Source organism: Bubalus kerabau, chromosome 13 (genome assembly GCF_029407905.1).
Source record: "Bubalus kerabau isolate K-KA32 ecotype Philippines breed swamp buffalo chromosome 13, PCC_UOA_SB_1v2, whole genome shotgun sequence".
Taxonomy (NCBI): domain Eukaryota; kingdom Metazoa; phylum Chordata; class Mammalia; order Artiodactyla; family Bovidae; genus Bubalus; species Bubalus kerabau.
In genome coordinates, this window is record NC_073636.1 from 37316982 (window position 1) to 37373220 (window position 56239).

The 56239-nt window shown below is 40.6% G+C and overlaps 1 protein-coding gene and 1 long non-coding RNA gene across 3 annotated transcripts; one reads left to right on the forward strand and one right to left on the reverse strand.

Annotated features, from left to right (window-relative positions):
- Positions 1 to 10678: 10678 nt before the first annotated feature.
- On the reverse strand, positions 10679 to 39548 carry RAB18 (RAB18, member RAS oncogene family). Of its 2 annotated transcripts, XM_055544035.1 has the most exons (8): positions 39338 to 39548; positions 34043 to 34098; positions 21566 to 21627; positions 17544 to 17616; positions 16540 to 16650; positions 15787 to 15905; positions 15646 to 15712; positions 10679 to 12580 (listed from the first exon to the last, which is right to left on the reverse strand). In XM_055544035.1, the coding sequence occupies exons 1-8, from the start codon at positions 39403 to 39405 to the stop codon at positions 12405 to 12407; spliced, it is 732 nt and encodes a 243-aa protein (XP_055400010.1). In that variant the 5' UTR covers positions 39406 to 39548; the 3' UTR covers positions 10679 to 12404. The 2 variants fall into 2 exon arrangements, with proteins under 2 accessions (XP_055400010.1, XP_055400011.1); XM_055544036.1 differs by lacking the exon at positions 16540 to 16650.
- Positions 39549 to 39685: 137 nt separating this feature from the next.
- Positions 39686 to 55457, forward strand: LOC129625545 (uncharacterized). Its single transcript, XR_008701529.1, has 3 exons — positions 39686 to 39749; positions 40751 to 40899; positions 55338 to 55457. It is a non-coding gene; the product is annotated as an uncharacterized LOC129625545 (long non-coding RNA).
- The last annotated feature ends 782 nt before the right edge of the window (positions 55458 to 56239 follow it).

Here is a 56239-nt window from a genome sequence, read left to right on the forward strand (position 1 = left end):
TGCACTTCCCTGGTGGTCCAGTGGTAAAGAATCCGCCTGCCAACGCAGGGGACACAGGTTTGGTCCCTCATCCAGGAAGATCCCACATGCCACAGGGCAACTAAGCCAGTGAGCCACAACTGCTGAGCCCACATGCCCTAGAGTTCAGGCTCCACAAAAAGAGAAGCCACTGCAATGAGAAGCCCGCGCATGGAAACAAAAAGTAGCCCTTGCTCGCTACAACTAGAGAAAGCCCAAACACAGCGATGAAGACCCAGCGCAGCTAAAAATTAATAAATAAACCTAAAAAAAAAAAAAGAATATTATGAACCTAGAAAGTAAAAAACACTAGAGATTAGTATTAACAAATTTCAGTAGGATTATGTTTTATAAGAAACACATAAGCTAAATTTAATTACAGAGAAAAATAAATAAAAAAAACAATGGTACATGATAGTAACAATAAAATGCCTAGGAATACATTATGCTGCGCTGAGCTTAGTTGCTCAGTCATGTCTGACTCTCTGCAATCTCATGGACTATAGCCCGCCAGGCTTCTCTGTCTATGGCATTCTCCAGGCAAGAATACTGGAGGGGTTGCCCTGCCCTCCTCCAGGGGATCTTCACAACCCAGGAATTGAACTGGGGTCTCCTGCATTGCAGGTGGATTCTTTACTGTCTGAGCCACCAGGGAAGCCCAGGAATACTAATTATAGGGGGTGTGTATGAAGAAGATTCTGAAATTTTATTGGAAGACATAAAATAAGAACTCAATAAATGGAAAGATATGCCATGTTTCTGGATGGGAACATTTCTTAAAATGTCAGCTTATAAATTAATACACAAATGTAATGAGGCTCCTGTCAGAATTTCAAAGAACTTTATTTTCTAATTGGATAAAATGACTGCCAAGATAAGTTGTTAAAAAAAAAAAAAAAAGTAGTGACGGGGGGGGGGAAAGCTTGCTTTATAAACATACTACAAATCATGGTTCGGCACAGGATACATTTGCTGAACAGGACAGAATTGAGAACTTATTTAATTGCCTATCTATTGATTGAAAAAACATCCAGGATCAGTCTAGTACTTTGGTCCCTTCACTTCCAAATTTTACCCATGTCAGGAATCACACGTTTATAATCATGATTTACTCCCAGAATCTCATTATCAAGCATCTCTCCACTATTGCCTGTCTTTCCAGCTCACTAGCTTTAATATATTGATTCTGAAATATCTGGCCTAAGGGGAACACTCATTTTTCGATTCTACCATTTTCCCCCAATCAATTTCCTATTGATCCCACTAGTTAACAATAACTGTTCACTTATGTATGGAATTTAATCATATAACTAGTGAATATAACAAAAAAGAAGCAGACTCACAGATACACGGAAGAAACTGGTGGTTACCCTTGGGGCAAGAAAAGGGGAGAGGAGCAGTACAGTGGCAGGGGATTACAAAATGCATGCTATACGACTGAGTGACTGAGAATGCATGCACAAGATGTACTTGACAATACAGGGAATATAGCCATTATTTAATAATAACTTGTATTGTATAACTGTGTTGTTGTTCAGTCACTAAGTTGTGTCCAACTCTTTGCAACCCCATGAACTGCAAGATGCCAGGCTTCACTGTCCTTCACTATCTCCCAGAGCTTGCTCAAACTCATGTCCATTGAGTCAGTGATGCCTCCAACCATTGCATCCTCTGTTGTCCCCTTCTCCTTCAGCCTTCGATCTTTCCCAGCACCAACGTCTTTTCCAATGCGTCGGCTCTTTTTATTAGGTGGCCAAAGTATTGGAACTTCAGTATCAGTCCTTCCAATGAATATCCAGGGTTGATTTCCTTCTAGGATTGACTGGTTTGATCGTCTTCCTGTCCAAGGGACTCTCAAGACAACTGTAATGTACGTAAAAATTGTACAGCAACTATAGTGTGGATAACACATGCATGCTTAGTGGTGTCTGACTCTTTTGCAGCCCTATGAACCATAGCCCACCAGGCTCTTCTGTCCAGTGGATTTCCCTGGCAAGAATATTGGAGTGGATTGCCATTTCCTATTCCAGGGGATCTTTCTGACCCTGGGATTGAACCCAGGTCTCCTTTTCCTGAGCTGGCAGGAAGATTCTTGTAACTATGTTGCTGCTCTTAATAACTAAGTCATGTCCAACTGTTTGTGACCCCAGCGACTGTAGACTGCCAGGCTTCTCTGTAAATAGGATTTCCCAGGCAAGGATACTGCAGTGAATTGCCATTTCCTTCTTAAGGGGATCTTCCCCACCCAGGGATCGAAACTGCGTCTCCTGCTTGGCAAGCAGATTCTTCACCACAGCCAAAATTAAATATAAGCAGGAACAAATGAACTAAGTAATCTGAACAACCTGACAGTATATCCATGGTGAGATAAACACCTTAAGGTCAAAAAAAGAATGCAAGTGAATCTTGACATTTTCTTAGCAGGTTCATGCTTGGTAGTTCCCTTGGTATTACAACTCTGAAGTCATTCTGTAAGAATCGTTTATTTGTACTTCTATTAATGAACAGTGAACTGTGCAAGAGGTACATGTTCAGACCAGATCAGATCAAATCAGTTGTTCAGTCGTGTCAGACTCTTTGTGGCCCCATGAATCGCAGCATCCCAGGCCTCCCTGTCCAACACCAACTCCCGGAGTTCACTGAGACTCACGTCCATCGAGTCAGTGGTGCCATCCAGCCATCTCATCCTCCGTCGTCCCCTTCTCCTCCTGCCCCCAATCCCTCCCAGCATCAGTCTTTTCCAATGAGTCAACTCTTCCATGAGGTGGCCAAAGTACTGGAGTTTCAGCTTTAGCAACATTCCTTCCAAAGAAATCCCAGGGCTGATCTCCTTCAGAATGGACTGGTTGCAGGCATGTTTATTAATGTACATGGTTAACATCTCTACCCAACACTGCAAGATTTAGTAGTGTTGTTTTAGAGAAAACTTAGATGTTGCTTGTGTTTTCTAACTTAAAAGAAGAGGTGGTATGAGTGTGACACACAGGAATATTTAAGTAGCTTAAAATTCCTAGTGAAGAACATATGGCTGAAGATACATGAATCTCAAAAGGACAACTGCCTCATGGCCAGGAGTCTGGACCACTTCCTGATGTGGTGGCAGGTCTGAACTTCAGAGGCTGGGACACACGAGATGCCTTAGAGCCTGATGTGAGGTTGGCTGACAACATCCGGGACTTCACAATGCAGGGAACCTGGCAGCATTTTCAACAGATACCTCGTTTGCACTTAATGGCTCTCCTTGGAAATCACTCTATCATTCACTTTCATTTCACTGTTCTACACTACCTTTCCGCTTGTTAAAAAGACCACGGAGAAAAAGCACTTGCTGAAGAAAAAAGGAAAATATACATATACATGTGTGGAATGAGAAACTATAATCTTTTACAAAACTAATTTTCAAATGAGTATATCCACTTTTGTTCCAGAAACATTTTAAACCTCCAAAGGAAAAATAAAACCAAACAACTTTGTTTTCTCTACATTAACTATAAAAATGGACTTAGGAATAGAAAAACTGAGAAGACCAATAACCACGATATGTTATCATTCAGTTCAGTCACTCAGTTGTGTCTGACTCTGTGATCCCAAGGACTGTAGCACGCCAGGCTTCCCTGTCCATCACTAACCATGCTATTATTAATAACAGCTAAACGTACTGTTGCTCAGCTGGTAAAGAATCTGCCTGCAACGTGAGAGACCTGGGTTCGATCCCTGGGTTGGAACGATCCCCTGGAGAAGGGAAAGGCTACCCACTCCGATATTCTGGCCTGGAGAATTCCATGGACTGTAGTGGGTCACAAAGAGTCAGACACGACTGAGCGACTTTTACCTTCACGAACGTACTGAAGTGTACTGTCGAGCTTTATACTGTCTTAATTCATTTAGTGCTCAGAATAACCCTAGAAAGTGTTGAGACTATTATTATCTCATTTTCAATTTGAACAAACTGAGACCCAAGTCTAGGAAAAGTACAATAACGATGACCCTATATGCGAGACAGCAAAAGAGACACAGATGTATGGAACAGTCTTTTGGACTCTGTGGGAGAAGGCAAGGGTGGGATGAGTTGAGAGAATAGCATTGAAACATATATATTATCATATGTGAAACAGATCGCTAGTCCAGGTTCGATGCATGAGACAGGGTGCTCAGGGCTGGTGCACTGGGATGACCCAGAGGGATGGGATGGGGAGGGAGGTGGGAGGGGGGTTCAGGGTGGGGAACACATGTACACCCATGGCTGATTCATGTTGATGTATGGCAAAAACCACTACAATATTGTAAAGTAATTAGCCTCCAATTAAAATAATTTTAAAAAAAATAGGCAATACCCATTTTTAAAATTAAGTATTCCAGCATGTAGAAAAAGAATCCTCAAGGTTATGAATCTTGCAAGACATGAAGCTAGCATCAATAGAAATGACAGCCCAGTCTTTGATTGCATATGAAAAAGGCAGAAAATTTTGGCCCTGAGAGCTTGGCCTGCCTAAGAGCCCTGGCCTGGGAGGGGACTGGGAGAGCTTACCGAGGAACTGAATGGAAGGTTGCAGACCTTAGCAGCAGTTGTGAAATGGGAGGTTTCCTCCACTTTGTCAGAAAACAAATTAAAAATGGTATTAGAAATGAAACAGATGGCTGTAATTTCCTCTAAATAAACATATGTGTATTAAAATTACAATTTTAAGGCAATTTTGAAGGCAAAAGGAGAAGAGAATGGCAGGGGATGAGATGGCTAGAGAGCATCACCAACTCAATGGGACATGAACTTGAGCAAACTCCAGGAGATAGTGGAGGGCAGGGAAGCCTGGTGTGCTGCAGTCCATGGGGCTGGAAAGAGTCAGACATGGCTTAGCGACTGAACGATGACAAAATTACAATTATATTTTCTCTCTTTTACCTAGAAAACGAAAGAAATCTTATTTTAAAACAAAGTACCAAATTGATTAGTCAGCTGGATAGAAGTTAACAGCTTTTCCTTATTAGCATCAGCTACATAGATTCCAAAATTAGAAGACCATATCTATTCACACTAAAAAAAAGTTTTTAGGAATAGTTTTTAAAAAGGTTCAGAACCTATGTAAACAAAAGTATAAATATAAAAATAGCATAAACTCTGAATAGAAAGGTATCTCGTTTCCTAATGGCAAGTCTTACCATTAGATTATCAGTTTTCTCACAATTAACACAGAAATATTTATCAAGTGATTTCAATAAGCATTCTAGTTTTTATAATTAAATTTTTACTGAAAATTTTTAACTTTGCAGTTTTCAAACAAATTCAAAAGACAAACTGCTATTTTGAGACCAGCAATATGTATTAGTGACAAAAGACTAGTACTCATATCACATTTTATAAAGAACTCCTCTGTTAAAAAAAAAGAGACCACGAAAAGGAAAAATGGGCAAAGGATAATAAAATGAAGGATCATATGTAAAAAAACAAATTGAAAAAGAATGGGACAGAACTTGCCTTATCAGTCATGAACATATTATAGAGCCACTACCATGAAAACCTTGGTTTTGTCGGGCCTCTGGAGTTGTCTGATGAAACCTGCAAAGCCCTTCTTAGAATGCTTTTAAAGCATAAATCAAACACACAGGATTAAAGAAATCTAGACACACTAAAATCCATAACCTTCCATGGTGAAGAGACACTAAAATAAAAATAGAAGGCCAGAGTAGACTCCACTACTTACAGGAATTTTATCAAGGGCAAAATGATTATTTCAGCTCAGTGGGGAAGTGCTGGCTCCCATATGAGAAAGAAGATGGTTCTTTATTTTGTGTCATAAGCAAAAGTGAATTCTAAGTTATTAAGGGTTTAAAAAGAAAAAACTAAAACAACAGTCTCAGACGAGGTTAAGGAGATTTGCATGTACAGTCTAAGAGCTGAGGAACCCGAAAGTGAAAGTGAAGTCATTCAGTCGTGTCCAACTCTTTGGGCCCCATGGACTGTAGCCTACCAGGTTTCACCATCCATGGGATTTTCCAGGCAAGAATACTGGAGTGGGTTGCCATTTCCTTCTCCAGGAGATCTTCCTGACCCAGGGATTGAACCTGGGTCTCCCACATGGTAGGCACTGTAGGCAGACGCATTACCGTCTGAGCCACCAGGTATAATAAAATATTTTTAAAAGTTGTAAGAAAAAACACAGCATAAACAAACTGAAAAGCAAACACTGGGGTAGAAACAAATGCTTAAAACTTAAATATATGAAAAAAAAAAAAAAAAAAAAAAACCTTAAATATATGGGTTAGTATCTGTACTAGGGCTTCCCTGTGGCTCAGAGGTTAAAGCGTGTGCCTCCAATGTGGGAGACCAGGGTTCAATCCCTGGGCGGGAAGATCCCCTGGAGAAGGAAATGGTAACCCACTCCAGTATTCTTGCCTGGAGAATCCCATCTGTACTATATAGAGAGCTCATATAACATAAAATCAGAAAAAAAAAAAAAAACAAAACTGAATAGAAAAATTGGCAAAGGATATGAATAATCATTCCAAAAAACAGCAACTCCAAATAGCCTACAAACATGAAAAAAATGCTCTACAGAAAATGCAAACTAACGTAAGCGAACATCTTAGAAATACCGAAGTGGCAAAATTTAAAACTTGAGGACACCTCCTGCTCCTGATGGTGAATGCAGGGGGGGGATATCTTTACATACTGCTAGTAGAAATGTAAATTGTTAGATTTTTGGAAAGCAATTTACAAGACACATCAAAATGAAAAAATAAATTTTCTTTGGCCGATAGATCCAACTCTTTGAAGCTGGATCCCACAGAAACAAAAAGGTATACATACAGGGGTATTTATTGCAGCACCATCTGCAAAGGCAAAAATGGAAACACCATAAATGCCCAATACTAGAGGAATGGTTAAGTAAACTGTGATAATCCACAGCATCGAATATTAATATTGTGAAATCACTGAAACAGATGCTGTGTATGCTCAATTGTGTCTCTTTGCAGCCCCATGGACTGTAGTCCACCAGGCTCCTCTGTCCATGGAATTTCTCAGACAAGAATATTGAAGTGGATTGTCATGCACTCCTCCAAAATATCTTCCCAACCCAGGGATCAAACCATGAATCTCTTGTGTCTCCTGCACTGGCAGATTCTTTACCACTAGTGCTACCTGGGGAGCCGAAACAGATGCTGCTGCTGCTAAGTTGCTTCAGTTGTGTCTGACTCTGTGCAACCCCATAGATGGCAGCCCACCAGGCTCCACCATTCCTGGGATTCTCCAGGCAAGAACACTGGAGTGGGTTGCCATTTCCTTCTCCAATGCATGAAAGTGAAAAGCGAAAGTGAAGTCCCTTAGTCGTGTCCGACTCTTAGTGACCCCATGGATTGCAGCCTACCAGGCTCCTCCGTCCACGGGATTTTCCAGGCAAGAGTACTGGAGTGGGGTGCCATTGCCTTCTCCGGAAATAGATGCTAGATGCATCCAAATTGGCTTGAAGGAATTTTCAGAATCTACTGTTAGGTAAGAACACCAATATGCAGAGAAGAATATACAGATAATCTCATTTTTGTAAAATAATGCATATATATAGCAGAAAGGATACACATGCCAGATTGTAACAATGATTATCTCAGGGAGGAAAGGGGGACAGTAAGTGTTAGGATGAAAGAGGAAATTAAACCAAAAAAAAAAACCCACGAGACCCTATGAAGCAAGCCCTCAAAATATATTTCTGTTTTTCAGTTGCTGAGTCGTATCTGACTCTTTGTGATCCCACGGACTGCAGCAAGCCAGGCTTTCCTGTCCTCCACCATCTCCCGGAGTTTGTTCAAGTTCATGTCCATTGAGTAGGTCATGCTCTCTAATCATCTCATCCTCTGCCACCCTCTTCTCCTTTGCCTTAAATAGATACTTGTATATAGCCACAAAAAAATATATGAAAGTAACGCCACTAAAATATTAAGTTATTTAATAATGGCTTTTCAAGTGATAGTGATCAACACACTGAACTTCATGTAGGAACAGTCCCCACAAAGACCACATACACCACAGCAAAGCTTTGATTACAAGAAAAAAAAAATCCAACTCAAACTGGCTTAAACAAAAAGAGAATTTATTGGCTCACATAAGTGCGAAGTCCAGAAGTAATGCTAACTTCAGGTGCAGTTTGATCCAGACGCTCCAGACTTCATCAAAGCTCCAACTCCGACTCCCTTTCCTTTTCTTACTTAGTACAGCCCTCAAGCTGGCTCCTTTAAATCAGAAAAACTGGCTACAAAAAGTTCAGAGTTATCACACCACATTATCTCCAACGAACTGTCACCTTCTGCAGTTCCTGAGGGAGGCTTAGCAAACATGCTGTAACTAAGTGGCCTGATCTGGGTCTGTCACCCATCCCTAAACCATGTACTGGGGGGAGGGGAGCAAGTGGCACTGGTTTAAGAGACCTGGTCAGCTCTGGAGCTGACGGTGTGACAATCCCATTCAAACTACGTGTGTGATGGAGGGCTATTATCCAAAGGAAAAGGGGATGGTATTTTGAGAAAGAAGTGGATGGGTGAACACAACATAACATGAAAAAGGAATAAAAGAAAATAATACAAATATCCGATGAAATACTAGAAGTGCTCAACCACACGAGTAATCCAAGAAATACAATAAAATTGCATACTTCTGTTATTTATCAGGTTAGTGAAAGAAAAAGACACTGCTTGTGTGTGAGAGAGATGGTGAGGAAGCAGGCCCCATGAAAACTAAGAGCTCAACCACTACTGGAAACGTCTGTGACAAAAGAGCTCTAACTCTAAGAGGCAATGAAACGAGCTTATACCATCCCTAGAAACACTACTGATTCATAAATATGAAACAAAAGGCTAGCAACAAATAGGAAAACTTAAAGGCCATAATGTAACAGAACCTGAGTCATGTTTCCTTTCCTCCAACCTGACAGATGTTCCTATTAAAAACAAACAACAACAATAACAAAAAAAACCCAGAGATTTCTGGGTAAACCTATATTCCTTATTTCCAAATCTTGACTTGGCTTATTCTTTCCGTTCTCTTCCTTCAACATTTCTAGACAAAATCCAAGATGAAATCTATAGTTGATTACCCTCAGCATAGCTGGGGTCAGAACTAGTATAAAACCATCTAAAACTGATTAAATTATCTTATTCCCATCTCTAACTTGGGAAAATAAATGAAGGACATAAAAATCTCCTAAGTATGACTGGTGAAATGAACCTCAAAATATAGAAGCATAAGGATTGAATACTGTAAAGATCTACAACCTATAGGATCAAGAGGATTATCCCACTTCATTTGAAAATCAGAAAAAAGACACATTAAATTGTATTTAAATATATTATAGATATGAGGTAGGTCTGTGCTATTCCACACTTGGAACAGAATCATGTAATCATGTGTATTTGAGTACATGAGTCACAATGAATCAAAATCAAGACCAATTCCACTGTGTTCAATTAGAAAGCCAAGTGTGAATTTGAACATGGCAGCTGGGTACATGAAAACATCCCCTAGATTTTAATTTTGAGCAAAAGGCCATTCCCAGATTTAATAACTTTTCTCCTGTCCAATTATAAACAGGAAATTAAGGTGCCCTAGGTTCTGACTTTTCTAGGTCAAAGATTTTTTCATTCCACCATGACGAGGTAAAAGAACTAGGAGACCACCTACCCTTCTACCTTAACTTTTAGGTAAAATGACTTACACAGTTGGTTTACATCAATGGGATTTACTCTATAACCAAAAAATCTGAAATACACCTATTACACATAACAAAAGAATGATATACCTGCTATTTTAAAACAGAAAGCTAGTGACTAGCCATAGCAAAGGGAGCAGTGGTTAAGAGCATGGACTCAGGAGTGAAGATGCCTTGACTGGAATCCGACTCTCACTGATTAGCTTTGTGATCTTTGGGAAGTTCCTTAAAATATTTGTATTTTATTATTTTCATCTTTAAAATGGGCATAATAGCAGTACCAACCAATCTCTCAAGGTTGCTGTGAGGTTTAATGAGATAAACCAGCACTTAGAACAGGGCTTGACATCAAGGAAGCTTCAATAAATGTTAACTATTCCTCTTAATATAAACTGAACTTGTTTGTTTAGCTCTATATGAATATTCCCAGAATTCAGAATGAAGTGAAGCCAAAGCTGTTCAGTCATGTCCGACTCTTTGAAACCTCATGGACTATATATAGTCCATGGAATTCTCCAGGCCAGAATACTGGAGTGGGTAGTCTTTCCCTTCTCCAGGGGATCTTCCCAACCCAGGGATCGAACCCCAGTCTCCCGTATTGCAGGCAGTTTCTTTACCAGCTGAATCACAAGGGAAGCCCAAGAATACTGGAGTGGTAGCCTAACTTCTAATCGTTTTAATTTGCTCCATCTGCAAAAGGCACTCAACTTCAAATGATTTCAGAAATGAAGAACTGACAAAATCCTGTTATTTAAGTGACAATTTTTAGCTATTACAACTACTTCATTTAGAAAACCTACACTATGAAACAAGAAGCTTGCAACAAGAATACTCTTGCAACAAGAGTTATATATATATATAATGTATATTCTATATTCCTACAGAATATAGGAAGTAGTATAATATTCAGGACTTCCTCAGCTGATGAGAGTAACAAGGAAATGTATAATACTTCCTGCACAAATGCATCTAGGGAAAGCAGGCTAGATTTATTAAAAAACTATAAAAGGTTACAATATAAATCAAACAAAATTAGTTGTTAAAAGTTAAGTGACTCATATGTATCCAAATTCTGACCAAATAAAGACAATCCAATGCATAGGAAGAATATTCTATGGCTCAAGGAGCAAATAGCAATAAACAGAAATGTCAATACAGAAACCACATATACAAATCTACAGTTTTAATGTAACAACAAAATCATAAGTACATGTGTTAGCTATCTTTCTCTAACATTAAAGTAGTAGTATATGTTTCATTTTCTGTAAAAACATATGTAATGCATAAAACCTTTAATCCCATGTAATATAGTCTAAGAAGTGTGAACCATGTAGTATGTTAAGGTTTTCTTATGTGAAGATATACATTTCAGTCTATTATCACAAGCATTGTAAAGGTGACCCACAAAAATGTTTATCGTTTGCAACTGTATATAGAGAACAAACCACCCAGAAATTAGTATTTCTTATTAATCTTACTGAGTGGTATTAAAGTGGCCTGCCTGAAAGGGCAAATTACTTATCTGCAAGCTTAAAATAGCAGAGATCAATGTATATTAAATAATACATGAGTGAAAAAAATATACAATGTACAATAGCAGGAGGTTACAAAACTGAATACTGTGTAAAAGATTTATTAGTCTGTACAAGTTTGTACCAAGATTTTCACTGCAACAGTATTTTTCCATACACATCGAAATCTGGAAGCAATATGCCTTTTTCAAATTATAGTTTAGTGTTTTTTTCCCCAACCCTCAAAACACAGAAATATGTTTTTGAATATCAACTAGTCATTTATGGAAGTCATAAGATACAGATATTCATTAACATTACACAAGCTATAATTGAAGTACCGGAACAAACACCACCAACATTTATGGGAAAAGGTGTTGGTTTTAAAGGTGATAAGTGCTACATGAGTTACACAAACATACTACTCCTGTCCTTCTGAAACCAAAATGGGGGAATCTTATTGCAATTCTGTCAAATACCACACAACCCAAAATGCTGCACAGAGGCTCATGAAGCCATGTACACATCACAGAATTAAAACTCCAGCTAAGCAATGAGCTACTCCTCAAGTCAAGGAAGACCAAACTTCTTTAACATATTAATGCTACTTCAGAAGTGTCGTCAGAACAAACGGGGATTTAATTATAAATTGGCCTCGACCACATCCTGCAAAGAGGATTTTGCTTAGTACTAAAGAGAATCCATCAGTGAACATCCTAGGAAAGCTGTGGAATCATGCTCTTTGTTATTCCTGAAGGGAAATCTGCCAGGTTTGATGACATGTGTTTATCTCCCAGTGGTCCTGGGAGTTCTACGATACCAATTAATTCAGTAATTGATAAGTATTTAAGCGAAAAAGAGACCAAAACTAGACCTTGTATCAACATATACTAGAGAGGTGGATTTTTAAAAAATCACATGATGAATGTAAATCATAAAATCAAATGTACTTATAAAGGTACACCTATTTTATGTTACATAAAAAACTGCAGACTGCAAACTGTGCATGCTTACGTTTTACCTGGAAAAGTCAATGAGTGGGCTTTCTCACAAATATTTACTGCCATGATACAAAACAAATATGTGCAAACTGCAAGGTCCCTAAAATAGCAGTTAAGAGAGTTTATATACAGAAAGATGACATTATCTGATCAAATACGCAAGAGATGGCGTTTCCCAGAGTTTATAACACAGAACAGTAACCACCACACGCTCCGCCTCCTTGGCCTTCTTCCCTGTGTGTCAGCTTGACTCCTTTATTCTGGTTCTCACTTTCCCACAGTCCAGGGGTCTGAATGATCTTTTCAACAAGTTCCTCAAAAGCACACTGTACACCATCACAGGTTTTTGCACTTGCCTCTGAAATTCAAGGAAAAACGTCAAGAAGTATATTCTCTTCTGGTCATATTTCTATGTTTTTCTGGAAAACTATTATAGCAGAAATATCAGCGGACAATATATTTTTATATATATGATTTCTCCCCACAGGTTTAATATAAGTGAATCTCCTGCAACTCTCAAAGTTGAGCTATTTAAATTCTATCCATAAGACTAGTGGTATGTAAGCTCAACATGTCGTGGTAGAATTGTACATTTTAACGCCCTACTCAAATATCAGTACGTGTGCCAAAGTTCTTAATTTTTTGGTTAGTTCTTAAATTAGCCTCTGAAGCAGATATCATTCCCATGTTAGAATAAGGAAATTTAAACTCCAAGTTAAACAATAAATCAGGTTGTTCTGTGCCTGCAATGAACAGCCATAGATAGTTGGATAAGTGATGTACAAACTGTGAACACTAGTTCCATTTTCAATTTATGCTCAGGGGACCCATGTGGATACGCAGGACTGCTCTCTCATCTTGTGTTTCCCCACTGACTTTTTCCCAGTCTGATGACTATTTTATGTCTTCATCTTAAAGCTCCTCTACCTCAGCTGATGATCCAGCTCTACCCTGGGAAAAGCAGAAACAATCTGGCAAGAACTACTGATCACCCCACTAATTGACTGACTAACCCACCTGCATTGTCTTTAGGCTTTGCCTTCACTCCTGTTACAATGGGGGAACCCTCCTGGCTGCCAGCTGGGGCCATCCTTCTGTCTATTTCCCAGGATCCCAACCCTCCTCATTCACTGAAGGACCGTGTGCCCGCTCTACTGGATTATACACCAACCAGCTTGAAAGCCCACCAAAATTACTGTCCATCTTATTAATCACTTACCCCTCGACTAACCAACCTGCCCTCCAGCTGACTTATCCTCCAGTAGCCACCTACTTTCCCCACTCTCTTCCAAAACAAAATGGTGATAAAGAGATATCTATCTAAGTTGTTACCACTTTATCTCCAATTTTTCTTCAAACTAATCTTCCACCACTCCATGGAAACTGTTCTTTTAGAGGTGACCAACACCCGCTAGCTTGTCAAATCCAATATCCTTTTCTTATTTGACATCTTGCAGCATTTGATACAGCTGGTCACTTTCCTCCTTTAAATACTTTGTCTACTTGACTTCCAAGACAGCTGAACACTCCTGGTGCTCCTCTCTCACTGGCACACCGTTCACAACCTTACTCCCTGGCACCTCCTCTTTCGGCTGACTTCTAACTGTCGGAGTACCACAGGGTTCAATCTTCAGTCCTTTTCTATCCAGCTTTTCTTACAGTGACTGTTCCAGTCTCATGACTGTCAATGCCACCTAAATGTCAATGACCATGATGTTCACTCACTGTCTCAAAGACAGTTCATTCTTATGTCTAAGTGGAAACCTTGGGTCCCTGCTCCTCTGCATAAACCTGTTCTTGTCTTGACCTTCCACATCTTACTTACAGCACCACCATTCACCTAGCTGCTCACGATAAGACTTGAACCCATCCTTGATTGCTCTTTCCTTACCCTGCACACCCAACCTATCCACCTGACAGCTTTACCTTTGAAGTGTCTCCTGGATCTGCCAACTTTCCACCCCTACTACTGCCCACTGCAGTCAGCGCCCCCAGCATTCCCCATCGAGGTCACTGTAAGTACTTGGCCTTTTTCTTCTGCTTCTTATGGCCAAATGAATCTTAAAAGAATATCAAACCACAGTACTACTCCCATGCTTTCTACCACACTTAAAATACAATTCATTTCTTTACCATATCCCAGGAAGTCCAACACTAACTTCCATCATCACCAACCTTTCCTCCAACACACTCTGTTCCAGCCCACAAGCTTTCTCCTGTTTCTTGGACATAGTACACCAGTTCCTGCCTCAGGAATAAGATGCTCTCTATCTAGATCTTCATACCATGAATTCTTGCTCAAATGGTGCGCTCTCAAAGAACTTTTCCTTATTTCCTCCCACCCTCATCATTCTCTCACCCCTTACAACATTTCATGCGGTGCACTAGTTATGAATTCGAGTCTGCTTCCCATACTGGAATTGTAAGCTCCCTGAGGGCAAAGAGTTGGACCATTTTGTTCATTGTTCTATTCTGTGTTCAATAAATATTAATTGAACAAACTAATATATGGAAATGGAAGACACCTAGCAAGTAAGCAGCAGCAGTGCTACTCAAGCCCATTCTAAAATTTCCTATACTTTCCATTTGTACCACCCCACTTCTATCCATATACGATGTTCTCCCATTTCCATTTCCTGATTCCTACTAGGTTCATACAGTAGGGAACAGTGAAAACTGATTCCTAAAGCTGGCTTGACATCACAACCAGCTAGGGTGTTTCTTATAAACTGCTTTCAAGGCTCTGTTTCAGACTTGTCGTTAAGTAAAGCCCAGAGAGTTGTAAGTTTTAAAAGCTCCCCAAGTGATACTGCCAGTCCACTTTGCCGGACAAGGGGTCAATCAACTTTTCCTGTAAGTGGCTAGAGAGTAAATATTTTGGGTGGTGATGCCATATTGTTTCCATGTAATGACTGAACTCTGGCACGAAGCACAAGGGCAGCCACAGACAATAATGCAGAAGGCGGGGCACGGGCACGGTGTGCTTCCTTACAAATGGTGGGGCCAGATCTGGTCCAGGCTGTAGCTTGCCAACCCTTGCTCTACAGTGCTTCTCAAATATTAGCATGATACAAATCACATCTTGTTAGAATGCAGATTTTAGCTCAGAACCTATGGGTTAGGGCCTCAAATGGAGCATTCCTGACAATGGTGGCGCCGCCAGGACACGGCCCAGCAGGTCCGCACGCCTACAGCACCGGGCGCGGGGGCAGGCTCGTGTGCTGGCTCCATACGACCTCACACTGACCCTGTTCTTTTTTACAGTGGGAAAAATAAGGAACCTACTTCTACAGTTGGCTAGTTTTACAGCGCAGCTATGAACCAAATACATATTTTTTATGGTTCATAAAGAAAAGAATGTAATAGAAACTCCATTTAAAAACTCTTCATTAATAATGAAAAGATAAATATTCACACACTTACCTATAAATAACATGGAATGCTTTCGTGCAAATTTCAGGCCTTCATTTCTATCAACTTCACGATTTTCCTAAAAGATAAATGCAAAGATTAAGAAAAGCTATCAAAATATACAACCAAACTGCCAAGTGTCTGACTTCTCACCTTATCAATTTTATTTCCAACTAGCATGTTTACTATGTCATTTCTCGTGCAGTATGTTTCCAACTCATTTAACCAATTATCCAGTTTAACAAAGGTGTCTCTTCTTGTGACATCATAAACTGAAATAAAAAGAATCATTTATTAAGTAAATATCAAAAGCAAGAAGCAATAACATTATATTTCTGATATGTACTAGGAACTGACATTAATATACAGGCAAGTCTGTTTTTTTAAGCTGTTAATGCTTTAAAAATCAATGTCCACTGATCCAGATGGAAGAAACAAGTGTATTTTTAAAAAAATGCATTTATATACACACTTCAATTTAATTAACATATGCTGTTACAGAAATGAAATAGCTGTCTTCATAACAATAAATAAAAGTGAAAGTGAAAGCTGCTCAGTCGTGTCCGACTCTGCAACCCACAGTCCATGGAATTCTCCAAGCCTGAATACTGGAGTGGGTAGCCTTTCCCTGTTCCAGGGGATCTTCCCAACCCAGGGATCAAACCCAGGTCTGCACTCCCACATTGCAGGTGGATTCTTTACCAGCTAAGCCACAAGGGAAGCCCAATAAGAAAAAAGGCTTGTCTAAAAGCTAAAAGGTGTTTAGACCCAAATCTGTGGCAAAATACAAAAAAGTTTTACATAAATTTAAACATTTATGAACCTGTTAACTTATTTCTTACAAGGACCAGAATTTGCAAATTTGAAAACACATGTAAAGTTAGAGGGTGGGCAATGAGGACCTACTGTAGCACGGGGAACTCTGCTCAATATTACGTGGCAGCCTTGGATAGGAGGCAAGTTTGGGGGAGAGTGGGTACATGTGTATGCATGGCTGAGCCTTTTGACCACCTGAAACTATCACAACGTTGTTAACGGACTATACCTCAATACAAAATACAAAAAAAACAGTCAGCGGGTAGAACCCTGATTGTCTTCCTCTGTTTACATATTCATCATTCTGCATTATAGGAAATAATTTGTTAAAGTGTTTTCTAAACTTAGGAGGTACTGAACCAAAACCGAGAGTCACTGTCAAATTAACAGAAATGAAACCAAAGCCTCACAAGTTGTGATATAAAATGAGGTCTCTCCCTACAGTTGAACAGTATTCATTTTAGACAGTTTCCCAGCAATATTAAGAACAAGCACTTTTCAACAAATTATACCGAAAATCCACACTTGGTTTTTAAGTTCTGTGCGATTATAAACCAATAGCATTAAGTGCTTTGTGCTATTTTTCAAGACTAATAAAAAAGATTCCACTAAGCAACCAACACTGCTTCCATTATAATCTGGCAGTAAATATCAGTAAGCTGCTAACTGAAGATCAGTTCCTGGTAATACTCTAAAACAGATCAATGACACAAGGACAGTCCTCAGTTATGTACTCATCAACACGTGCTTTTAAACCAAACAAATAATAGAGGGGTTTTAATATAGGTAAGCAATTTTTAGGCTGTACTTTAAAAAATGTTTTCTATGTATTTTCTTTTGGGAAAATGCATTAAAACCAAACCACTTCTTATTACATGTTTCTGATCTTTATTTTTTAATTGCTAGACAAAGGGCTGAAACAAAATTTTAAAAGTTTAAATATTTCCTAATATTACATAAAGTTAATATAAAGTCACATAAAAGCAGCCATAAAGAAAAATAAAGCAAAAAATTACTGACCTTCACAAACAGGAAAATCAGAAATTCCAGTAATACAATAACAATATATTTTAAACAGTAAAGTAAAACCTTACCTAATATAACACCCTGTGCACCTCTATAATAGCTGGGAGTTAATGTTCTGAACCTTTCTTGACCAGCAGTATCCTAAAAGTGACAATCAATTATTATTAAACAAAACATTGGATAAATAACAGATCTTCAAAATATTAATTTAAGAGTACAAAGTTAACAGCATGGTTAAAACATCAAGCTTATTTAAAACTTAAAATTTAAATAAGATGTGTTCTTTTACTGACAAATGCTACATAAAAATTAAATTAACAAGTACTGCCTCATCCCTAGGAAAAAAATGTAACAAAGTTCAGATTTTCTACCACTTGGACTCAAGATTTTTATCACATATGAAACTCATTCATTGAGAGCCATTGTTCTCAACTCTGGTGGCACAATAAAATTTCCTGGGAAATGAAAAATACAGATACTGAGGTTCAACCCACAAAGATTCTGATTTAATATGGGCATGAGAGAAGCTTTAATAAGCTTCTCAGGTGATTCTAACATAAAATCAAAGGTTGAGAACTACTGTTAAAGAGAATTGCAGGGGTGTTTTATTTCAGGCAAGCAGTGTTTAGGTTGTACTTTTAAAAATATTTCTAGGTCTCTTCTTCCAGAAGAACGCATGAAAACCAAACCACTCCTTATTATGTTTCTGACTCATACCTGGAGTATAATATAAGATGTACACTAGCTAGGAAATGTAAATTTCATATGGAAGGGAATTTTTCTGCTCAATGACCAGTTTAATCCCAGAGCCTGAGAAATTCTTGCCATAGGACAGTTGCTCAAATTTTGTTGGAAAAAAAAAAAAAGAAAGAAAACTAATAACAAGTCTCTTCTGGGCCTGGTTCCTTCTGTCTTCCTTCTACCATCCTTGGACTGTGGCTTCAAGTCTACCTAAGATTATGCAAATATGCAGTCTGCAAACTGCTGCCTTAGCCCACCACCTGTTTCATTACATAAGCTTTTATTAAATAAAGTCTGACTGGAACACGGCCAGGCCCATTCACTTGCGTACTGCCATATGGACTGCCGTATGGTCCACCTTGGGGCTGGACTAAACATTTACTATCTTGCCTTCAAAGAAAAAATCTGCAGTCTGCTAATGTAAAATGACCTGAAGAAAAATAAAGACACATCAAACATCAACAACTACCAGTCCTCTGATTGTGAGTGTGGGTTTAGCTATGGGGCAAGCATAGGCTCAGCTGGGTCAGGACTTATGATAACCATACAATAAATAGTCAGAAGTTAGATCATTGCTTGCCTTCAAAACAGGAATTCGTAGTAAGAGTATAACATCTTTGTAAGATAAAAGAAGCAAAGTTTATTATCTGTGGTTTTATTTTCTGATGGGAGAAGACAGAAGGGATATTAAAGACAGAAATGGACAGAGGAAATGGACAAAGCTGGAAAGGCTAAATAACAGAAACTGGGGAGCGGAAGGGCAGGAGGATTCAGAGAAGGTGGGTACCACGTAGGTCCTGATGAACATGCTGTACCATCAGGGGAGGAGGAGCAGGGTGAGGCCCAGCTATTCTACTTGAGTAATCCCAGGATGTGCATCCAACAGGGAGAGGAATTGATTTTATTTATATATGAATAAAACCACAGAAAAATGAGAGGCAACAACAGATTCATATATTTCTAACACTGACTGAGAAGGCCCTCCTATATACGACATGACACCCAGAAGCATGAAGAAAATGACTGATTCAATCATGTAAAGATTAAAACCTTGGTATGACCTAAGAACCTCTCCCCAACACCACACTCACCCCCTTTTGCCCCCGACACTCATCCTCAACAAGATTTGAAGGTAAATCACAAACTAGAGGGAAAAAATCTGCAGCATGTAACAGAGTATTACACATACAAGAACATTAACAAATACTCATCTTAAGGTTTTGAAGACAAATGACAGAGTGGAAAAAACGTGGCGTATGACAAAAAGCTAGAAATTTTATTGTATAAAGACTTTAATCATGAAGAAAATGAGCACAATATAAAAAGGCAAAGCATATTAACAAAAATTCATTAAAATATAATCATATATAAGAAAAAATCTCACTAATCAAAAGAAATGCACATATAAGTGAAAAACTATTACTGAGAGAGGCAAAAATGAGAAAGATTAACAATATATAGTACAGAAGACCTTCTTCCTAAATCTTAATGTTAAATCTTCATATTCTTTCAGCCAATAATTCACTTTCTAAGTATACATCATAAAGTAACTGGACGAGTGCACAAAGACGTAAAAATTAGGAGGCTCACCAAGGCACTGATGATCTTTGTGAAAAACTATTAACACTGTAAATATCTTTCACTGAGGGTTGACTAAATTATAGTCATAAGATGGATACAAATGGTCATTTAAACTGATGGACTTCTGTACTGACACAGAACAATGTACACAATGTGTGCCTGGGGTGGGCGGTGGGAGGGACAGCAGGTGAAAGGATTAAAATACAATCCTTTCTTTTGGAAAATTGCATATGAACACGTGTGACAATGTGCATGCGTTCAACATATTTTATAGAATGTTCACTAAAATACACATGTTGACTAAAGATGAACTTTCTTCTCTATTATCCTTTGGTTATCCTTTTTTTATCAATAGAATGAGACTATATTATCCTCACAGTCAGGAGAAGCCTCTCTTATTTAAAAAACAGGGATAAGCTTATGATAAAGATGTCACTACAATAATACTTGCCAGCTAGAAAGTAAATTAAAAACAAACAAAAAACCTCCTGTATGAAAGTAAGATCTCACAGCAACTATCAAACCTCAGATCCCACTCTAAACTATTTCTCAAAGCAGGAGCAAGGGCAGAAGAGTTTATAAATCAAGCAAGAAAAACATGGAAAATCAGGTTCCACTTCAGGACAGAAAGAAGGCAGCATTCTTCAACATATATTTTACTATGGTCTAGTCCAACATTTTCCAAGTTATTTTCTGTTAGGCATTACTGTACTGATTGATAGTATTTATTTAGGGGAATGGTCAAACAAGATACAATCATGTAAAATATTGTATCTTAGAAAGAAATTAATGGGGAAAAAAAGCCATAAGACACACAGTCATTTGGAATAAAATGCGTGTTAGAAATAGCGTGCCATTCAGAGAATGCCATTAACATGAATGACATCATACAATGCATGAACACTTGCTGGTTCAATCTGTAACTGACACCCAGCCAGCATTTACTCTTTAACCACCATGATGAAGTATAATCAACTTGACTGCAGACCAGTTCTAATGTGATTATCATGTTATAAAAATACACTGAGATATTTAACTATAGCAGATGTGGGGATTTGATGAGTGTATTTTTATACATTTTATATGTAACACATTTACTATATAAGCAATCACATTTAGATTGAGAGACAGGAAGGCCGGAGAGAGGAAGGAGCAGACAGATACAGACTGGGCGTCCTGGGGGTTCTGACAGCGAGTGCTGCCATACTCAGCACTGCCAGGGAGGGGTCGACTTAGCAGAGAATGTGGCCCAGAACAGCTGGGTTCACAGGCAAATGAAAAGAAGTCAGTAAGTAAACACACTGGACATCAGTATTCAAAAAATCCAAAGTTGGCAAACTCAAGTGTTATAGATATTTACACTAACAAACATGAAAAATCACGTTTTCTAAGTATTACTTCATTCCCTTCTCCGCAACAACTGCCTTCAGCACTAGCTCAGTGTAACTTGTCTTTTTTAAAACTTCAAAGAAACACATTCAATAACAATGATTCTCTGTGGCAGATGACTTTTTAAAAAAATACTGCTTTCAAATATTCTGAAGAGACTACATATTTTAAAAATCTGAGCAGGTGAAACAGGTCTCTGCCTAATTACAGAATTATAAAACATAACTACTTATTGTCTATCCAGTAATCAGCATCAAATCTCCCAAGTTATTTAATACAAATTGCTCATTCTCCTGTAGGACACTATACACATCAATCTTTGCATCTTCAAAAAGTATAAGTTTAATATTTATACAAAATACATTTTAAAAATTCTTACCCATATTGCAAGTTTTGCCTTATTTCCGTCCACTGAAATTGTTTTCACCTTAAAATCAACACCTTGAAAAAATGAAAAATTTTATAAGAATTCCAATAAACTTTAAAAATCAATTATCAAGAAAACCAAGAAAGAAAAAAGCCACTTTATTAAATGCCCAAATTCACATCCAAATTCTTAGTTATGGATGTGAAGATGAAAGGAAAAGTGTCACTAAAGTTCAGCAGCTTAGGATTTAATCAGGGAAATGAAAACCAAATGCTTGTAGAATTCATTCATCCACCAGTACTTCTTGAAAAACTTAAAAAAAAAAAAAAAAAAGAAATTCAGTGTAAGGTGGTGACTGACTGCGCCTTAACAGTCAAGAGCTAGGAATTCACAGTGCTAATGCAGAGAAGATCTCTGGATGAGGGCACTTTACCAGAGGTGCTCTAAGCTATCATTAAAGAGTGCTGTCCATAGCTGGCCAACACCCTAAATCAGATTCTGACTGTGGGCAACTTGGAAGATTGGTAAAATTATAAAAGAGCCGCTCTCTCCTTGCCTTATGAATTCTTTGTCTTTCTTTTTGTCCTAAAGAGAAGTATTCGCTTTACGTAACTTTATCAATAATCACTTGCTACTGTATGACTGCAAAAGAGAATTTACACACAAAAACATTTATGCCCAATCCTTTAAGAATATTCGTAAGTGAAGAGGAGTGCTCAAGGAGCAGTGAGAAATCTATAAGCACTGATTTATGTGAAGAGAAGACAAATTCCATAAGAAGTCATAAGGGTTTACTACAGCAGCCCTGCAAAACCTCTCCCTTTCCAGAAAAAGGAGCTGACACATGCCATCTGGCTTAAATGAGCAGTGACTGCCCAGTATCTTAACAGTATCAAAAATAATAAGCAGTCTCTCGCACTGGCCAGAGAAAACATTAACTCCAGACACTTGGAAAGAAACTTTCAAAAGATTTTAGCTTGTCGCAATTAATTCAGGACAGCCACAACTAACATGATATATATACATGCTCATATACTAAATGCTTCCTAGAACATCCATCATCAATATGGAAATATATTAGCAATTCTTGGATGACTTCTGGTAATCCATTACATACACAAATAAGGTAATACAATGCATTTCAAAACATGCATTACACCAGGTCTTTCTGTATGCCAAGGATTTTAAAACAACAGCTTGTGGTGTTTTGGGCTAAGGTGATAAGGCAGTTCATAAAGACATGTTTAGAATGTCAGGCAACCATGAGTTAAAGGACAGTGCTGACTGCAAAAGTCCAAGGATGTAGCCTAAATGTAGCTTCTTTGTAGCCAAACAAAAAAAATTTTATGGTAAAAAATCTTGTGTCCACCAGGCCTATATAAAGAAATATGCCACACCATCTATATTAAAAACATGGAATTTTTACATTCTACTTATATTTGCTTAAAAAAAAAAAAAAACTTGAGAAAATGCAAATGAGAATGGTTTTGACTTGGTCAAGGTACTAAATGAAGGCAATTGGTAGAGATTTCATAGAGACAGCCTGTCATATATACTCTATAGTTAAATTCTCAAGGTTCTTCAGAGAAAATACAAAGAACTTATTTTCCCTTAAACACCTAAAACAACATGCCCAAGGGCAGACTGGACTTTCTGCTAGCCTCCAGCTACGCAGCCTACCCAGGAAAAGAAACTCGATGTTCCAGTGTGCTTTTGCTCTCCTCCCTTCCCACTTCCTGTTTCTCTTTTATACTTTCTTGCATGTATTTCTTGGCAGTCTAATGACTGTCTCTGAATAACTGTCTGTAAATTACTCTTCTGACAGATTTGAAACCTATAGATAACACCCTCAGGAAACACTCCCCCTGGAGTCCCACTATCCAAGTTAAGAGACAAGCAGCCTGAAAACGTACTTCATCTACACCCAGGACCTTCAGTTTCCATTTATCCTCCCTTGGTTCCTCAGCTGAATCTCGTGTGCAGACATTGACCCCTTTAGCTCTTACATGCTCAATCTGCTTCTTCACCATGTCTGGAGCTTGTATTTTGCAAGTGGCTATTAATTTGCCTTTATTGGTGGCAGCAGTGGGAATCTTTCTGATAAATTTGATTTTGCCAACTTCTCACTGTATTTGATTAAACTATCTTTTCAACCTCATGTGGATGACAAACAAGGAGGTCATAAAAGAAGCAGACTATTTAGAAAAAATACTCCTTCCTGTCTCTCCTCCTCTACAGCACTGAACACACAATAACCAATTGACTTTCCGGGGACACCAGATGTGTGTCCCACAATTCAGTTCAGTTCTGACATCATCTTCCTGATGTTAAAAGGTAGATCCCACAAGATAAAAGTGCAGTCCCACAAGACTGCCACACCCCACTTCAGATTTCAGTCTCATGTCCAGGTTATTACCTGTGCTTCTGACCAACTGGCTATACACTAGAGGTTCCCTCTTAATTTGAGATAGTGGCTCAAAGAACCTAGGAAAACAGTCTACTGACTTACTAGATTATCATTCTATTAGAAAAGGACACAACCCAGGAACAGCCAGATGGCAGAGATGCACAGGGCACAGTGTGGGGAACTGGCAGAGCTCTCACGCCCTCTCCACGCATGTCATCCTCCCAGTATCTCCATGTGTTCTCCAACACAGAGCTCTCTGAATCCATGGGCTTTCTTATGGAGGCTTGGCTGGTTAAATCTTTTGCCTTTGATGATTAAACAAACAAAATCTCCAGCTCTTTTCCCCACCCTGGGAGAAAGGAAGATAAACTAGAGCTAAAGTTCCAATGCTTTAATCACATGGTTGGTTCTCCTCCAGGCTTAGAGGCTTTCTAGAAGCCACATCAGTAATATAAATTCAGGTGTAGTTGATAAAAGCCTGAAAATACAAAAAACATCCTGGGAATTCCCTAGCAGTGCAGAGATTAGGATTCGGTGCTTTCACTACCGGGGCCTGGGTTCACTTCCTGGTTGGGGAACTAAGATCCTGTAAGATGTGTGGTGCAGCCAAAAAAAGGAAAGAAAGAACAGATAAACAAAAGACATCTTTAATGATTCTTATTACTTAAGAAAATCCAAGGGTATAGCAGAAAGCAACACAACATTGTGAATTAATTATTCTCCAATTCAAAATAGATTTAAATTGTAAAAAATGATAATAAAAAAGAAAATCCAGTAGTTTAGGAGTTCTGTGGCAAGAATCAAACATATATTTCTTAACATAAACTATAAAATCACAGAACTGTTGCCTCAGCTTTTCTCTAATTGTTCATTTGGGCTTGCATTTTTGATACAATATTCAATTCTGTTCCTTTGCAGGAATCTTTCCTTAGGCAGATGCCTATTTTATGAAGATTAAATTGGCTAAAATTAGGTAATATAATCAACAAAGCCTCTGAAATAAGCAATAAGTGAGACATGAAAATTTACCAAAGGCATTATTAACTGCACCATAAAGAAATACCAATGAATGGGAAACCAGAACACAACAATGGAATCATCTGCCTTACCAAAGACGAAAAAGCAATCAAGAGAAGCTGACTCAGAACTAGCAGAGATGTGAAAACTAGCAAATATTAAAAAACAATTCTAACCATATACCACATGTTCAGAAAGTTAAGCAGACATGAGCCAGATTAAAAAAATCCAAAACAAACATCTAGAGACGAAAATGACAACATCTGAGATTAAAAAGAGAATACACAAGATGAGATTAACAGCAGATTAAGACATGCAGAAAAAAACACAATTGAATATATAAGAAAACCCCATAGCTAACATCATACTCATTGATAAAGAACTGAAAGCTTTCCCTCTCAGATCAGAACAAGATAAGAATGTCTACTCTTACCACTTCTATTCTCAGAGTACTGGCAGTCCTAGCCAGAGCAATTAGGCAAGAAAAGGAAATAAAAGGTATCCAAATTGGGAACTAAGAAGTAAAATTATCTCTGTTCACAGACCACATGTAGACAACATTTCTTATATGTAGAAAATCCTAATGACTCTATTCCACACACATTAAAAAAATACTGTTAGAACTATTAAGTGAATTTAGCAAAGTTACAGGATATAAAACCAACATGCAAAAATCTACTGCATTTCTATATCCTGCTGCTACTGCTAAGTCACTTCAGTCGTGTCCGACTCTGTGCGACCCCAGAGATGGCAGCCCAACAGGCTCCCTCATCCCCAGGATTCTCCAGGCAAGAACACTGGAGTGGGTTGCCATTTCCTTCTCCAATGCATGAAGTGAAAAGTGAAAGTGAAATCGCTCAGTCGTGTCCGAATCCCGGCGACCCCATGGACTGAAGCCTGCCAGGCTCCTCTGTTTATGGGATTTTCCAGGCAAGAGTACTGGAGTTGGGTGCCACTGCCTTCTCCTTCTGCTAAGTCACTTCAGTCGTGTCCGACTCTGTGCGACCCCATAGACAGCAGCCCACCAGGCTCCCCTGTCCCTGGGATTCTCCAGGCAAGAACGCTGGAGTGGGTTGCCATTTCCTTCTCCAATGCATGAAAGTGAAAAGTGAAAGTGAAGTCACTCAGTCGTGTCCGACTCTTTGCAACCCCACGGATTGCAGCCCACCAGGCTCCTCCGCCCATGGGATTTTTCAGGCAAGAGTACTGGAGTGGGGTGCCATTGCCTTCTCCAGCCTTCTCCTTCTATATCCTAGTAATAAACAATCCAAAAATAAAATTTAAAAAAATCATTTCATTTACAATAGCATCAAAAAAATAAAATACTTTAAAAATAGATGATGACAATACTACTACTCAGGAATAAACCTAACCAAGGAGCTTAAATATTTATACACTGAAAACTTCCAAACACTGATGAAAGAAATTAAAGAAGACACAAGTAAGTGAAAGACATGTTCTGTTCATGAGTTGGAAGGCTTAATATTGTTAAGATAACAATATTACCCAAAGTAATCTACAGATCCAATGCAATCCAATAAAAATTCTAACAGCATTTTTGCAGAATGGAAAAGCTGACATTCAAATTCATACAGAATTACAAGAGGCATTAAATAACAGAACAGTACTGAAAAAAATTGAGGACTCGAACTTTACAACTTCAAAACTGACTCAAAACTACAATAACTAAAATGAACAGTGCCAGCATAAAGGACATGTAAACCAATGGCAGAGGCCAGAAATAAACCATCACATATACAGCCAGCTGACTTTGTAAACAAGGAACCCAAGAAGATGCAGTAGGGAAAGGACAGTTTTTTCTATAATCGGTGCTCAGAAAATTAGATGTTCACAAACAGAAGAATGAAGTTGGACCCTTACCTTACACCATATACAATTAGCACAAAATGTATCAGACCTAAATGTAACACCTACATCTTAAAAACTCTTAGAAAATATAGGAAAAAAATTTTCATGACATGGGATTTGGTGATGATTTTTTTGGCAATTACACCAGGAACACAGGCAACAAAAGAAAAGTAGATAAACTGGATTTCATCAAAATTAAAAACTTATGTGCACTGAAGGACAACATCAAGGGGGTATGAAAAAAAAATCTCACAAAATGGGAGTGGCCACAACTGGAGAGCCTGTGCTGCAACTCGAGAAGCCAGCGCACCGCAACACTGAGCCTGCGTGCTCAGAGCCCGTGCTCCACAAGAGAGGCCCACACGACGCAACGAAGACCCAGTGCAGCCAAAAATTAAAAAAAGAGAGAGAGAAAAAATATTTGAAAGCTTTCTAATATGAAGGATGACTATAACTCAACAACAGAAAACATGATTCAAAAATGGGTAAAGGATCTGAACAGACAATCCTTCAAATAATAAACACAAATGGCCAACAAGCACATAAGATGCTCAACATCATTATCCATTAAGGAAATGCAAATTAAAACCACACTGAGACACTATCATAATGGATTAAAAACTATTATTAAAGAAAAAACAAAAAATAACAAGCATTGACAAGGACATAATTAGAATGCTTGTGCATTGCTGGTAGGAATGTAAAATGGTTCAGCCACTGTAAAAAATAGCTTGGTGGGTCCTCAGGAAGCTAAAAATAGAATTACCATATAACATAGCAATTCTACTCTTAGGTATAGACCCAAAGAACTGACAACAGGAACTCAAACAGATACTTGTACAATGTTCACAACAGTTGTTATTCACAAAAGGCAAAAAGTGGAAGCAATTCAAGTATCCACGGAGAGATGAAAGGATAAACAAAATGTGGTATGTACATACGATGTAATATTATTAGTCATAAAATGAAATGAAATTCTGATATACACAGCTATGAAATGGAATGAAATTCTGATATATGCTACAACACATATGAAATTTAAACACACTATGCTAAGTGAAATAAGCCAATTACAAAAGGACAAATATTGTATGAGTCTACAAATAACAAATACTGTATGAGTCTACAAAAATATTATGAGTCTAATACAAGGATTCTATAGACTAGGCAAGTTCATAGAGACAGAAGGTAGGAAAGGTTCATAGAGACAGAAGGTAGAAATAGCAAACTAGAAATAGAAGGACATTTCCTCAACCTTAAAAAGATGCTACCAGAAAACTACTAGAGATCATCACTGAATTTAGTAAAATTCCAGGATACGTACACAGAAATTGCTAGCATTCCTATACACTAACAATGAAAGATAAGGACAAATTGAAGAAACAATCCCATTTACCACCAAAACAAAAAGAAAATAACCTAGGAATAAACCTCCCCAACAAAGGTCCGTCTAGTCAAGGCTATGGTTTCTCCAGTAGTCATGTATGGATGTGAGAGTTGGACTATAAAGAAAGCTGAGTGCCAAAGAATTGATGCTTTTGAACTGTGGTGTTGGAGAAGACTCTTGAGAGTCCCTTGGATTGCAAGGAGATCCAACCAGTTCATCCGAAAGGAGATCAGTCCTGGGTGTTCATTGGAAGGACTGATGTTGAAGTTGAAACTCCAATACTTTGGTCACCTCATGCGAAGAGTTGCCTCATTTGAGAAGACCTGATGCTGGGAAAGATTGAGGGCAGGAGGAGAAGGGGACGGCAGAAGATGAGACGGTTGGATGGCATCACTGACTCAATGGACATGAGTTTGGGTGAACTCCAGGAGTTGGTGATGGACAGGGAGGCCTGGTGTGCTGCAGTTCATGGGGTGGCAAAGAGTCGGACATGACTGAGTGACTGAACTGAACTGAAACCTCCCCAAGGAGACAAAAGACCTGCACACAGAAAACTGTAAGAAACTGGATGAAAGAAATCAAAGGTGACACAAGTGCAGAGACATACCATGTTCGTGGACTGGGAGAATCAGTGTTGTGGAAATGACTACACCACCCAAAGCAATATACCAAATCCAGAAATATATCAAACAAAGAAAGTAAAGACTTAACTAGGAAAGCAAGGACATTTCAGTATTAAAAAGGTCTGTCAACCGTAAGTTAGAGCTGAAAGGCACATGGGAAAAAAAAATCACAACCTTTCCTAATAAAGCCTCTAAGTAGGCTGGAAAAAAGAAACAATTTATATATGATGAAGACCATTTGACATTATTCGAAATAATGAAATGTCAGAGCCATATTTATTGCTTTACTCCATTTAAAATGTTAACCTAAATTAAATTATATGAAATAGAATAGTTCTTTTTTTCTTTAGGTTATATTACATTTCCAAGTATTTTAACAAGTTTATGTTATGGCATTAAACAAGATGTATTAGCTGCTTTCTATTTTCATTAAGTTATCTTTCTGTTACGTAAGCTCAAACGATAAAGTAACATGTGGATGGAGATCTTATATGTGCCCTTAGAAGCCAAAATGTGAAAGGGAAGTCGCTCAGTCATGTCGGACTCTTTGCAACCCCATGGACTGTAGCCTACCAGGCTCCTTCGTCCATGGGATTTTCCAGGCAAGAATACTGGAGTGGGTTGCCATCTCCTTCTCCAGGACATCTTCCCGACCTAGGGATTGAACCTGGGTCTCCCGCATTGTAGGCAGACGCTTTACTGAGAAGCCAAAATGGGTATTTTTAAAAACCTACTAAGGAGGTAATAAGAATCACTGACCTAAGTCAACCAACAACAACCAGAATTCGTCAAACTTTAGCTGAAATGCATCAACCCTCACAAAATAATTTAGCATTTTTAACAATTTTAAGTCTTACAAATTAAGTAGTTTGTGGACCTGTCTTAAGTAGAGACCACGTTCTAAATTTTCTCTTTATTTGAAAGGTTTTACTTAAAGCACTTTTTGTATTCAAAGGTTTCTTTAGGAAGGGTAAATTAAAAAACAAACAAACAGAATACATGAAGAAAATTGTGGCTATTTACTCAGACTAGATCTAACATCCATGCTTAAATTCAACCAACTGTATCTAATGCAGCTGATTAAGTACTTCAGATAAAGACATGATTAAGCATCATCTTATGGCCTGGCCATGGAAAAAAGAAAAATCTAATGTTTTTTTCCCCCAAAAACATTCCCATGTAACAAAAGCCTGGTCAAATATTCTTACAGTTTTGTCTGTGTGTGTGTTTATTTTTATGTTAGAAATGTTACCTTGGATTATATCATTAAATATTGGCTGTTTCATTATGTTTCTTCTTTAAGATGAAAACAGACTATATGTAATCTTCTTTTGTGATTTCCATATTTTCTCACTCGAATTTAACATTCTTACTCATTTGGGTAAATTCTACCACTCATCCATTTCTAGCTTATTGTTCTTTATTGTGTTTTCCACAGTCTCTACTGTCCCTTGTGAGCCCTCCAATTTCATCTTCACTTCAGCAATAGTTTTATCTTATTTTTCTTTCCACTCAGTCAGCTTACACTGCACTTTCTCATGTAGTCACACTGTCTCTTCCCTGACCTCATACCACTGTTTTGTGTTCTCACTGATAAATATTTCCATTAAGGGTCTTAAATTCATGGGAAGATGTTGGATCATTATTTTCATCTTCTTTACAGCAATATTTTTCTCTGATGACTATTCTTCACCTGTCCTTTGTTTTTTCATTCCTTTCTCCTTTTTCGATTCTCGAATGGCAGTAGTGGCCTTGAGCTGGATTCTTTCTGCCAACTCATCACTGAAAGTAATGAGGTTTTCCTAGACAAGCTGTCTACAGGAAACTAATACAGAAGGCCATAGTGGGATGAGTTCTGTACCAGCAAAATTTTGTTTTGATTCAGGGTTTTACATGAGAATCAGTTAGCTATTTACTTCTCAACATCCAGAGGAGACAGAAGGCCTTAACATTAGTCAAAGGCATCACCTCTTGTCTGTGTGACTCCTTGTTTGGTTTCATTTCCCAACTTCTCAAAATCGAACCAGAGACAGGGAAACTCCTGCCGTTGGCTTGAGAAGCCATTCTGCTTTTACAAAGGCTAACAGGTTTTGCACCTCAAGGTGGGCCTCTCAAACTCATGAAGCATCTCCTGCTGGCTCCAAGCTCTGCAGCCATGGCATCGTCCACTTTCTCTCACAGGTGGCCTGCCTGGTCTCCACTGCTTCAGGCAGCCATTCCAGTTTTGTGGCTTAGCAGACCATGTGGCTTGTATTTTAGTTTTTCCCTCTTTGTTGTTAATAGCCAATTCCCAGAAAGCAGAAGAAAATGCCAACTTAACAGTACCATCTTCAGACCCAAAGTCCAACAATTAACCTTAGTATTTTATACATGATAGAAACTTGAATGTCTCACTACATTACTGAAAGATAAAGGTGTGCTTTACTTACTATTACATTGTGAGGTAAAATACTAACTTTCCACAAAATACTATTTTTCATATGGCCATTAACAACTAAGATAATTATTTTTATTTCAAAACCTCATGTGTATATTGGTTATAACCTAGAGCAGAAAATTATCTGATGCCAAAATGTTAAAGATTCTTTTCAAGACCCAGGGTCGACTGGGGGAACAAATTATGAATGTTCTCTCAGTATGCTAATCTTAGTATTTGTTTTTAAAGCAGAACCTTTTTAGTAATAAAGACAACAAATCATCTGTCAATCTTTAAGAACCCAATGACATTTGGGTTTGAAATGAAGACAATTTATACTATGGGCTTCCCCGGCAGCGGTAAAAAATCTGCCTGCCAATGCAGGAAATGAGGATTCGATCCCTGGAACAGGAAGAATCTCTGGAGAAAGAATGGCAACCCACTCCGGTATTCTTGCTTGGGAAATCCCAAGCAGAGGATAGGCTACCGTCCATGGGGTCTCAGAGTCAGACAAGACTTACAGCTTAAAGAACAAGTTTATATTATATATAGGATCATTCCCTTAGTATTTAACTCTGAAAGTGAAAGTGAAGTTGCTCAGTTGTGTCTGACTCTTTGCGACCCCATGGACTGTAGCCTACCAGGCTCCTCTGTCCATGCGATTTTCCAGGCAATAGTACTGGAGTGGATTGCCATTTCCTTCTCCAGGGGATCTTCCCGACCCAGGGATTGAACCCGGGTCTCCTACATTGTAGACAGACGCTTTACTGTCTGAGCCACCAGGGAAGCCAGTATTTAACTCTAGGCACATTTTTTTTCCTGCCAGTTACTATTCTTCTACTCTTTGCTTATCCAATACCAGGGATGTTCTGAGTAAAATCAAGTTTTACTAATAGCTCATTTTTTAAAGAAGCAAATAATATACCAAAACCAAATTAAACAGATTTTGAACTAGTAGTGTTTTAAATGATTCCATTTTCATACATAACAGTATATCTGTCAATGCTAATATGTCATACAAAAGAGAAGTAATGCCTGATATAATTTATTAAATTCAGAGGCACCATGAGATCATGTTGATCGAAACGAAGAAGAGCCTTTCCTCTGTTGTTGTTGTTTAGTCACTAAGTCCTGTCCGACTCTTTGTGACCTCAAGGACTGTAGCCCGTCAGGCTTCTCTGTCCTCCACCATCTCTCGGAGTTTGCTCAGACTCACGTCCAAAGCTCTTCCTTACAGAATTCTAAGTAAGAAATGTAAATGGAAAGATGGGATTTGAAAAACCACAGTTCAACAACCACCGGAGCTGGAATGACAGTGGACATGAAGAGACATGGTGCACTTCATCTAAGTAACCGAGGCCAGTCACCACTAACGGCACCAATACACACCACGCTCTGAGAAGCACCGCTGAGAATTCCTGCCCCAAATGCACAACCTGAATCTAACCATGAGGACACATGGACAACTGCAGTGGAAGGATTTTCTACAGAACGACTGGCCTGCACATGCTCTTCAAAAATGCCAAGGCCACAAAGAGACAGAGAAAGAATGAAGAACTGTTCAGATTAAAAGAGACTAAGGAAAAATGCTAAGGAAAAATGACAGCAAAATTCAATGTAGGATCCTGGACTGGACTCTGGACGAGAAACAATTCTTTCCTTTGGCATATATGATATTAGCAGGATGACTGATAAAAATCTATCTGTATACAGGAGAACTGTATCCATGCTCACCAAGGAAATGTACATTAAAGTATTTAGAGTTAAAGACACTGAAGATACTGAATGCAATTTTCTCTCAAACAATTCGAAAAAAGCAAGAATACTGTGCGTGTATATGTGGAGAGAATGCTAAAGCATATGTTATAAATGTGAACATTTCGGGAATCTGATTAAGACACTTACCCTAATTGCAATACAAGATCAGATCTTTACTACATTCTACTCATCAGATCATCAAATTTTAGAGCTGGAAGAAAAATGTATTCTCTTGCTCAAATTACTCCCAACTTACAGATAAGGACAAGGAAGTTAATGACTCCCTCAAGATGACAACGTGCGAGGCAGAGCCAAGATGCTCATACTGCTCTGACTCAGCTCCTTCTACTACTGCAAGTTGTCTCTTGAACCTTTACATTGTCATCTACTCCCTAAACATGTGATACCAAATTATCTAGCTCTATCTTCTCATATATTTTAATAAGCTGGTATGGCAAACCACTTTCAGGCAATCTAAACTCCAGTTTTTAAAAGGTATTTATGCACACAGTCTTTAATAATTAATATCAATAAACATGTTGCCAGAAACATGTTGGATACTATATGAAATGCTAAAAATACAAAACCAACACACTCTACCGTGAGTGACACTGCTAGGTCCATTATGACGGGCACCAAGTTGTATTATTGATCAGCATAACCCACCTCTTAGGACAGTGCCTGGCATACAATAAACATTCAAATGACTGTATGCTGCTAAATAAAAGACGTCCCACAGCACAAGAATGTGTATAAAGATAATCATGACATCCTCAGTGTTAACAAAGAACCATAAGACAACAGCAATGGAAGTTATATTTTTGCTTGATTAGATCTACAAAGACTTTGGAAACGGAATGACTACCAAAGGTAACACTAGAAAGACAAGTAAGATTTTGACAGACATGGAAGCAGTGGGGTAGTGAGAGGATGGGTAGGGGGAGTTAGATAAAACAGCCTGAAGGCAAGAAAGTATTTGGCATTTCTACTAAAATTTTAAACATGGGCTTACCTATTGTTGCTGCAAGTTCTGGATCAAAAGTATCATCTGTGAACCTCAAGAGCAGGCTAAAAGAGATGTCAAAAAGACAGATTAGTAATTCAACTTCTCTTTCTCAACATTTGATAAATCTTCCTGATTGCTGTATTTTGTCACAAGTTAGACACAACTTCAAAGAGCTAATGTAGTCAGCTTCCAGAAACATGGCCTCATTGCAGGTATATTCAGAGGAATTAAATTATTGGAAAGGCAATTAAAGAATCCCCAAAGCAAAGTAGTTTACTAGAAAACATTTCCCATGCTCCATTTCCTAAGTGTGAAAAGAGGTTTTTGTTTTTTTTTTTTATAACTACTGGTATGCCCTTCTGAGAAAATGGTATTAGCAAACATGTAACGCTTTAACCCACATGGACAAAAGGGGAAGAGGAAGTCTTTTGGAATGCAACAAATTAAATTTTTAAGAAATCTAATGCTTCATCCACTCCGAATTCAGGTAAAAACAGAAAGGTATGAAATCAAGCATTTTGAAACAAGTAGTCTGACTATTACCAAGTGAGAAGAAGAGACACAATAAAAGTAAGGGCTGAAGGTCACACGCTGGCCAGAGTAGGTTTCCTCTGGCAATGCTGGGTAAGGCGCATGAAAGCAAGTCGGCAGTATGCAGCTACCGAAGGCTGCCAAAGAAAGGAATGGCAGCAACTGCTCTATATTTTGAAAAGTTAATGCCAGCAAAAAAACCCAAAAAGCAAAAAACCTAAGAAAATCAACAGAAGACAACTGCCATGATTATAGTAGGGGATAATGAAGGAGTACACCTGGGAAATGGTAAAGAAAGGAAGGAAGGCATGAAATGAAAGGAAAAGATAATCACAAACGTATTCCAAGATTTTATCTTCCAGAATTATTTTATTTAATATAAGGCAGAAATGTCAGTTATTAGAAGTTCTTCAAAAATAAAACCTAAGTTTTTGTTAAAGCTCTTTCAGTTCAGTTGCTCAGTCGTGTCCGACTCTTTGCAACACCATGAACCGCAGCATGCCAGGCCTCCCTGTCCATCACCAACTCCCAGAGTTCACCCAAACTCACGTCCATTGAGTCGGTGATGCCATCCAGCCATCTCATCCTCTGTCATCCCCTTCTCCTCCTGCCCCCAATCCCTCCCAGCATCAGGGTCTTTTCCAATGAGTCAACTCTTCGCATGAGGTGGCCAAAGTATTAGAGTTTCAGCTTTAGCATCAGTCCTTTCAAAGAACACCCAGGACTGATCTCCTTTAGGATGGACTGGTTTGATCTCCTTGCTTTTAGATTTATAAAATTAATAAATCTCCCCTCACATTATCCCTAAGTAGGATGAGACCATTCTATTGACTTAATTGCATTAATAAAATCAAGACAATAACTATCTTACGTCTGAATTTCAGGGGACAAAAAAGTGTATGACTATTTCTATAGACTGTAATTACCGCTGCTAAAGATTTTTTTTTTTTTTGTCCACAGGGTATACTGCAAAACATAATGGTCTCTTGGCACTTTCCAAACCCAGTGTCATTAATTCAATTTGAAGGACTAACTCTCCCTTTCCCAGTTTTGCTTTCTGGTGATCACAAAACCAGCATGACAAAAGCAAAGTAAGACAAAAGAATCAAATTGGAGCTTTTTCTACTTAACATTGAACTATAACTAATTTTATTTAATTCCAACATGAATTAGGTGACAGCACTAATAAGAATCTTAAAAGACTACTCATAAAAATTTTCTTCTCTCCCCAACATTAAACTTCAAATTAGGGAAGCCAAAAAATTTCAGTTACTCATAATTTAAGAATAGAAAAGTTGTGTATTTATACTCATGTCACCAAAGAAAATATTACAAAAATGTAGACCCTTACCTAGCACTAGTGGTAATGATACCATAACAGTAACATAAATGATAAGAACAGTATGGGCTATTATTCATTGAACTTGGACAACGAGCCAGATACTGAGCCAGGGGGTTTTCTTATATAATTACCAATCCTTAAAACATCACTTGTCATTAACAGAATTTTGTCAGGAAAGGCAAGGAGGTAAAACAACAAATTTTAATATAGGCTCTGAGGATAAGGGAGCAGATCTTAGCCATGGGTACACTGTCAGATGAAAATGTATCCTAAATTCTACATGTGCATTTTTCTAGGTAGGGAGTCTATTTCTCTCCTAGATTTTGAAAGGAATCCACAACCCGAAAATGATTAAGCAACACGGTTCTAAAGCATGTATGGTTAAGCCTTCATTTTCAACGGTTAAGGAGCAAAATACTGAGCTGTAGAGGGAAGGAATAACTCTTGCCATTCCACTTGGAGGAGATCAAATCTATAATTAATCAGTGTGATTATAACTAAGGTGCATTTCTCAGTTTACAAATTAAACTGGTCAAAAAGGACAGGGATGTAAGAGACAAAGAAGGGACAGCAAAGTAAATAACAGCAGGTCTCTATAGTCCCTTCCAGTTCTGAAACACCTTGCTACTTCTTTACTTCACCATGCGCTAGCCACGGAATCAAAGAATATTACACATCCAACACAAGATAGGTTTGAGAGATTTCTACTCCAACCTCACTTTTGAAACAAAGAGATGAAGGCCTAGAGTGTCTGAGTGTCACACACAAGGGCACACAAGCGGCAGCACCAGTTCCATCATTCTGATCTCCTGGCTGCTCTCACATGTTTTATTAACTCCAAGTATAAAATAAACTGGAAAAATAACCCACTAGTTTGAATGAGTTAAGATCTCCTTTGTTGTGCAATGATTTCTCAACAACATACGTGATGCCTGCCTTTCATTAATTCTAGATTTACAGAGAAATAGAAACTATTGGTTAGAACAATCCTGTAGGATTATATTGATGTCAAATGTTTTTGTACTAACTCACCTTAAAAAGCATGCTACACTAAATTGCTTCAGTCATGTCCAACTCTTTGCAACCCTATGGACTGTAGCCCACCAGGCTCCTCTGTTCATGGAATTCTTCAGGCAAGAATACTGGAGTAGGTTGCCATTTCCTACTCCAGGGGATCTTCCCGACCCAGTGATGGAACCCAAGTCTCTTGTGTCTCCTGCTCTGGCAGGCAGGTTTCTTTACCAATCGCACTACCTGGGAAGCCCCTTAAAAAGCATAGGCTTCTAAGTAGTAGTTTAGTTGCTAAGTCACGTCCGACTCTTGGCGACCCCATGGACTGTAGCCCGCCAGGCTCCTCTGTCTATGGGATTCTTCAGGAAAGAATACTGGAGTGGGTTGCCATTTCCTTCTCCAGGGGATCTTCCTAACCCAGGAATCGAACCTGGGTCTCCTGCGTTGCACGCAGATTCTTTACTGACTGATCTATGAGGGAAGCCCAGGCTTCTAAAGAGTCATTTATTCTCATTTTATCTAGGAAGATAAGCGTTCCAAGTTTTTTTCCAGAGCATATCATGTCCACCAGTAATGTATATCCAGCTGGAAAGATAAGGTAACTTTCTCCCTAAATGCAATCCTTTCTTCAAAGAGGTAAGGGTGTTAAAATTGGAGCAGATACACTCCAAATAAATTTGTTTGCCAGGAGGGGACCAAGGAAACCAATAAATCCACTTAACAGATTTTACTCCAGAGAAAGAATATCAACTTTCACTGTGACTTAGCAACTACAGAACAATAACAACAATAGGAATGTTTACTTTGGGCTTCCCTGGTGGCTGAGACGGCAAAGAATCCACCTGCAATGCCGGAGACATGGGTTCAATCCCTGGGTTGGGAAGATCACCTGGAGAAGGGAAGGGCTACCCACTCGTCTTCTGGCCTGGAGAATTCCACAGACTGTATAGTCCATGGGGTTGCAAAGAGTGAGGCATGTCAAAGCGAGCTTCACTCAATCATCCCTCCAATACACTTAGAATAGGCACCAACCAACCATGTTTTGGGCTGAACCACACAAAACAACATCCAACCAGTCTTGACTTCAAAATCAGAAATTTCATATGCCTTAACCTAAACGAGAGTCACATCTCAAGAAGGAAAAAAGGTCACGTGGCCAGGGAATTCCTAAGACAATGTTCACATATTACTTAACTTTTTAACTCTCACATATACTAGATAGTGATAATGAAAATATTACTCAGCCCTTTAAATAACACATACACACACACATACTATTTTTTTTTAGTCTGCAGTGTTTCATTTCTTTATTCCTTGTTACGTACAAATTCCTCATTCCAATACACAAAGTACATCAAAAGAGGGAAACTATGAAAATACACTGTCATGCTTTAAAAGTACATAAAGCTGCAGAACACATTACAGATTTCAAATGCTTAAATATCTTAAAAAAAATAAGATCTCACGAAGTAATTTGAAAGATAAGCTTATAAGGAGGCATAGGTAAAATATGAAATTGTTTACAGCTTCTGGAATTTGGATCTCATTTAAAGATCAAAGCAGCCTGGGACACACCCTACTCATAATCGGATGACAAGGATAACTTCACCTGGAGAACTTTGCTCTAAGACCTGGATGAAATCACAGCTCTTGCCCAACACCCAGCAGGCTCCACGTCTTCCCTAATACTCAACTTTAACTACTGTCAACATTATTACCCGCCCCCCGCCCCCGGCAAAAACCGTCAAGAAAGAAAAGACACAAACTAACGTGTTTCGTTACCTCTATATGACGTGGCAGAGCAAGAAACAATTACACTGGATTCTCAAAAGTGGCCCATAGCTTAAGCTCCTGCATCTTAGACCAAAGTGAATTATTTAAGCAGTCAGAAGACTTATGAGTTCTTTCACAGCTGACTCATTAAAAAAAAAAAAAAGAATAATTGGCTACCGGGTGCACCCAAATAGGCCAGGAATGTGACCTATGGCGTCACGAAACTTCCTGTGCAGAACTTCACGTATTTAGAGAAAGCCCGACAGAAATCCCACGATGGTCAAGTCACAGGCTCTCCGCTCGCGGGGTGACAGGCAGCTCGATCCCCGGGGCTGGGAGGCCTCTTCCCTCCGCGGGACTCGGGCCCCGACCCGCCCGCCACGCCCTAGGCGCCTCTGCGGCGGCGACCCGGCCGGCCCAGCGGCGACCTCGGAATCGCTCTTCTCCCGGTGCGACAGCAGGGGACGCGATCCAGGGAACCAGGCCGGGCCGAGGCCGCGGGGCCGCGAGCCGAGTTCGCCCCGGCCAGGCCCGGCCCGGCCCGGCCCGCCGCCGTTTACCGTTCCCGCCGGGGCCCCAAGAAACAAGCCGCCACCGAGGAGGAGAGCCCGCCACTGTCGTCACGGCTCGCAGACCCGTCTCACCTGGACTTGCCCACGCCGCTCTCACCGATGATGAGGATCTTCAGGGTGGTCAGCACGTCCTCGTCCATCCTGACCCTGCTCCGCACCGCGAGCAGCCGGCCGCCCCTTCCGCTCCTCAGCCCTTCCCCCCCCGGGGCGAGCTGCCGCGCATGCGTCCCGCCCCGCCCGGGGCCACCTTCCTTTCACACCGGGTGTTTAGCTTTTGCAGGGGCCCGGGACGCCCCAGTTCCGCCTGGAGGTAGAGCTCTGCGTCTGCGTAAAACCCGGAGGACCGGGCTTCCTTCCGGGGAGGGACCGTCTTCCCCTGCGCAAGCGCAGAGGAAGAGAGCCCTGATTCGGTTTCACGCAATTCTCAAGAGTATTTCTCCTTCCTCAAGTTAACGTAACCGTCCTTTCCTGGTGCTTGGAAGAGGTGTGAGTTAGGGGCGTATAGTGCTCTTTTATTTCAGTAGCTTCTCAGAACAGCTGCACTGCAGTGGAAAGTTTTGTGCGTGAAGGCATGATTATCTTAATTTTAATTCCAACCACCGTGTATGCTGTGTGCTTAGTCGCTCAGTCGTGTCCGACTCTTTGCGACCCCATGGACTGTAGCCCGCCAGGCTCCTCTGTCCGTGGGGATTCTCCAGGGAAGAATACTGGAGTGGGTTGTCGTGCCCTCCTCCCTCCAGCGGATCTTCCCCACCCAGGGATCGAACCCAGGTTTCCCACATTGCAGGCGGATTTTTTTTTTTTTTTACACCGTCTAAATATCAGGGAATACCAAGAATACTGAAGTGGGTAGCCTATCCCTTCTCCAGAGGATGCTTCCCACCCAGGAATCGAACCGAAGTCTCCTGCATTGCAGGCGGAGTCTTCACTGCCTGAACCACCAAGGAAGCTCATAGTCATAAGAGAACATTTTTAAGACTTGAAGTTTGGGATGACCTATGAGCAAGCCTCGGAGAAGGCAATGGCACCCCACTCCAGTACTCTTGCCTGGAAAATCCCATGGATGGAGGAACCTGGTAGGCTGCAGTCATGGGGTCGCTAAGAGTCGGACACGACTGAGCAACTTCACTTTCACTTCTCACTTTCATTCATTGGAGAAGGAAATGGCAACCCACTCCAGTGTTCTTGCCTGGAGAATCCCAGAGGCAGGAGAGCCTGGTGGGCTGCCATCTATGGGGTCACACAGAGTCGGACACGACTGAAGTGACTTAGCAGCATAGCAGCAGCATGAGCAAGCCTAGTTTGGAGGAAGGGATTGTAATTATGAAACGACTTAGAAGTGTGAAGGGAGGGCGCCCTAAATCTGTGCTGTCTGCAAACATTCCCACAGCAGCAGCAGGTTCAGAAGGGGCCAGGTCAGCAAAGGGGAAAAAATGATCAAATTTGGACCATTGCCTCTTCTGCCTCTTTTTCTGTTCCTCTCAGCATCAGGGAAGAGAAGACTTAGAAATGCTGCTTGCAGAATTCACATGCTCTGAACAGGTGGCAACATGAGCACTGTGAGTCACAGCTTGTCCAGGGGTGCTCCTACCCAAGTATGAGAGGCCTTTGTGGCTACAGTTCAGGTGCTACTGGTGAGAAAGAGTCCTACAGCTTTCCTCCCCTCCGCTCCCCATAAACTCCATTGGCCTCTGGCTAAGCAGAGGTTCCAGAACAACACCCTACCTTCCGGGTATCTTCCTACCTCCATTGTTGTGCACAGGAACTTTGGTTTGCAGTGAAGGAGGAGATTGTTCCTTTGTTAGTTGTATTGATAAGGTCCTGGGGACTTGGGGGCTTCCTTGGTGGCTCAGTTGTGAAAGAATCTGCCTGCAGTGCGGAAGACTTGAGTTCGATCCCTGAGTTGGGAAGAACCCCTGGAGAAGGGAACAGCAACCCACTCCAGTATTCTGGCCTGGAGAATTCCATGGACAGAGGATCCTGGTGCCCTTCAGTCCATGGAGTTGCAAAGAGTTGGACATGACTGATCAACTAACACTTGGGGTCTTGGGAGAGATGGGTGAGAGGGAGAGTCTGAGGAGTGGGGAGCTGGCCTGCCCCTTTGGCCCCTTGGGTGAGATTCCAGCCCTTAGGACGAGAGAGGTCAGGACCAAGAGCTGGAGGAGCCAGATGAGGCTTTGTTATTTGATGCAGACAGAGCTGTTTCAAGGCCCACGGGACAGTATACCTGAGACTGGGAAGATGGTCTTGTGTTTTAATTCTACATTTGATCCTTGTTCAGTCAGTCATGTCTGACTCTTTGCAATACCATGGACTGCAACATGCCAGGCTTCCCTGTCCTTCATCATCTCCCAGAGTTTGCTCAAGTTCATGTCTATTGAATAGTCGATGATACTATCCAACCATCTCATTCTCATTTGACCCTATATCTGTTACAACACACACAATATCACTTCCTACCCAGGAATTCATTCTTCAACAAAAGGTGTGCTCATGTGCACTCTTGGACTTCACCCATGTTGCCACCATAGCCCACCACCCAGAAGCAGCTGGGCTGATAAGACTGGAAGGGCCTAATGCAGGCTCCATTGTAGTGCTAGCAGGCACTGTATCCTGATGATATCCAGTGAGATTGGGGTGCTGTCCTACAGAATGCAGCCTACCAATGATGCTTCTGCTTTCCTAACAGGCTCATAGTCCACGGGGAGCATCTGACTTCCCAGGTCTGGTTACTTGTTCCTCCTATATGGCTCCCACCATGGCCCCTGATCTGTCTGGGCTCTGGTAGCACTATTTCCTGCCTCTTCCCCTTTAGGTCTAGAGTGGGGAAGACTTCCTACTCTGTTCATCTCTGAGTTTAACCTTTGCTGGTTGCCCTCCTTTGACCACAATGCTGTAAATAGCCCCCTTAATGATAGTGTCTTGAGACATCTGAACTGGATTGTTTCTTGCTGGGACCCTGACTGACACCGCCAATCTCTTTACATCTTCACTGTGAACTGAACACCTAATAATCCCACTTTACAATTAAAGAGACAGAGCCTCCCAGGGTTGAAGTGGTTTCCCCTGGGTCAGAAGACTGGGGGCTGAGAACGGAATGCAGCTGTCCTAATAGGCTCCATTACGCCTATTAGCATCATCGCTATCCACACTTTAGCTGAACTGGAAGAGTTTATTTCACCCATTCCTGATTATAGGAAGGTAAGTCCTAACTCCTCTGGTTATTTTCTAGTTTCATCCTTTAACTGTCAACAATCCAGAAAGGAAGAGAATTTGACTTTGGAGAATACTGATTCAATGGGTATGAGTTCTGGGCTATGCAGATACTTGCATTATGTTCATTTTTTACCACTGACTAGAGCTTCTTAGATATTTCATGTTGATAATATTTTCAGTTCAAAATGCTGTGTGAGCTGTCTGATACGTGAACATGGGGCAGAATAGATGGACCACGATTCAAGGCAGGCAGTAGATTTTCTTGAAGTCATACTAAATGAATAGTTAAAAATCAGACTGAATAATAAGACAACAACCGTGGTGCCCATGGCTAATAACTCAGAGTACAAAAAGCCAACTAAAGAAGCTAGCGAAATATTTCAACAGAGAATATAGTATTAGAGGTGAGTTTGTTTTTTTAATGTAAACTTAATTGTGACTTTTTAATCAATGTAATAGGAGAATCTAAAATTGAGATAAACTAGTATGGATATACCTGGAAGCAAAATTACAGAGTGGCCAAACTCTGTGAAGATACTTGAATTCTAGTCCTGGCTTTGCTACACATTGACTCTGTAACTACTCACAAGTCACTTAGTCTTTCTGACATGTTTCCTCATGTAAAAGTAAAGACTTGGGAAGGTGACATAATAAGAAATACATGCTTGGTCTCCACCCACAGTTCCTGATACAGAGCTCTTAAACCGCTTGTAACTTCCTGAGTGGTGAGACCAATACGAGCCTCTTACAGAGAGTCACCCAGCCCTGTGGGATTTCCTAGGCAATAGGCATGTCTTTTGTTCTAATGAGGCAATACTCTGTAGGCTCCTGGATGGCTTCAGGTTGGGACTGGTCACTAGAAAGAGTATTTATAGTTTCCGATTTAAAGATTCTCAGTATCGAGCCCAGAAGTTAATCAATAAAAGGACAGTGCACATCAACGCTGTATTAGAAGAGGAGGGTTACACCACAGCCAAAGAAATAAAAGAGAAAGTGAAGGACAAAGGCATTGAGAGGCCACATGAGTGGGTGGGAGGGAGCAGGACACTGAAATGGTGACAACCAGAGTAGATCAGAGAACTGGCATAGGTGAAGAGAAGGGCAGGTTAAGGAGGAATCTTAACCAACACTAAGGGGTTGTTTCCAGGGTCTTAAAATGGCTTACAGCCACAAGACTGTGCTTTTCAGTCCTTAAGCCTAGCCTCAAAAGAACAAGTAGCTTACAGTAAACTCTCCTACGTCCCTTCCAACTCAGCATTTTATTAATCTTGGTAACTGAGTTGAAGAGCAAAACATAACAAGCACCTACTCCTTGAAGAATCCATTGATCATGTTAGGAATATGTAAGCTGGAGTACAGGCTAAAGTGAAAGAAAGTGAAAGTTTCTCAGTTGTGTCCAACTTTTATAGTCCATGGAATTCTCCAGGCCAGAATACTGGAGTGGGTAGCCTTTCCCCTCTCTAGGGGATCTTCCCAACCCAGGGATTGAACCCCAGTCTCCTGCATTGCAGGTGGATTCTCTACCAGCTGAGCCACAAGGGAAGCCCAAGGATACTGGAGTGAGTAGCTTATCCCTTCTCCGGCAGATCTTCCCAACCCAGGAATCGAACCAGGGTCTCCTGCATTGCAGGCGGATTCTTTATGAACTGAGTTATCAGGGAAGCCCATAGGGAGTACAGGCTAAGCTGCTATAATAAAGAGACCTCAGAATACAGTAGTTCAGATAAGAAAGATGTTAATTTCTTTCCTACTTAATAGTTCAAAGAGACCTGGGTAATAGGGGTGTAGGGGTGGGGGCAGATGGTTGTATTCCAGGTAGCGAGTCAGACCCAAGCTATAGGGTTGATTGACCAATATCAAGTTACAGTTTCCAATTCTGGATCCCTTTCTGTTGCTGTTGCTTCCTATCCAGGGAGAAGGGGAAGAAATGAAGTCCAGAGAAGGAACTTACCTTTACCTCAGTGGTGCGAGAGCTGACATATTTACTTCCTGGCTCTTTGACCTGAGGTCTTCCCCAAGCCATATGCCGTGTGTGTCACGTGCTCAGTCGTGTCCGGCTCTGTGACCCTGCGAACTGCAGCCCGCCAGGCTCCTCCTCTGTCCATGGGATTCTCTAGGCATGCATACTGGAGCGGGTTGCCATTTCCTACTCCACGGGATCTTCCCAACCCAGGGATCGAACCTGGGTCTCTTGCATCTCCTGCACCGACAGGTGGATTCTTTACCACTGCACCACCTGGGAACTATTTACTTTTCAGAGTCCTCAAATAGCTGCTCCAAATATACATTCCAGGTTTTATAACTTTATTCAGTGGGAGGGAAACAGTAGAATATACTTATTCCCTCTTACCTGAAACTGAATCCCTTGACCTTTGGGGTTTGGAATTCCTGGCTCTCTATTCTATTCACAGGGCTAGCACTATTGAGCAAGAGGAGGACCACCCTTGTCAAAAGCTCAAACTTCAACAGAATGTCTTTCATAAATAGATTGAGTTTATAATATGTAATTGACATTTTTGATACACATGGAGGACATTGTCCAAACTCGTCTCACGAGAAGAAAACTTCTCAGTCCAGTTATATTGTCAAAGGAGCATCCATTTAGGAGTAGGCTGCCAGCCCAGCACCACATCAAAACCTCTTGCCCTTTGCTTTCACTTGAGCATGCTTATGTTAGGTGTATCTACAGTTCTAGTACACCAGAGTCTTTGACACACACAGAACATGGCAGGACTAGGCCCCAACCTGACTCTCTTTGACCCGAAGGGCCTGAGGGCTCAGGCTTTCCCTACTGTCAATGCTAGGGTTTTAGTGTCTTCTGGCTATCTAGCCAGCTGGCTGGACCTGCTTCCTGCTTCATCCCCGCCACCCCCATTTCCAGGAGACTGAGTCTTGTTGTTCTTTCTCTCTAGTTCTGAGATAATTCTGAGAACAACCTGACTCTGTATCTGTACTCCCACTGTCCTCGTGCCAAAGCAAGTTTGTATCCTTGTCCTTTAGATCAGGTTCTCCTTGTTGATAAACTGGACTGAATATGTTCCCTTTTGTTAGTTTTGGTCTTTTATTGCTATAAAAATTCTCCCACCTTCTATCTATGATACTTTTTATATGTGCTTAATGCACTGAGTAGCATTTCAGAAAAAAATTAAATAATAATGATAATAATGTGGGTCACTTTTTCTAGTTCCTAATTTTGATAGGGGGCTTTCCTGGTGGCTCAGTGGTAAAGAATCTGCCTGCCAATGCAGGACACTCAGGTTCGATCCCTCGGTTGGAAAGATCCCCTGAAGAAGGAATTGGCAACGCACTCCAGTATTCTTGCTTGAGAAATCCCATGGACAGAGGAGTGTGGCAGCCTACAGGCCATGCGGTCACAAACAGTTGGACACGACTTTGCAACTAAACAACAACAATTTTAATTGTTTAATTTAACTCTATCTATAGAGTTTTACCTACTGTTTATTATTCATCATAGCTTATCAATGCGATGCAATAATGGATTTTGTTATATTATTCTATGCCATGGTAAATGTTAACTGATTTTGGTAAATTATTCCTCTATTTCTGTTCAATTATATTTTCTGGCACTTCATCTGTGAGTTTGCACATATAAATATATCCCTAAGTGAGACTGATTTATCCTTTCCTGTAAGTCACTTTCACTTAGAGATGAAGGAGTACTACACATTGTCCAAAGATAATCATAGATATATTAATAGCACACATACAGGCAATTCTTTGTGGCAGATTTATCATGGTAGACATATGCTGTTTCTTACTACCCCTAAACTATTTCCCCTTCTTCTTGTTAGCACTTTCCTAATTTCCTCCAGAAAGTTGTTGTTTAGTTGCTAAGTCATGTCTGACTCTTTTGCAAGCCCATGGACTATAACCTGCCAGGCTCCTCTGTCCAAGGGATTTCCCAGGCCAAGAATACTGGAGTGGGTTTCCATTTCCTTCTCCAGGAGATCTTTACAATCCAGGGATTGAACCTGCATCTCCTGCATTGGCAGATGGATTCTTTACCACTGAGTCACCAGGGAAGCCCAAACTCTAATGAAGTGCCTCCCTTAATGTCATTTGGGAAAAGCTGATCTCCATATCACCAGTTCTAGGAGGAGGCACACAACCAAAGCTGAGCTAATCACCTCACTCCCCTAGTCAAAGTGAGTTAGTTCATGGCCAGACACGATTCAATGGGATGAAATTCTAGGACTCTCATTGAAATTTTCAGAAGAGAGAAATCCATTTTACAAGAGATGCTGAAAGGTTAGGACATGGGGGTGCAGCTACTGGCAGCTTGAATAAGGAATAAGGAATTTGAATAAAAAATAGAACCCAGAAGAAGAAAGCAGAACCAAGATATAGAAACAAAAAGCTCCTGATCAAGCTGATTGAGCCAGTAACTCACAGATCTTTCTGTTACATAAGCCAGTGAAGGTTGCTCAGGGGTGTCTGTGTCCGATCCTTTGCAACCCCACGGACTATACAGTCTGTGGCAATTCTCCAGGCCAGAATACTAGAGTGGGTAGCCTTTCCCTTCTCCAGGGGATCTTCCCAACCCAGGGATCCAACCCAGGTCTCCTGCATTGCAGGTGAATTCTTTACCAGTTGAGCCACCAGGGAAGCCGAAGAATACTGGAGTGGGTAGCCTATCCCTTCTCCAGGAAGATCTCTGGGAAGATCTCCTGGATCTTCCCGACCCAGGAATTGACCAAGGGTCGATTGCAGATGGATTCTTTACCAACTGAGCTGTCAGGGAAGCCATGTAAGCCAGTAGTTCCTCCTTTTAAATAAAATCATGAAATACTTTAAACATAGAGATATGAGTAGAGAAATGTATGATGAAAGCCAGCTTAATCAAATCTGTTAAGCATCCATACTTTAGATGTCTTAAAAATAAAGGATTAAAGACAGATTTGAGACACTCTGATCCCACCTCTCAGCCCAGAGACAGTTTCTGTCATAAATTCAGGCTTCATCATGCCCACACATGACGTTGTATTTTTTACTACCGTGGAGAAGGCAATGGCACCCCACTCCAGTACTCTTGCCTGGAAAATCCCATGAATGGAGGAGCCTGGTAGGGTGCAGTCCATGGGGTCACTAAGAGTGAGACACGACTGAGCTACTTCACTCTCACTTTTCACTTTCATGCATTGGAGAAGGAAATGGCAACCCACTCCAGTGTTCTTGCCTGGAGAATCCCAGAGGCAGGAGAGCCTGGTGGGCTGCCATCTATGGGGTCACACAGAGTCGGACACGACTGAAGTGACTTAGCATAGCATCCTTAAGCTTCTTTTTTGTAACGTATTTTTTAACTTTATAATTTTATCAAATTGTATAGACAGTTCTTCATCTTGACCCTGTCAAGTTATATTTACATTCAATTATGTTCTGTGTTATGTTTTGGAGATTTAACTACGTGGTGAGATGAGCTGTAGCTCACTTCAAATACTGTAGTCATGTTTCTCGCTCTGGTGTTTCTGGTATTTTGCTAATGTGTCTTTTTTCTCTCAAGTCAGGGTGAGTTTGAGTTTCCCTTACTTGTCAACCAGAAAGTCCTTAATTGACCCCTTCAGGAAACAAGCAGCTCTCTTTTGTCTCTGAAGGCGATTTTACTGTCAACAAATATCAGTCACTCACCAGCTTCATTTTGGTAGCTTGTGAGCAGTCAGTGGTGATGGGAGGGGGAGAGTGAAGTGAGGAGACTGGGTTTGCTGCAGGTGGCTAGCCAGAAAGAGCTCATCCCGGAAGTTCAGCTCAGAGCGTCCAGAGAGAGGTGTGAGCACTGACAGGGTCACGGAGGACATCATTCGCAGAAAACAATCAGTCCTTGTTTCGGTTGATGTCATCATGTGCCTGCTTTCTCTGGAGGCTTTCTCTACCGTAGGACGTGTTGGGTCCAGAAGCTGTTCTTGGAACTGTATCCTGCCTCCACCACTTGAGTGATGCAGTAACTGAAGGGTGGGCAGTGGCAGGAAAGCATCTCAGAGGTGATTTGTCAGTCTGGCCTGGGGCTCAGATACAGATAAGAACTTAGCCCCAAATACCTCTGACCCCTGTTACATCTTTCTTCACAAGTTTCAAAGAAAGGAATTGGAAATCCCACCTTTTCTTTCTGTCCTCGTCTCTACATGCTGCTTTTCTTTTTCCTCTCATTTCAGTTGCTCTTCATGTTCTTTTTAACCTAATATTTTCCTCTGTTGAATGCTAGGAGAATACATTGAGTGATCTGCTCAGAATGATCAAAGAGATGTTTTTGCTGGAAGTAAGTGTATACCACTTGATAAATTTACCTTTAAGCCCCAGCGTTGAAACTGGGCCCAAGGCAAACAGTTTTAAGTTCATCCTTCCATAGTAAAACCCCTCGGGAGTCACCAGCACTGGGGGCAGTCCTGCCTGATGGAACTTGCGGAAATACTACTACTAGTGTATTGTTAACATGGCTCTGTGGAGGCAGACCTTAGTTGTGAACTGAATGGACCAGACAGAGGCACATGTTGGCTCTACAGAAGATGGAGCACCCCCAGGCGGTGGATCCTGCTGAGCAGACCTTCATCACGGGGATCCCAGGTGGCCTGACCATTCCCGTCCAATGCTCAATGGAAGAAAATTGGGAGATAATGGAGATATTTTGCCAATTTCTGATAACTTAAGTATCAAACCCTTGCTTTAAAAAAAAAAAAAAGCCCTACCCTATGTTTGAAAGGTGGCTAGGGAATCAAGTTTAGTCTGCATGTTTGGGCACCTTCAGAACATTAGTGTAGTTTCTGAGATGCCTAAAACTGAAATGGAAGGGAGCTCCAACTTCTCCAGTAGAGAAGCTGCAATGCTTTCCAACCCTCCAGAAACCTGGAATTTTTAAACTATCGATGCTAGACCCTATCCCTCAAGAGATGCTGATATCATTGGTTTGGGGTGGCCATGATTTTTGTTTGTTTTGGGGGTTGGGAAAAATGATAGTCGCTCAGTCGTGTCTGACTCTTTGTGACCCCATGGACTATACAGTCCATGGAATTCTCCAGGCCAGAATACTGGAATGGGTAGCTTTTCCCCTCTCCAGGGGATCTTCCCAACCCAGGGATCGAACCCAGGTCTCGTGCATTGCAAGCGGATTCTTTACCAGCTGGGCCACAAAGGAAGCTGGGGGAGGGTAGTAATTCTTCAGATAATTCTCATAGACTTCCAGGGATGAGATTCACATGGAGAGAGAATTCTACAAGTTCAGGGTCTCGTGTGCATTGAGACAGTGTAAAGTGGTGGTGGTGGTGATTCTGGGAGCAATAGTTTCACATGGAATTAGTGTGAGCTCTGCTGGAAGAGCTGTAATCACTTATCAGAAGAGATAACACTCACAGAACTCAAAGACATTGGGGAGTTCTTGGGTGACTAGGAGAGAACCCCACCAAGGGAAGACTGAGGCTCTAGGAGACCCCAGGAGGAAGACCTAGGAGGTCTTTCTGTCCTCTTGAACTCCTAAACCACAATATTAACACAGTCACTACATGCTCAGTAACTTGTGTGCAAATAATGTGAACCTTTCTGCTTCATATGGTAAACTTCTGATCAAATGCAACACAGCAATAAAACCAAGCTCCTCACTGCAGTGCTCTTGGTTAGAAAGCACATGCTGGCATATACAAACCCTGTCATTTAGAAAAATTGGTAGAGGGAACAAAGAGGTTCTGGAAAGCTTGTGATGTTCTGTTTCTTGTTCTAGATGTTGATTACACAAGTGTGTTCAGCTTATAAAAATTAATTGGGATATATATGTATAAAGTGTGCACTGTTTTCAGTTTGTATTTTATACTTCAAAGTATTTAAAAAAATGAAAACCAAATGACCGTTGCTTCCTTTCATTATGTGCATGGGGGTGGCTAGATAATTCTTATCGATGGGAAAACAAATGTCTGTGTTGAACTCTTCGGCTCACAGAGCTTGGGAGGAGGAAAATGGGGGTGGTCTGGGGACACAGGACACACGGACAGTGCAGGGACTGCCAGTCCTTCAGACCTGCACAGGGTGAGCTCCTGAGGAGACGGGTTTCCATTTGGCAGAGTGACAGATGCATCTCTGAATATGCAGAAAAGTGAAAAAGTGAAAGTATTAGTCACTCAATCTTGTACAACTCTTTGCGACCCCTATGGACTGTAGCCTGCCAGTCTTCTCTGTCCCTGGGACTCTCCAGGCAAGAATACTGGGTAGGAAGCCATTCCTTTCTCCAGAGGATCTTCCCAACCCAGAGATCGAACCTGGATATCCTGCACTGCAGGCGGATTCTTTACCATCTGAGCCCCCAGGAAGGTGGACCCCAACCTGAGAAGGAAGTGGAAAGCTAATTGCTCTGCAAATGAAGGAAATCTAATTTAGGAGAGAGCCAAAGGTGAAAGGATCTGGAGAATCGGAGAATACGAGGGGATACCCAAGGGACAGGAGTGATTAACCTGTGTGATGGCAGATTGAAGACTGGGGAAAGGATGACCAGGAAGAATGGGATGAACTCTGAGATGTATCAGCCAAAGGAATTTTGAGAAAAGAGGCATCTAGTATTTAATGCTCAATTGTTCATGTGGCTGCAATGAAAACCCCTTCCATTGTTGCAAATCCCCAGTAACATCTGCTACCCTAGTTACACTTGCCCTCTAGTATTACAAACTGATCCAGGGGGAGTGCGGGATGATTTGGTTAACTGGCCTGTTGCAGGACACTGAATTGAATTTTCTTTTAATGATGCTGCTGCTGCTGCTAAGTCGCTTCAGTAGTGTCCGACTCTGTGCGACCCCATAGATTGCAGCCCACCAGGCTTCCCTGTCCCTGGGATTCCCCAGGCAAGAACACTGGAGTGGGTTGCCATTTCCTTCTCCAATGCATGAAAGTGAAAAGTGAAAGTGAAGTCGCTCAGTTATGTCTGACTCTAGCGACCCCAAGGACTGCAGCCCACCAGGCTCCTCCGTTCATGGGATTTTCTAGGCAAAAGTACTGGAGTGGGGTGCTACATGCCTGCAATTTGGTGATTTGAGGCCAGACTCTTACGCTGTAAAAGTGTGCTGCTGCTAAGTCGTGTCAGTTGCGTCCGACTCTGTGCGAGCCCATAGACGGCAGCCCACCAGGCTTCTCTGTCCCTGGGATTCTCCAGGCAAGAACACCGGAGTGGGTTGCCATTTCCTTCTGCATGTGACACCACCATAAAAAAATGAAGTGAGCCCTTAAGGCGACAGTTAATTCTAACACATGGATTATAACTGCTATTTTCACCCTCAAGTATAAGACATCAGTGTCTCACTGGCAGCTGTTATGTGGGATAAGTAAAAGTTGAAGTCAAGATGCTAAGTTAGAGTTCTGGAGAAAGATTAACATCTGTAAGCTTGTTTCCTCATCTACAAATGTAGGGAAATAACTCTCCTATAGAAATTATCCAAGATCTGGATCATCGAAAAAGCAAGAGAGTTCCAGAAAAACATTTATTTCTGCTTTATTGACTATGCCAAAGCCTTTGACTGTGTGGATCACAATAAACTGTGGAAAATTCTGAAAGAGATGGGAATACCAGACCACCTGACCTGCCTCTTGAGAAACCTATATGCAGGTCAGGAAGCAACAGTTAGAACTGGACATGGAACAACAGACTGGTTCCAGATAGGAAAAGGAGTACGTCAAGGCTGTATATTGTCACCCTGCTTATTTAATTTATATGCAGAGTACATCATGAGAAACGCTGGGCTGGAAGAAGCACAAGCTGGAATCAAGATTGCTGGGAGAAATATCAATAACCTCAGATATGCAGATGACACCACCCTTATGGCAGAAAGTGAAGAGGAACTCAAAAGCCTCTTGATGAAAGTGAAAGAGGAGAGTGAAAAAGTTGGCTTAAACTTCAACATTCAGAAAACTAAGATCATGGCATCCGGTCCCATCACTTCATGGGAAATAGATAGGGAAACAGTGGAAACAGTGTCAGACTATTTTTGGGGGCCCCCAAATCACTGCAGATGGTGATTGGTGATTGCAGCCATGAAATTAAAAGACGCTTACTCCTTGGAAGGAAAGTTATGACCAACCTAGATAGCATATTCAAAACCAGAGACATTACTTTGCCAACAAAGATCCATCTAGTCAAGGCTATGGTTTTACCAGTGGTCATGTATGGATGTGAGAGTTGGACTGTGAAGAAGGCTGGAGCGCCGAAGAATTGATGCTTTTGAACTGTGGTGTTGGAGAAAACTCTTGAGAGTCCCTTGGACTGCAAGGAGATCCAACCAGTCCATCCTAAAGGAGATCAGTCCTGGGTGTTCTTTGGAAGGACTGATGCTGAAGCTGAAACTCCAATACTTTGGCCACCTCATGTGAAGAGTTGGCTCATTGGAAAAGACCCTGATGCTGGGAGGGATTGGGGGCAGGAGGAGAAGGGGACGACAGAAGATGAGATGGCTGGAGGGCATCACCGACTCAATGGACATGAGTCTGGGTAAACTCTGGGAGTTGGTGATGGACAGGGAGGCCTGGTGTGCTGCAGTTCATGGGGTCGCAAAGAGTCGTACATGACTGAGCAACTGAACTGAACTGAACTGAAGTAGAAGAATGTATTTGAAACAATGGCACATTGCACATGTATTTGTAGCAAAATGTGTTTGTAGCAAATGGCACATAGTAAATACCCAGGAAACATTACCTCCTTTCCTTCTTTCACCTCATAATATTGTATGTAGAAGTATTTTTTACAAGTGTTTTGTAACTTGTAAAGTCATAAAGGTGGCTCAGACAGTAAAGAATCTGCCTGCCCTGCAAAAGACCTGGGTTTGATTCCTGGGTTGGGAAGATCCCCTGAAGGAGAAAATGACTACCCATTCCAGTATTCTTGCCTGGAGAATTTCACAGACAGAGGAGCCTGGTGGGCTACAGTCCATGGGGTTACAAAGAGTCAGACACAATTGAGCAATTACAGAGAGAGAAAGTTATAAACATTGTTGGTTAAATTAGTGAGAACTAACATTTGCTGATTATTTGTAAAGTCTATTACTTTAGGAGAGAAAACTTCCAGAAGTAAAAACGGTATTTTTATGCAGTAAGTGAAATTAATGGTCTAGTGGTGCTCTACCAGGATTGATTTTGCTTCCCAGTGGACTTGGCAATATCTGGAGGCGTTTCTGGTTGTCACGAGTAGGAGATGCTTTTGGCCTCTAATGAGCAGAGGCTAGGGATGCTGCTGAACATCCTACAATACACAGGACACAGACCTACAACAAAGAATTATTCAGTTCAAAATGTGGACAGCACCACTGTTGAGAAATCTTGTTTTAACAGTAAGGCAAGTTAGTCTGGTTAGTCTTGATTTCAACTTTGTTGATGCCCAAGTACCTATTAACATTCCTGAACCTTAATGTATTCCTTCCTAGGCCTGTGAACTCTCATAATGAATGGGAAAATCCCTTTCTAAATTGACCCCTGTAATTATATATTTAGGCATATAAATTCTTTACCTGTAATAGCAATACAAAGCTTGTGTTCTGCCCAGAAAAGTCTAGAAAACACTGCCACTAGACACTCTTCCACAACCCACTAGAGGATATATTTTATTTTGTAACATGTCACCATTTCTTAGGCCTGAACAGTGCTGCCTATCTCTAACAATACTCAGTAGACCAAATTCCACCATCCCCTACTCATTTCATGATTCAACTATGAGGATGGAGCTCTTTCTGGTAGAGAAGGTGATGGCTTCTCTACCAGAGTGAAGAGTTGTGCTTGATAACAAAAATCCCAGGTCTTCATTTTTAGAGATCAGAATGAGAGGACTCCAAGCTAGGAAAAAAAAATTCTTCAGAAACATTTCTACTATTAGAGAATAATTGTCAGGAACGTTCTTTCTGGTTGTGAATCTAACAGAGCATAGCTGGTAACCGGTGGTAACCAAGCCATTCAGTAGTGTAGTGTTAGTTGTTCAGTCATGTCCGACTCTCTGTGACTCCCCACGGACTGTAGCCTGCCAGGCTCCTTTGTCCATGGGATTCTCCAGGCAAGAATAATGTAGTGGGCCATTTCCTTCTCCAGAGGATCTTCTCAACCCGGGGATCAAACCTGGGTCTCCTGCACTGCAGGCGGATTCTTTATTGTCTGAGCTACAAGGAACTATTAGGACTGCTAATAGCTATTAGCTATTAGGACTGCTCTGTTCAGCTTCTTCATCTCCAATTGTCCAGACTGATAGGGACAGATTAAATGGACAAAGGGGGTGATTAAATAGTTAATCCCACTAAGAAATCACAAGTAGAGAGAAAAATATGGGAGAATCTGTATAATGATCACTCAAGAAAGCAGGTTTGCTTAGCAACAAAATCATGCAGCAGAAGCAGGAGACATGCCCCCAAACAATAAAATAATGATGGAATGAGACTTACATCTAGCCCATTGAAGTCTGCATGCTAATGATCCTTGGGAAGAGGCTTCTTTTGCATGTATTAAGAGCAGAAACATAGGGCAAAGGTGACATTATACCTGAACCCTGAGATAACTTATCATGTTTTAGTATATGTTACCGCCCTTTTGCTCATTTCCGGAGCCCCAAAACAGTCCTGGTTGGGCCAAACAGGGTCAAAAACTCCCTTGCCCAATGTGTAGGAGGAGTTAATGATGAAAGACTCCAAGAATGAGGAAGAAGGAGTTAATGATGAAAGACTCCAAAAATGATGAAAGACTCTCACCCTCTCCACTTTCCCTTGATTATAAAACTATAGTCCACTCAGCTCTTGGTGCATTACACACTTGCCTGCCCTCTTGTATCTCTCACAAGCATCCTATACTGTTAAGTGCACTTCTTACCTGTCACTTTGCCTCTGAATGAATTCTTTCTTTGCAGAAACATAAAGAATCTGAGCTTCAGTAAGTCCTGAGACCAGGTATGCAGTTTCAATCAGAAGACTGTTGGTTCAAGTGCCCTCTTAAACCCAGGGATTGTGAGTTCAAGTCCCATCTGAGGTGCAGCAGGTTTGAATCCCATCCAAGGAGTGTGACTTCAAGACTACTTGAAGCCGAGAAAGTGGGGGTGGAACAGGCAGCCTGGAGCTGTCCTGAAGTAATAATGATCCTCTCCTTAACTTTGTATTTTCATAGCACATTATTTATTGAATCCTTTTAACAACCCAATGATGTAGGCAAGATAAGTAATTTTATCCCTAGCTTACAGATCAAAGCAACAGACCTATAAAGTTTGAGTGTCTTGTTCTAAATTATGTGGCTATTAAGAGCTTAGGATCCAGATTGAAGTTCTTGGAGTTCTGTACACAAAAATGTAAAGTTTACCTTATGGTCCTTTCCTTCCAGTTCTCTTGATTTGAGTTCCTTATCTCAGTGGTGAAGAACTGGAGGTTCCAGCCTGGCATAGTAGGGATGCAAAAAAGGGGAAAAAAAATCCTTCACCAGAACAAACAGACCTTAACTCATTGGTGTTCTCCAAGCCAAGAAAGGAGCAGTCTTATAAAAATCTTTGAGAAAATTATTTGTTTCCTAAAAAGTCATTTTCATACTGTAATCAATCATCCTGGAAAGATTTTTTTCAATTAGCCTTTAAGTAAAATAATATATAATTTTATTTTTGCCTAATTTTACTCTACTACTCTAATTTAAACCATATTACAGTGATTTAATTTATTTTTTCCAGGATGATTATTTTAAACATTTGAAGACAGCTTGTTCTAAGTTAGCAATATCCTGGCCTGAATGCATAAACTTACCCTTCATTAACTCTCTTAGCTATTTATT

Bases quoted from the DNA above. Each gene is read 5' to 3' on its own strand.
- RAB18 (XM_055544035.1), bottom strand. From the start codon at position 39,405: ATGGACGAGGACGTGCTGACCACCCTGAAGATCCTCATCATCGGTGAG. The intron at 34,099-39,337 runs GTGAGACGGGTC...CATCTCTTTTAG, and splicing joins AGCGGCGTGGGCAAGTCCAG to CCTGCTCTTGAGGTTCACAG. The intron at 12,581-15,645 runs GTAAGTGTGTGA...CTTGAATTTCAG, and splicing joins GCATTCCATGTTATTTATAG to AGGCAAGTGCAAAAACCTGT.